At 48.7% G+C, this 72,089-nt stretch overlaps 1 long non-coding RNA gene across 1 annotated transcript; it reads left to right on the forward strand.

The window, feature by feature from the left end:
* Positions 1-27,593: 27,593 nt before the first annotated feature.
* On the forward strand, positions 27,594-38,920 carry LOC125944785 (uncharacterized). The gene is made up of 3 exons (XR_007466496.1): positions 27,594-27,621; positions 34,456-34,479; positions 38,824-38,920. It is a non-coding gene; the product is annotated as an uncharacterized LOC125944785 (long non-coding RNA).
* The last annotated feature ends 33,169 nt before the right edge of the window (positions 38,921-72,089 follow it).

A 72,089-nucleotide genomic window follows, 5' to 3' on the forward strand; every position in this document is an offset into this window, starting at 1 on the left:
GGTCCCGCGCGAACGGGATCCTGCCCCTGCTCGCGCGTTCGTCGTCTTCTTCCACGGCTGGCTCGTCGGCATCCCTAGGATATATATTTTGAGTAGATTAGTTATCAGTAGGCACCATTTTCAAGATCAGCAGACTCCCAGGTAGATAATAAAGATTTGTCAAATATTTGCTGCCGTGCGACCCGCGTCGGCCAAGTCTACGTTGGTACCGCCCTCTCGTTGTCGGCATTCCAAGCGCTTGCGTATCTAGTTTTCTTTCCTTCCGCTCTCCAGTGGTGGCGGTGCCATCGAAACGCCACGCGTGTCTAGTTTCCTCCGGCTTGTCGGGGCGGCGGTCCCGTCGTCCACGCGAATGTATATAAACAACCAGAAATACAAGTTGCCGTTCTCCATTTTGAATTTCACTTCTCTCTTGTCGTCGTAATGAGGGGAGGCGGGGGGGGGGGGGGTGTATAGTCTGGACTCCCTAGGAGCAGCGCGCCTACGTGCTAAACAGCTTCACTGTTCATCCACCTTCACAGGGTGGAATGGCTCACGATTTTTGGTGCGAATCACCTTATGCACTCGGGCTGTCGGCGTCTCCTGTCGTCGTCGTCGTCTTCCACTTCCATAGCTGGCTGCGTTGCCGCTCATCATTCCAGCATAGAATTTCACTTCTCTTCTGTCGTCGTAATGGGGAAGCCGCGTTTACGTGATTATGAGCCATTGCTTAAGGCAGTATAAGCCCATTAGCGGCGCATATCACTGCGTGCTTCGCACCTCTCTAGGTTTCACGTCAGTGGGGCTTTATTTCGCTCAATTGGTCAATTGACATTTACGCATAAAATTTATTTCGCCGCTCAAACCGAGCCTAAGACTTAACTGGTGCTAACTGTAATAACTAATAAATACCCACACCGCCATGGGGTCGTACTCGTGCCAGCCAGCGGCGATGTGCGCCGAGCCAAACGCCGAATTTTGGTATTGGGCATTGCGACATTTTATTGCGATAGCAATTATATGGACACTCAAAAGCAGATTTCTGCCGTCATCGTCGCCGTCGTCGTCGCTGTCGCCGTCGCCATCGCAGTGAGGTTCCGTATGACGTCAATGGAGAAGAAATCGTCGCCGCGCGCCGAACGCTGTATGTGCGAGTGAAAGGGCGCGAGGGGCGCGCGCTTTCACGGGGAGTGAACGCACGGCGGAGAACAAACGCGCGTTCTGCGCCGTGCTCGCTTAAGGGCTGCAGATGATAAGTGGTTCTTGAGGGAAAGGGAAAGGTTGCAGAAGTAGGCGTCGAAGATAGCGCCAACCTTTCCCTTTCCCTCAAGAACCACTTATCATCATCATCAGGCGTCTCTTTCCTCCTTTACAATCACCATATATGTAGAGCAAACGCGCCTTCTTCCGACGCGCGAGAGGCCGTGGGGGAGAGGGGGAGGGGGAGGAAAGGGAGGCGACGTTTAGCTGCGGCACCAAGTGCCTATTTATATCAGAGGTGGCGCTGAGCCGTGCTCCCTGATGATGATAAGTGGTTCTTGAGGGAAAGGGAAAGGTTGGCGCTATCTTCTGCAGCCCTTGAGGGAGCACGGCTCAGCGCCAACGGGGAGGGGTAAGTGGGAGCGAAAGAAGGGATAGAGTGGAGTCGCCATGGCTGGGCGAAGCAAAACCGGCAGGCATAGGCGGCACGTATCAGGCCGAGATGGAAGGCCTTGGTGTGCTGCAGAGTCTGCAGGGGTGTTGTGCCAGGCCGGTCAGGCAGCCGTGCTCCCTCAAGGGCTGCAGAAGATAGCGCTAACCTTTCCCTTTCCCTCAAGAACCACTTATCATCATCATCATCATCATCATATCAGAGGCTCTGGCAACAGTCACCAACGCTGCACGCATTTTGAGCGAACGCGGGCAAAACGCCGACGGCGTCGACAACAGTTCTGTGTGTTGCCGGTGCTGCTGCATGTCCAAGTTTATACAGAGAGAGAGAAACAACTTTATTTAAATTAAGACCGTGCTTGGTCACTGTGGGTGGAGCCCCTCTTCCAGGGCCCCACTGGCTATTGCGGCGCGCCGGGCCTGGTCGAGGGTCGCCAATTGGCTTCCCAAGTCGAGTTCGGAGAGTCGCGCCTCCCACGACCAATTGCTAAGTGTATCGTCAAGTAGCGGCGAGACGGCGTCTGCCGGACGCTGCGTGCATTGATAAGTGATGTGTTCTAGTGTCGGGGTGGAGTCGCACCATGGACATCTGTCGCTGTGTTTGTTAGGAAATATTTTGTGCAGTCTATGTAAATGTGGGTAGGTGTTTGTCTGTATTCGGCGCCAGTCGCTCGCCTGTCGCCTGTTTAGCTTGGGGTGAGGTGGAGCTTTGGTTCGTCTTCCTAGTCGTTGTGCCTCAAGTATGTCTCTCAGTGTGCTGCCGGGTGTCGGAGAGGCGTCCGTTCGAGCGGTATGTATCGCGGCTCGGCCTGTTATACCTCGAGCCAGACGATCCGCCCGACCGTTGCCTTCCACTCCGGTGTGCGCGGGACACCAGGTTATCCCGTGGTCCATTTGGAGGCTTGGTCCTAGTATGCGAAGGACCCCCGCCGGTAGAACTCCCCGAAGGAAGAGCCGGCAGGCGTCTTGCGAGTCTGTTAGTATATAAGCCGACTGGCTCTTGGCCTCAGCGTCTCGGATGGCTAGGGCTATGGCCGCGGATTCCGCCGTGGCACTTGAAGTCGTGCGTACGGACGCTGCTACAATCGGTCTCCCCCGGTTTGTCACGACAGCCACTTAAGTAGGAGTCGCTGTCTCACCTCTGGGGTATAAGCCCGCGTCAGTAAAGTATGTGTCTGCATCTTCCTGCCTCTTGCGCAGGATGGCTGCTCGGGCTTGTCACCGTTTCACGTGGAAGTGAGGGTTTATGTGACGTGGGATGGGGTTGACATGAATTCTTGTTCGTAGATCAGGTGGCATAAGTATGGTCTCGTCTCCGCATAACTGTGGCGTTAGAGGGTATCGTAGTCGTGTTAGCACGGAGCGCCCCTGGGGTGTTGCGTTTAGTCTTTCGCGCTGGGCCATGAGTGTGGCCGCGGCGAGTTCTTCGTATGTGTTCATCATGCCCAGCTCCGTGAGACGGTCAGCTGCTCGTGTTTTCGGGCAGGCCGAGTGCCGCCTTGCAGGCAATCCGGAGCAGTCGATTTGCTTGGTCGATGTCAGTTTGTCGGGCCGCTTGGAAAGGAAGAGCGTAAGTGATTCTGCTTATGACGAAGGCCTGTACTAATTTCATGGTGTCTGTCTCCGTCATTTCCTCTCTGCTACGTGCTATTCTGTTAATGAGGCTAGTAACACTGCGAACCGTGCCCTTGAGTTTGGACAGGGCGATGCCGGCACTGCCCGTTTCCTGTATATGCATTCCGAGCACTCGTAGCTGCTGGACTTTTCGGATGGGTTCTCCGTCTAGAAGTAGTTGTAACGGCGGAGCTCTGTTGGCTTGGGTTCTGGGTGGTCGAATATGGATGTATTCTGATTTGCTCGGTGCGCATTTCATGCCGGCATGTTTTGTGTATGATTCGACCGTGTCTAGGGCTTGCTGAAGTGTGTTTTGTCTGTCCCCGTATGAGCCTTTGGTCCAAGTTTATACAGCTGATAAAGCTAATATCATTACTCCGCATAGCTCTCTACAAATTTGCTATCGCAATTCATGCTTCGCCTTTCAGGTGAAACTGCGACAACATTTTAGTGCAATAATAGATATTTGTAGCCTTCGTTCTTTTTCTTGTTTTTTTTACTAATGTAGGTTAAAACAGACAAGCCGGAAGTCGTAAAGTACACCATTTCTTAAAAAGCCATGCGTTCTTAGACATGTCTGGTGAAATAACATGGGAAATATTGTAAAGCGAGCCCGAGCAACAACGATGATTATACAGTGTGGCTTATAGGGAAAACGCAACGAGATATTGTGGTAGGTATGCAACCGTCGCTAACGAGTACATAACGGAAAAAATTTTGCCTGAAGTGATGGTGACTCCGTGTATGTAACCACGGAGCTGGTTTTAAGCTGACTGTCAGTTAGTAACGCGTTAAGAAAAAAAAAACATCCCTGAGAGATGAGTCACTTGTGTTGCTTAGCAACCCCCTCGCAGAGCGGCGTGTGCTTCGCCTCCTCTCCGTGCCGTGCACATGTTGCCTTGACATGGGACGTTAAGGAGAGGAAAGGAGAGCATGCGCGCGTTGCGCGATGTGATCGAGAGAAAGAGAACAGGAGAGCGAGAGGGATAGAGAGAAAGAAATTGTAGCAGAACCAACGAGGCAACGCGCAGAGCTGCTGCTGACGCCGCCCGCGTTTCCCCGCGTTCGCGCCGAACGCGTGCGGTGTCTGGGGGTGCGACTGTTTTCACAACAAATGCGTGCAGCGGCGGGGCCTCGCTTTGATGACGTATCACCATTTTCTTTTTTTTTCGACGAAGACGACGACGCTTGAACGTAATCGTGTGGTTCGCATGAATGCATGCTCCGAAAGCGTGGCTGTAGAAGAAGACGACGCCTTTTCGAACGGCTGTGTTTTCTGATGCTCTCCACCGAAAAGGAACAATCGTCCTTGGGCCGAGGTACTACTCAGGCGTCAGCCAGCAGTAATAGTTACCGGACCGTTCCTTTCTGTCTACCTACGGGTAAGCTTGTTGCAAATTCCGTCTTTCTTCATGCCGACCTTGCTGGACGTCGATACCGTCTCCAAGATTTCAGAGGTACTCTACGTAACGCCATTGACCTTAAAGAGATCGGCTCTATCGGAAAGTTTCCGATGTCGCATGTTTGGATGGTGACGTGCAAAACAAGTGTGGCAAAAACAACACTTGTGAACTATGGGGAGCTCCTAGTTAAAAACCGGCGCTGCATGGTGATAGACCCCGAGCCAAAAGCCGTGAAAGTGAAGATCCTGTGGCTTCCTGAGCATTTAGAAGATGGCTACATAAAGGAAGCGCTCCAATTCTATGGAAAAGTTCCGTCAATCACGCTTGAAAATTGGAGAGTCGCAGACATGTAAGACATGCGGACTTTGAACCGGGACGTCGTGCTGTCATTGAATGATGGTGTCTCTGTCAGCGAGGTGCCACATCTTTTGACAGTAATGGCATACAATGTCTTGTTTTAATCCCCGGAACGCCACCACTGTGTCTTCGCTGTAATAAAGTGGGACCCATAAGCCGTCAATGTCGTACGCCTCGTTGTGATAGTTGCCAATTTGGACATTCAGCTGATGAATGCGCTTTGAAGTATGCTGATAAGCTCCGGCATGGCACGCGTCCCCCTGATGAGGTGGTCCAAGAACATCTCATGGACGCGACGGAAGTCCTCGACGCAACAGGAGGTTGGTCAACAGAAGGAGCAATCGGATCAACGACAGCACATGTGGCTCAAGGCACATCAGCGTTGCCTCAGCAGGAAGTAAGCGGAGTCACAACAACCGCGCTTCAAGATCATGCACCACCGCAACAGGAACTGTCTGAAGCTGTGCAGACAGTGTCCTCTGACCATCCTCAGCAAGATGTAGTGGATGCCACGACCGTGCCGTCGCTTGCACCACAAGAAAGTTCTGATGCACATTACTCTACAGGAACTGTCTGAAGCTGTGCAGACAGTGTCCTCTCACCGTCCTCAGCAAGATGTAGTGGATGCCACGATCGTGTCGTCGCTCGCACCACAAGAAAGTTCTGATGCGCGTTCCTCTACCATGTCATCACTTGCTCCGCAAGAAAGTGGTGATGTGAGTGCCTCAGCCGTGCCTACGCTTGATCTTCAGAGCGCTGGGCCACTGCCTAGCGAGCATCCTACTGCAGGTGTGCCTGGTTCTGGTGCAGTAGCAAGGCGTCGTGCGATGTACGAGACAAGGTCAGGGAAGACGACGGAAGGCAGCGATTCTTCCTTGAAAGGACCTCGTCGTAAAGCATTAAGAAGATGGGAGGATCTCGACGATCAAGGTCCAAAAGCCCAGGTGTCACCTCTCGCGACGCCTCACCAAACTCGATGCAACATACCTAAAACAATTATCAGTAACCGTGGAGCTGTCACAGCAACTGAGCTTTGCAACTTTGAATCTAAGAGGGCTGAGATCTCGACAGAAACAGGTACAGCTGCGCCGATTACTATCTCATGGCCGCTTTGACTTTGTCGCCATTCAGGAGACAAAGTTGGAGAGCGATGAGATGACCGGCAATACCCTGCAGCCTTTCCTCCCAGATTACTTTGTTTGCATATCACACTCTGTTGGCCTTTCCGCGGCTTGTTTTCTGCTTCTAAAGAGAAATCTTCCTTTTTCTGATCGCATTTATAACGTCGACAGCCAAGGCCGCTTCATAAGTTGCGATTTTCAGTTGCATGGTGTACTGTGGCGTTTACTTAATGTTTATGCTTTCAGTTATGAAGCTAATCAATTTAAGTTTTTTGAAGCTATGGCTAACGTGCTTGATTGCGATCGTTCTGTCGTTCTGATGGGAGACTTCAATTGCGTATGCAATCCAACTGATCGTGCTCAGTCAGTTATCAGGCGGGATAGGAGTGCTGAAGTGCTAACACGCATCACTGATAACGCTGGCCTTATTGATACCTGGTCTTCTGCTGAGAATTCGTACTCCTACACACATTTCCAAGGCCGTTCCCATGCTCGTGTGGATCGCATATATGCTCCTTCAGCACTCCTAAATTCCCGGATTTCATGGGAAATGCAGCCTATTTCATTCTCTGATCACTGCATGGTGATTGCCCGGTTTGGTGATAATCAGTGGTGCACCGACGGGGGGTGTTTCGGCGGTTGTAACCCCCCCTGAGGCCGACTTAACCCCCCTCTTTTGTTTAACCCCTTGTCTTTCCTTGCGCATTTGAGTACTGCAACTAAGATATAAGACGCGCAATCGTCTGCACACTCACAAAACGCGCATTTTTTGACAATTCAATTTCCCGTGAAGAAATTGAAATTAGTGCTATTTAGATGGTATTGGCAAACTGTCAACCCCCCCCCCCCCCCCCCCCCCCCCCTGGCAGAGATCCTGGGTACGCTACTGGTGATAATGGTCGCACTAATTTCAAGCCGAAGTGGATACTATGGAAGCCTAATGTAAGCCTAATTAGCGATAAAGACTTCATATCTCGTGTACATTTATTGCTAGCATCTTGCTTTTCTAAGAATTTACACTCATTTGTATCCTGGTAATCGTTTAAACTGGAAATTCGAGACATAGCAATTGAAATTAGCTCGATAAGGTCGTATGTCAAATAGTGCGAAGAAAAAATGTTGCGGAAAAGCCTTTATAACCTTCATGAGCTGGAATCAGAAACGCCTGGCACATATATAAATGAAATCGCCTTTGTTAAAAGCCATCTTCAAAAATACGATGCTGAACGTTATAGAGGTGCTCGCATTCACTCTCGTACAACTCGTGCCTTGCACTCAGAAGAACCAACGCGCCAGGCGCTACTTGATGAGCGTCGTCATGCAAATCGAAGCATATCTCAGGTATATATTCTAATGGCGTGCTTGGGAAAAAAGCGGAAGAGATTATCAAAGAATTTCAAAGATATTATACAACGGTGTTCAGCTCAGCTGACACGCCAAATCCCGATGTTCTGACACATTTCGTCTCCCTAGTTCACCCCCTTTCAGAGGATGATGGTTCTGTTATTAGTGGACCATTTACCCAACAAGAAATAGAACTTGCCATTGATCAGTTACCGCTTTCCAAAACAGCATGTCCTTATGGAATCTCCGGAGAATTTTATAAGCCTTGAAATTTATATCAAGCCCTGCTTTACTTAATATATTTACTGCTAGTTTTGATGAAGTTTGCCTACCACAATCATTTACCAAAAGCCATATTATCTTAATCCCTAAAAGTAGTGAGAAAGAAAAATTGCGGTTTGTACAGTGCTATGGACCCATTACACTGACGAATGTAGACTACAAAATTTATGGAAAAGTCTTATCTAATCGACTCCAGTATGCAATGGCATTACTTATTGAACCACACCAGACCTGCAGATTAAAAGTCCGTTCCATACAAACAAACTTGCATCTATTCCGAACGGCTCTTCAGTACTGCTCGTCCCACTGTGATCACTTTGCATTGCTTCAGATCGATTTAGCAAAAGCATTTCACCGAGTGAACCACGCATTCCTTTTCAAACTTTTAGAACACGTCAATGTCGGCTCCGTTGTTTACAAAGGCGTTCGCATGTGCTACTCTAACTGTTCTATCAATATAATTGTTGATGGTAATCTGTCCGAGCCGGTGTCTATTCTTTCCTCTGTAAAACAGGGTTGTCCGTTATCACCACTTCTGTTTGCCCTTTATTTAGAGCCAATGTGTATAAGCATTCTAAAATGCAGTGACATTCATGGCTTTAACATTTTGGGCAATGAACTCAAAGTATTGGCTTACGCAGATGATCTTGCCTTTTTCTGCCCAGTCAAACCGAGCACTGACAAGGTGCAATCATTAACTGAAAAATTCGGTATGGCTTCTAGTGCCCAGATAAAGCGGTCAAAAAGCGGAGGTCTTTGGTTTGGTTTATGGGGATGTACACCGGACTCAATATGCTGGTATAGATTGGACAACCGTGCCACCTAAATACCTTGGTGTACCGTTTGATGCATATAAGCTTAGTGCACATTTCTGGCGGGAACGTGTACCGGCACTTCAACGCCATGCGGATACCTTTATGCCACACCGCCTTTCTATATTTGGTAGGGCGGTGGCTTGTAACTTGTTCCTGGCTGCAAAAATATTTTATGTACTGCAGATACTTCATTGTGCACGCATTTATATTCAATGATTTCATAGAATATTTGCTACTTTTGTGTGGTCCTCTACCTTTGAGCCTATGAGACAAGATATCTTTAGACCCGTATGTGCTAGTGAACTTGGTCTAGTGCATCTATATGTGAGACAGATTGTGTGGCGTTTCTTCTTTTTTTCGAGATACTTCACACCCAATACTACGATCATTCATACAAGTGAACTTAGTCAATGCATTAGCCAATCTGGTAGTTTCATCCGAATATTCAGAAAGACATTGTTTGTGGGGTTTTATGTATGAAGTATATTTCGCTGTGCAGTTCTTCTTGGTTCGATTTTCTACGGAGTATCTCTACACAGTGTCCAGAAAACAACTGTACAAAGATCCGATATCAATGATTTTCCCACCTCCCCTTTACCGTTCTGTATTCTCCAGTTTGCCAGGGAATTACGTACTTAAACGAGTTTGCAAGGTGCCTTTATCCCCATGTACAAAAACGTTTTTCTTTAAATTACACAGTGAAACATTACCTGTCAAAAGTTGGTAGCACAAAAAAGGAATTTTTGTATCTACTGTGAATTGTCGCCCTTGTGATGTACCTGAGATTATAGAGCATTGCTTCATAAGTTGTAAAGATTCAATATTATTTTGGGATGTGCTCCAAAGAAGTCTCAAGAAAGACTTCATTTTGAATCACCATACCATCCGATACTTGATTGCACCCCAAGGGAAGACGTGCCTTTTGATATGTTTTTCTTAATTGGACTACACAGCTTATGGAAGACGCGCATGTTACACAGAAACGCTCAACCTGTTGTTTCGTCGAAATTTCACTACGCTCAAATGATTGGTCATTTGAAGGACATGTAGGACTTGACAGAGTTTCAACCGGACTAGTACCATCTCTTGTTACGTTGCGGTCATTGCCACTTTTTATGATCAAAGCTACTTGCCAACTTTTTAAGATCAAAGCTACGTGTAGTTTTGTGCGTGCAGGATGCGCTTAACGAGATTTTACGCCCTCTCTAGGCCATGAATATGAGATGTGTTGGCTGGTGCTTGCACGTCTTTCGCAGATAGTATTTTTGTCGCATATACATGATGCAATAAATACAATGTAAGAACAAAAAGTGGCTGTATGGCCTAGTGGTTACGACGCTCGCTTTGAAACCGGGGGTACGCGGGTTCGAATCCCGCCTCGGCAAGAGTTTCTTTTCTTTATTGGTATCACCATTTTCTTCTTTTTCTCCCTCTCTGTTTGGCGGCGCGGTCGGTAATGCCCCGGTGCCGCGGCGGAAGCCGCGGTGCGGGCGTTGACGCGAAGCGGCGGTCGTTGGGGTGTTGCGGAGCGCAGCGTAGCAACACCCCAAATAAAAAAATACTGCTCCAGTCAGGTAGACTGCTCCCTCCCTGATAGTGAGATTATATTTCGATCTTGAAAACAGTGATGCGTTTATTTAGGAATAGCATCGAGCCCTTAACAGCAGCCACAGTTGTGCCTAGTAAACAACAGCCCAGCGTGTTCTTCGTTCCAACGCCGCCAAACAGAGAGGAAGGAAAAAAAGAAAAAAAAAGAAAATGGTGATACGTCATTGGAGGCGAGAAATAAACTTTTTTCTAAACAAGTGACGCAACTGCGCTTTCATATCTATGTGGGATCGTTTTAATGTACTATGCTCGGGGACAACTTTACTTGGTATTGGAGGGAAAGCTATGGGACCGAAGCACAGTCTCCTTACGCGCAAAGAAAGAGTTCCCTAAATTCATTTATAATTTTTACCTGCACGGATTTGTTGTGAAAACAGTCGCACCCGGTGTCCATGACTGCAGCAGGCGCCTCTGGTGGCGGCTTGGCAGGTATCGACCAGCCACGCCCCGGCAAGTGTGGAGGCGCAGCTTGGCCGTGACGTCACCGGGGAGATAAAGCTCCGAGCCGCCGCGACGGCAGCATAACTCTCGTTGACTCTGTGGCGAGTACATGTAGCATTGTCATGGGCGACCAAAGAAGACCCGGACACCCGAAGAAGAAGCCGCTCATCTTGAAGCACGTCGCGCGGCCCAGCGAGAATCTGCGCGTCGTCGGCGAGCCGATTCGGAATACCGTGCCTAGTAGCACTTAGCATTTCCTAGCAAAACTTAGCCAAGCCTAGTAAACCCTGGAAGAAAAGCTAGGTCGATCACCAGTTCCACTGTTTACTCCAGTCTTGCACCACTAGTGCAAGCTGCCCACGTATTTTTTTTAAATAAACTTTTTTTCTGAACAAGTGACGCAACTGCGCTTTCATATCTATGTGGGATCGTTTTAATGTACTATGCTCGGGGACAACTTTACTTGGTAGTGGAGGGAAAGCTATGGGACCGAAGCACAGTCTCCTTACGCGCCAAGAAAGAGTTCCCTAAATTCATTTATAGTTTTCACGTTCATCCTATCTCAAGCATATTCTACTTGATTTATTATTATTAACAATGCTATGAGAAGTCGTATATGCCATACTACAACTATTGTGCTCCTTGAAAAATAATTCTTTACATTTATTTATTATTTCTCGGATCCAACAACATTTTCTGAGCACCTATCTGAGGCGCGCGTTTGGAGACATACCTGATACCTCACATATCCTTTGGTGAGAACCTGGTTCTCACAAACATACGAGATCTTGATACGGCATTTCCAACGGTAAAATCAATACTTCGTAATATTTCATTCAACATCAAGGGATACCTCGGAGGTTGTGAAGACGGGCAACTGACGTAGACAGCGTAAAAAAAAAACGAAACTGGCTCCGAAAGCAGCTGCTAGCTGCCGCACTACTTCGTGGAGTAACACGATTGTGCAGAAGCTCCGCCCCCTCTAGCCTTCGCTTCACTGCCAAGATAAGTTGTTCACGAGTATCACATTATATCGCTTGTCTTTACGAGAGACTCCTGACGTTAGAAGAACAGTCACTGACAGGTAACCATGGAGGAAGGAAAGCGTAAGAGAGGACCCGGCCAGCACGGACGTGTTGGAGAAAGTGTGGCGGAAGTCGCGTGCTGTTTTTCGCAAAGGAGCACTGCGTCTAGTACCCGAAACGCCAACGTTGTCATAGCAATCGCGCTCCTGAAACTCTTGCTGTTGCTCTAGGGCTCTGAAAAGTGAAAAAATTTTTTTTTCAGCCAGTGCCTTTCTCGCAGCGCATTCTGTTTAAGAGAAAAACTAACTTTAGAGTGTGGTGTGTAAGCTTGAAAGTTGTTTTTAGGGTTTATGAGTCTGAGCACAGCCTCCTATATATGGCGTGAGTCAGTCAGCAACAGAATACACTCAAGTAATCACGGCGCGGGTAGCCGTCGTCGTCTTCAACGTGCCACGGAAAAACACAGCAGCGCGTCTGATTCACTAGAACTGTTATAGAAGTTTCATAGGCTTTGTTCTGACGCGCGTCCGCAGCACACACTTCCGGCGGCTCGTAACAATGCATGTTCAAAGCTCGCGCCTATCTGCTCCAGCGAACTGTCTAGAGGTGCAAAGGCGACAAGTGGCGCATCGCATCGCATCACATCAACTTTCAAGCACATCGCATCCATGCAAACAGGTCTAATGCACTAGGAAAGCGTGTCACATTAATGCGCCAGACATAGAGAGGAATAAGTAGACTTTGGCAGTGCATGTAAACGCGATCGCATCGCATTAGGCATCATTGGAAATGCAATTTGCTGTAGATCTGCTGCGCTCGCCGAGCTGCGGCGTGGCGCGACTCCGGAATCGTCTGCGAGCGCTGCTTTGCCTTCGATGTGTGACACCATATGCTGCCACCATTGCACCAGGGGTGATGCGCTGCATGTAAACGCTGGCGCATCGCATTACTCGTGATGCGCTAGGAAATGTGATGCGCTACTGTCGCATTCTGTCGCATTCATACAAACGCGGCTACTGTCACATATTGTCGCATTCATGTAAATAGAAGGAATGCGCGGAGTGATAAATTTTGGTGACCGAACTCCTTCCGTGCTTCCACAACGGTACACCTGATGTCTAAAACGGAGTACAGATTCCACACCACTTTCACACACATAAGTAAGTATTTATTAAAGTGGCCCGAAATGATGCCGCACAGGAATCTGCTGTACCGCAAAGTGCCTGGCATGACCTAAAGAAAGCTTCGTATCAATAACGACTTCGAAGTTTGTCGTCGTTCCCCATATAGCATAGAACATTTATCACAAGCCAGCGTTGCAATCCTTTCAATGCAATCCAAGCTCGGAAAATAAGCTATTGCTGCGGTACAACTTGCGCATGTCGACATTAAAGCCCCTTCATGCGCGCTTTCACCGACTCCGCGCTCCTCCCTCGCTCATCCCCTCGGCCTCCGCCGTCAAGCGCAACTCACCTAGTCTCACTTCTGGTTCCGAGCGGAGCGACGTCAAGGCAGCTGTGTCAGGGTAGCTAGAACTGGCTGTGTAGAGGTTGCGTAGAAGACTGGGAAGAGGTACGAGTGCAACAAGTAAAAATTCAGGAACCGGAAATCCCGGAAGTGGAACTACCGGAAACGAAAGCGCCGAAACCCGAACTGGTGTGGGCGACGAATCGGGGAACCGCGGCGCACATCAAAGGTTGACGCCAGTTGTGATTGGATGGAGGGGCTTTAGCCGATATCAAAGTATAGAGATCCTCTCCAGTGGCTCAGTGGTTAGTCATGGCGTTTTTCTGCTAAACACGAGGTCCCGGGATCAAATCCCGGCCGCGGCGGCCGCATTAGATGGAGGTGAAATGCAAAAATGCCCGTAAACCGTGGATTGAGTGCACGGTGACAGAGCCCCACGGGCGCTGTAACGTAAAATGATAGCAAACTGTTTTGATTCCAGACTCCTGACGTCAAAATGACGGCGCAGTTCATGCGTATGGACGCGGGACACGACGACGTTTTTCAAGCAGGCCGATCAGCAGCCTCCATCTTTGCCGGAAGTACATTTTGCTTGTTTTTTTTACTCCTAAAGGGGCCGTATAACAACTGCATTTTACAGTTAAACCTGCTTATAACGAACCTCCATATAACGAATTCCTGGATATAACGAAGTTTTTCTATTCTCCGCCGTTACTCCATAGAAGCACATGTATTTGAGACCTCTACGTAACGAAGTGGCAGCGGGAGGCCCCCTCGATATAACGAATTTACCCCTCCGACAACCTAGAGATTTCGCCCCAAATTTTGTCATTTTTGCGCGAGCAGCAACCGGAAGCACCTTCTCCACCACGACGGAATGCGAAGCGAGCGCACGTGTGCGTGCGTGCGTGTGCGAGGCATAATAATAAGTGGTTCGTATGGAAAGGGAAAGGTTGGCGCTATCCTCTGCAGCCCTAGAGGGAGCACGGCTCAGCGCCTGCATCCCTCGACCCGGTGATCTTGCCGCCGCGGGCGTGACCTTTCCCCCTCCCTTCATTTAAACCTGATCCTGCCGCTTGCTGCAGCTGGCCTAGCCCGCCAAGCCGGCACTCTCTCCTTTTCCAGTTGATGTTGCCGACGCGCTGGTACACGCTGTGACACATCAGACTCGATGAGCGCGGACGCGCACTGTCAAACGCTGGCGGCGTGTGGAAGCGCCGCTGCAGAAGCGAGCGAAGTGACCTTCGTGCTGTTGTCTATCGCTTCAACGCAAACTGAGCGCCGAGAACACAAAGCTATGAGCCGCCGACACACCTACACTGCCTACACTCTGCGCCAACGCAGATCGCGTTCAAGGCGCGCCGCCGCGCAGTACGCAGTTGATGCCAGAGTACAGTACAACGCCGCCCCGCTATCCCTCCCCCCTCGCTCCCTCGCCGGTGCCTCGAGCGCAACGGAAGAAGGCGCGCTTCCTCGCTGCTTTTCGTGCGCGCGCGAGATTTAGACGCGGTCGTCGGCTCCCCTCGCACGTTTTCACTCGCACATACAGCATACGGCGCGCGGCGACTACGTTATCGCCCTTGGACTTTATACGGAATATCTATGAGCCAAAACCAATTTTAGGGTCACAAGGCGTCATAGACACCATCTTTAATAGCTAATACGGATCTCAAAGGCCATACTTTTGCTGGCGGAAACCGAAAATACGTCATAGTTGTCGCCCCTGGCACTTTGGGCTGCCAATGCCATCGCTAAGCCACCAAGCCAAGCGACATGAAAAGTCAAAATGGCCGCTTGGGCCGGCGCGGAGTGGCAATTCGCAACGTATGATGCGGGAACGGTCCCACAGTTACGACGCAACAGCGGGGTTACCAATGCATTGGGTTCTATGGGAGCTGTGCCGGGACCGGCCGAAAACGACGTAACAGCCGGGAAAACACAGCCCCCGGGAACGTAACAGCGGGGTTCTACTGTAACACTATACGACTCTACGAGGCCATCGTGACGCTCGCTCTTTGTTTCCGATGCCTCGCGCTTGTGCGAAACGACACGCGTCCACGCATCCGGTACCTGGTGTGACATTCCAAGGATGAGTGCTTCGACGAAAACGGAAAACGGGTGCGCGTTACAATTGAGGGCGCGTTAGAATCGAGTAAATACGGTAAGCGTTTCTTTTTCGAATTTCCGTGCTGAACCTGCATATAACGAAATCCTCTTTATAACGGAGTTTTTCGGGAATTTGTCAATTTCGTTATATCCAGGTTTAACTGTAGATGTAAACGCCTAATAAATGGAGTATTGGTTTTTTATTGACAATAAAATTATTTTATAATCTTTTGACGCGCAAGTGGCTGAAGCGCATTTCCAATTAATTGCAAGTATTCGCATTTTTAGAGCCATAGCCACACACGCGTCGATTCCGCATCCGATCCATTTCGCTATGCACACGTAAGGTGGCGGCTACGTAGAACCAGCTGATCAGTGTCGTGGCCCGCATTTAGTGTACCTTTGCCCGTAACGCTGCACGATTAGATGAGTGTCGGCCTCCGTGGTGTGCTTTCAGCCGAGAAGAATTTCGGAAGCTGTGAACATCCTGGAAACCGTGAAAGCGTGAAAGAGTAAACAACATCATTCTCTTGTGCTTAATGCCTGGACAGTCACATCTGAACATCTGCGGTGGTCGCGGGATGCTTAATTTTGCTTTTATTCGCAAAGGAGAACCAAGAATCGACGAAGGTTGGAAAGCAGTACTTCGCAACAGATAGCTGGTAAGCAAACGCTTTTTTATTTTTTTTAAAGAACGATCGTAACTATATCCGGATGGTGGGTGAAGTGCGCAGTGATGAATTCCCCCTAGTATTGCTCTGGACTTAACTGGGGAAAATGATTTTGTTTGTTTGTTTGTCAAGTGTGTTACGTTTCAGAAAAACAGTTCTTATGTTGTGATAATGTAGCGAAACATTAAGTAACTGTTACCGCTATGTTTTAACAGCATGGTAAAACGATATGTGAAACGGTACGACTTGTTGCTTGTATTAATTTGCTGCGGTCCCGCGAAAATTGAAAGCAAGAAAAAATGGCGGCCCCTCCGAAAGGACCTCGCGTGTCGGCAGCGCACACCATTGTGCTTGTCGAGTTTATTGAGCAGCATCCGTATTTGGCGAGAGGCTTGTGGCGCCTGCTCAGAAAAAAAGCGCTTTGGCAGGAGTTAACTGCCGCGCTCAATGCGCTAGTGCCGGCTGTGAAAACAGCTCGGCGCTGGCGCCAGTATTGGGCGCGGATAGTGTACGACTGCAAAAAGCTTGCCGCGCAAGTAGGATCCGAGAAGAGGTGAGCCCGCAGCTAGCAACATACTTCGGAACGTAAGCTAACTGTGTTCATGCTTTTGCAGAAAAACCGGAGGCGGCAAGCTGGGCGGGCTGGAGGGCCGCGTCATAGAATTGAGTGTTAAGCCGGACCGGCCCAGGCAACGCGCCGGTGGCCTTTTTTGAGGATGACGCCGAGGTGCGTAGCGTTTTGTGTTGCCATGTGGACCGGTTGGGGGAAGTTACACTGTTGAGAGGTGGTGAATGTTTTACTGCTGTGTGCTTATGTGTGTTTTCTTGCAATTAAGAACACATGCCAGCATTTGATATCCATACTTTGCAGAAATAAAAATCTGGACCTACTAGAACAACATACGAAACAAATTAGCCACTCCCTTGTGGGGTTCACTGCTACCGCGCCTGCAGGCGACTGTGCCCTGCTCGGGCCTTTCGGAGGCGAGCGCGTGCCGTAGCTATAGCGCTGCCTGCGTACTTTCAAGAGATGACACTCTTTGAAGCAGGGTAGTCATGCTATCAGCAAGTTGTTTAATCGATTGCTCTATGCTTTCCAGTGCCTTGCTGTTGGACTCGGTCTCCATAGAGTCCCACTCCCCTTGCGGGAGCGACGCCCTATGTTTACCCGAGTGCGCCTGTGCCTCCCCTGGTGGGGGCATCTGCTGTCTCCCACCCTGCGAGGAGTAACATTTGCGGAACGACTCAAAGTCAGCCCTCATCTGTGGAAGCTCGGCCCTCAGGCGAGCATTCTCTTGGATCAACGCAGCTACCCTCGGGTCTTCCCTATGCTCAGGCAATGCTACCTGCGTTACCTTTGGTGGCGGCGCCGCTGGCTTCGGCTTGGAACGATACGCCCATCTAGGCTCTTCTTGGATCCGCACCCGGGAGTGAGAGCGTCCTCTGGAGCGAGAGCGAGAGCTGCGCCGGCGGCCAGCAGCGCCCCCGCCTGGGAACTATTGTCACGCTGGAATCACGTGGCCGGCCCTCCTGGGTCAGCTGTTGCTGAGTCTTTTTGGCGGGCTTTCGGCGCCGTCTTCTCCGTCGCACGACGTAAGGGACTTCGAAGCGTTTTTTACACGTTCTGTCCGCCATGGGATGTGGTCTTCCGCAAAGGGCACATTTCGGTGAGGACTGGTGATCGTCCGGTGGGGAGGCGAGTCCACAGCCTCTGCACACCATCTTGTTTGGGTTGGGGCAAACATCGGCGCTGTGGCTCAGGCCTCCACATGCGTAACAGACGTCGGTTTTGCACGCTTAGCACGCTGACGCCGCACATGACGTAGTTCGGCACCTTCATGCCGTCGAAAAGCACAACTACCGCAGGGGTGTTCTTGATCCTTATGGCTTCTAGGGCCTTTGGATTTCGCTGGTTGACAATCATCGTTTAGAGCTGGGCCTCGCTGATGTCGGTGCCCACGCCTCGTATGACTCTTTTACAGATGTTATCGGGGGCCGCCATATATGCCGCCACCTTGTATGATCCTTCGCTTAGTCGAATCTGTTGGATCCTTGCGTAAGCATTTGCAATCTTCTTCGCCGGAGTGGAAACGACGAGAATGTTCTGGCCAACGTTAGGGCAATCAATGTCACCCTCGGTCTCTGCCGGGGCTGGAGCAGCCGCCATGACAACAGCTTGTGCGAGCCTAATTTGGCTTGTTTTTCTCATGTCAAGTCCGTCCCTCGGCCTGACGATCATTCGTATGTGGTCCCTCGGTAGCCGGGGGAGCTTCGATTCGACTGCGAGGAGCTTCATCGCGCCTTGCGGGGCTGCCGATGCGTTGCCCGCCGAAACTGGCGTTTCTACACGAGCTTTCTTGTTCCTTCCCAGCGCTGTCGTCCATCCAGGGCGATTCGCTTCTTCGCGAGAGATATCCTCTCCCTCCACCAACTCTACTTCGGACTTGTTGCCCGTCTTCGTCGAGGTAGGCCTAAGCCTACCCGCGCCTCGCCGGCGTGGTCCACACGAAAAGTTCCAATAATTTGGGAAAAGGACCACTCACCGTAAGAGGTCTGGTATCGATGTGATTCCCAGAAGATACTGGGTCGAATGATGCACAGCTTGGCCACAGGAACCACAAAAATCTGGCCGAAAACATTTATGTATGCGCGTAGAGTTTGAATGCAGAAATGTAATCGCGAGCCATAAAAAAGTTACAAGACAGGCAACCGCTATAGAGGAGTATATTTTTCAATCGGAACAACTTCCATTAAATTCAGACTTGCAGACTTTATAAAAAAAAACGTTACCGATTACAATTAGAATTACTTCAATGAAAACGTAACTGATTACAGTTCCCAATTACTTCTCTACCAAAGTAATTGAGCAATTATTAAAAAGTAATTGATTACTTCTACATAAATTTCTTCCTAAATTTTATTATCATTACACAGATACAGTAAACAGAACGAGCTGGCATGGCATATTAAGGGCATCCTCAGCAGTGCTTCTCACATTGCTTATCTTTACAAACAATTGCTTTTACAAGAATTATCGGTCAACTTCTCTCATTTTTTTTTGTCGTGAAGCCAGCAGCAGCAACATTGAAAACTCGCTCCATGTGCGGGCTGGGTATTAGGACGCACATCTTGAGCACAAGATTGTCGTTACTCAGCATTTGATTACTCTGTGACCTACAACGCTTCATTCGTATTGGAAAGTTAAGAATACCCTCCCGGTTGGGCCAATAAAAATATCTAAAAACCATCGGTAGGGGTCACCCTGGCATTAACATCTCAAGTGACCTTCGCTATCGAGACATACAAGCACTGGTTTTATTTGTTGGCCAACATATGGTGGAGCATTAACATGACGAAACCAATATTGAGCTCCCGCGTTTGCCCGTCTGACCATGCGCGTCCACGAAACTGCTGCGTGGCACGGTCCCGGTGGTTCGACTGTAGTTGTCGCCAAATTCTGGTTCCCAAAATTGCAACACCTCTCGCAGCTAGTCTGACCAATAAAGTAACCAATTTCATATAATTGGTTACTGAAAAGAAGTTATTGAATTACAGTGGATGTTACCGAATAAGGAATGTAATCTTCAAATTACAATATTACCAATACCGTAATAGATTACAAGTAATTATTTACACGTAATTCGTTACGTAGAAGTCTTATTAAATTGCCTCTCAACACACTTCAGGCAGAACATTCAAACGTAATCATGTTTCATGTAAAGAAAATATTAAGGGCGTTGAAAAAAAGGCACCCTTCAACCAGATACTGCTATTCTCAAATGGCATTGAAGAATTGTTTTTATGGGTATATATTATATTCAGATAAAGCAATGTATTATTTTGCATTTTGTTATCTGGCTGAACATTGAGTTCCTGCATCGCAAGCCCAATAACATGCAACAAACGTCGAGCTCTTTGGCAGGCTGACTACCAATACGGTAAATGCATTTTCGTTTTAATGGGTATATTATCAATGCATGTGGGGCCAATAAACGCCTTACAAACCGACAGAAACCGTATTGGCCGGTCAATGAGGAGCAAAAATGCCACCAGATCCCGAATTCGCTCAGCTATCATATTCGGATAATGCAATGTATTATTTTATTGCTTTAAGGATGGCTGCTCCTCGTCTAAATACAAACAGACTCGCGGGGTTCCCCAAGGAGCAGTCCTGCCTCCATTATTATTTATTATCTTAATGAGCTCCATTCCAACTTGTCGGGACGTTCAAGTTTATGTTTATGCAGATGATATTGCATTCTTTGCGGCCGACAGTGACATTTACGATTTATACCAAAAATTACAATTAAATGTAAGTAAAAGCGCAATCTTGGTCTTACCGCTGACGGATCCGATTTCAATTTCGATATCTTATAAAGAAGAACCCATCCCCCAGGTTGAGTCTCTAAAATATTTGGGAATCATCTATGATAAAAAAACTCAACTGGAGTCCACACATAGAAAATGTAGCATCTAAGGCACAACGTGCTTTTGGTCTACTGCGCAGACTAAGCAACCGTCAATATGGGTTACGTCGGGATTCTCTGCTAATGATATACAAAACGTATATGCGCCCAATATTAGAATTCGGGTGTGTATTGTTCTCAGACGGCCCTGCGTACAAAACTAAGCTTCTGGTTCTTTTGGAGCGTGAAGCCCTGCGCCTATGTCTGGGACTTCCCAGGTTTGTTGCTATTAATGTTATCTACCAAGAAGTGCGCCTACCAACATTGCCCTGCAGATTTCGTACGTTAACGATGCAGACATTTCTAAAATTTTACAGCTTTCCGCTTAGACGATCTGAATACGCGTTTATTGATGATCCAGTCTCCTTATTTCTTGCTCATTGGCCACGTTTTCACACTCCACAGATTGTAGTTGTTCAAAAGCAATTAGATAGTTTAAATGTGAAAATTAGAGAGGTAATTCCATCAAATGAATCAAATCGGAATATTGAGATTGAATTCGATGACATCTTCCGCACAAACCCTGAGCTTCAATCAGTCAGGTTCCTAAATAACCGGTTGCAAGATTACCTTGCGCATGCACCACCAAATAACATAATAGCCACAGACGCTTCAGTGAACAATGATAAGGCAGGCGTAGGCATTTTCTCGCTTTCGCTTGGCTGGTCATTTTCTGTGAGACTGCCAGATTATACTCCCGTTTTTGAAGCCGAACTTTTGGCAATTAATTTAGCACTGCAGAAACTCCCTTTGAACGAGATCAGTGCAATTATTATAACAGATTCGCTTTCTGTCTGTTCTTCGCTTACAGCTTCATCCAATTCACCAGCTCTAAAAACGTTTTTAGCATTAGTTCCTTCACAGCTAAATTTTGTAAAACTATTATGGGTACCAGGCCACGATGGGTTGCATTTAAACGAAATGGCAGACTCATTAGCGCGAGCATCCCTGAGTGGACCAATAATATCGGTTCTTCCAGTTGTTGCGCACATAACAGCGGTTAGATATCGAAAATATTCAATCCGTAGAGATTCCATTGAATCAATAACAACATGGGCTCAATTTCAGCATCTCAAATTTCCGTAGAAAATCCAGTGGTGTCAATCAAGACAATCGGAAGTCGTGATCACCAGATTGCGCTACCGTGTCCCCCCCTCCTTAAATTTATGTTTACACAGAACTGGTCTGGCGATATCTCCCCTGTGTATATTATGCCAGGAAACAGAATCCCTAGCTCACTATTTTTTTGATATGTCATCGCTATACAGTATCAAGAAAAAGGCTTCTAGAAATTCCACTCGCTAAACTAGGGCTAATCTTAACATCAGAAATAATACTAACGTTCGGTGCGTCAGTTCTGGGCTTCAGCCACAGGGATGTCTTTGATGCCGTTAGTGCTTTCATGCAATCAACTAAACGAATAAAGTTTTAAATGATTACTTTTATATTGACTTGTTTTCTCTTCTCTTTCCATATTTTTTTCCTTTTTTGCATATGTAAATCATCAAAACACTACTTAAAAGTTCAGGCAGCGAATTCTTGGCCAATCCCCCAGTGTGGGTACGAGCCAAAGTGTGAGGCCATCATCATCATCATCATCATCATCGTCATCATCATCATCATCATCATCATCATCATCATCTATGCTCCGTATTCTTCACCCTTGGCTGTTGGCAGAAGAAGAAGAAGAAGAAGAAGTTAAACTGATTTCTAGCCGTTCGCCACCCTTCGTCTTTTGTCAACAAACTTATGGGTGAGATATCAACAATTTTTGTTTCTTCGCAATTTTACTGTTTGGTATGAGGTGGGGCCAGGTTCACTGCATACTTAATGGAAAACATCATGTGTGCCCTAACGCTTGTCTAACAGGCTGCCACTTCTGTTACTGTGCTCGCTCAAGATACGGTTGATTATCACGGGAAATAGGTGGGTTCTACAGACTGAGGGGAGCAGAAAATTTTCTGAAGAATGCGAGGATTGAAGTACGTACCATCGAAACACTAACGAGAGCTGCTGAACGTCTGTATTTTCTGTCATGTGACCATCGCAACAGTGCGAAGTACGGGGGGATCTAAAGCTTGAACTTGTAGTGGTAATGTCTCTCTAATTGCACTCTAACAGAGCGCAATTATGTGTTTTTATGAAGTAAGAGCTGGAAGACACCAATGAATTTGGCTTCGAAAATTTCCTAACTTGCCATAACATTGTATAATGTTTGATAAATTTTATGTCCCAGTCAGAATCCGCCACTGAGGTGCAAATAATCAATGGAGCTGAACTTAAGTTTGACAAGAGAAAATTTGAAAATGAGCTACCAAGACTTTCTTGAAATGATTAATTTACTCTATAAACTGGAAATAGTGTCAAAATTCTTACTAGTACTTTGATTGGCGCATTAATATTCAATTTAGGCCATTAGGAGAAACTAAGTGTAAAGAAAATTCTAGTACTGAGGTCCACACGCACCGGTTTATATATTTCGGTGAACATTGTCTCCTTGATAAGCTTGCATGGCTGTCCGAAACCCCACAGAAAATTTTGATAGAAATTCTACGATCACCCTTGGTACGTTTGGATGCGATCTCGTCGTACTCGACACAGACAATATGCACTAGTCACCATGCGAACGAACGTCATGTACTGAGGCTATGCAATCATTGCCAACGTTCGAATTATTCTCCGATTTTTCGTTGCCCACAGTGGCTACTAGGCAAACTATCCGCGCCTGCCACCACAGGACTGACAACGAAGAAAGGTCATGTGTGTCACGACGCTTCCATCAAAGATTTGTTGTAGAAAATATGACACTGCATGCAAATGCTCAACAAACTTTGGATTTGTGAAGATGGGATAAGGTATAATTTAAGAGCACCTCGTCCGTTGCTGACGTTACCAGAGCAGAAATATAGCAGTAGTACCATCGGCCGCACATGAACAGCATCCTTTGCCGTAACATACAGATCGCAATATTTACTCTTGCAACTGCGTTTGTAGAAATCGCACTTAGTCTAGAGCCCAAATGCTATATCATGGTGCGGCCTGCGTAGAGACTGAGGGTATGATGACGAGGTAGCTGATTGTAACGCTATGGCGAGCAAACATTGGCGGCAAGCACGCACAACAAAGATGCTGGGGCCAGATTCACAAAGCTGTTCTTTCGTAAGTTCTCTTTGTGATTGGCTGGCCGCATTCACTAATAGTATTTTTGGCATCCAGACTGGCTAATTTTTTTCTTACGAACAATTCTAGCGTAAGTTTTTGTGAATTTGGGCCCTGAGCGCTATTCGTTCTGCCAGTTCCCGCAGTCGCGGACAAAGAATTCTTGCCGCCTAAAACTGCTGAAAATTTTGGGGCGGAATTCACAAAGCTTTTCGTTCGTAAATGCTCTTTACAATTGGCTGGCCACCTTGTCTAACATTATGTCCACCATTGGGATTGGCTAGAATTTGTGCTTACGAACGATTCTAGCATAAGAGATTTTTGTATGCGAAATAAACTTAGAAAAGTGACTACATGCATAACAGCTGAATACTTTTGATTTTCAGCAACCTTTGGGCATTAGGGGAATTAGCGATAAAAAATGAGATTGCTTGTTTCAAATTTATTATTCGGGTGACGGCACATGGCCTCAACAATTATCCTGAAATACTAGTAATTTGATTATGTTAAAGATAACGGCAGCATATTTTCTACTAGCACGTACTTCTTATAACATAAACCATAAAACAGTTTTTTTTCAAAGAGCAGCACAAAGACTGGTCGAACGAGTCCTACCCACAAATTTGGCCCGTAGTTATGCTCCCAGCTCTAGGCCCAGAGATTGCTTTCAGTATTGTTTTGAAACAGATAGAACATCGTTGCATTTTTGTCTAGTGAGTGCAACTGCGCAGTTGACTTGACTGCATCACGTTTAGTTGAACACAAACGATCGTTGACCTGTGGAACGCCGTCGGACATTTCAATGCACTGAGGACTATCGCAAGTGCAGTCCAAAATTTGAATGTGGTAAAGTTTTCATCCGACATAAGAATGAAGAAGTATCGTATGATCGAGGCATGGTATATGAGTGATAGCGGTAGCATGCACCTAAATAAGTGTTGATTATATTCGATTGAAAGGAACTGCCATACATATGGCATTATCTGTCATAACTGCTGAGAGCAATTAGCGATAAAAAAGACATCGCCGGTAAGATATCCCATAATCACTTAAAATGTCAACTTTGTGGCATGTCGACTTCTTTCAGGACATTGGGCCAACATTCTACGTAGTTCGTAAAATACGCTCGTAAAGCTCTGGAATGCTTGAATAATACGTTTTCTATAAAGACTCTAATAAGCCTACACAGTTTAAACTTTTAATCGTAAATCATCCTCAAGTTGTTTCTAATTTCAACGAAATATAAATAACGTGCCGTGTTAAGTTTCCCGACGAACCTAAAGAAAAAAAAACTGTGCGCATAATCTAAACATAAAGATAGGGTGAGAACGAGCATTCAATAAACTTTTTTTAAAATTCGCAATTAACCTACGCGCCTAAAACTTTCGGTTCACATCACATGACCCCTATTCCCTACTAATATAAAATTGCATCTGTCACTTTTGGTTTTTCTGAGGCAATCAGGAAACTGTCTAAGCGTTTCAAAACACGCATCTGAACAAACAGAAAACGAGGCATTAGCAATTTTAATTTAGCCCCTAAATAGCCAAAACAGTTCAAAATTTATCTGTACATGGCCCTTAATACGCCCTCCACTTCCTATAAATATGCTCTTGTTAAATAATGTAGCTCTCCGACTGCGCCGTGAAAACAAGCTTAAGACAATTTCCAGCGCTTCAAGCTTAAAAGCCCCGCTGCAAAAAACTCGCATTGCAAATAGAAAGAGGGGTGCTCGATCGTTTGTGCTAAGAAAGGGTACCGTAACCTTACATCAATCACTGACTTATGACCATTTGATGTGGCACCAGTGTCCACCAAGTTTCTCCAGTTATTTGTACTGGGGCGGAAGAAGCCGTTCTGTACTTGCAGAGCGTTGCAGCTCTTGGAAAGCAGATTAAACATTATGTACGAACTACCGTGAAATGACGTGTCGCACACCATGTCTGGAGAAAATATGCCAGAGTGTGTGGTTGTCTTGTCGTCTACTAACTCTCACTCCATTCTCAATTTCAGAGGGACGCGTCTCCCAATTTGCCATTGGTACGTGTTAGAAAATGTAGCCATGATAGTCACTCGCTTATTCAGCCGTGAAACGGCTGAATAAATGTATAAAAAACACTGTTACCTTAGATCAATCACTGACTTTGGCCATTTGATGAGGCACTAGTATCCACCAAGCTTCTGCAGTTAATTGTATGGGGCGGAAGAAGCGGTTCTGAATTTACAGAGCATTACAGCTCTTGGCATGCAGATTAAACATTACGCAGGGCCTTGCGTGAAATGTCGTGTCCCTCTCCGTGTCCAGAGGAAATATGCCAGATCGTGTGGCTGTATTGGCGTCTACGAACTTTTACTCCATTCTCAATTTCAGAGGGAGGCATCCCCCGATATCCCATTGGTAAGTGTTCGCAAAAATAGCCATGATAGTAACTCATTTATTCAGCCAACCATTATTATTAGATTCGTTCACTACTGTTGCCAGTATGTTTGGAGACTTCGCATGACGGTCTCTGCACAGTTGCATGTAGTTGTCACGAACGAAACGAGCCATTAAATGGTTCAGACAAGCTAAGCAAGTAACGTGAACATACATGGCAAAAAATAACCAACCCTTCCCCTACCGGAAAATGGGGGTGAGCGAAGCTTGTGTGTTTCTTCGGTGTTCCTCGAAACGAATTGCACTGACGAGCACCACGTTTTGCTCGAACCACAACCGGTCGCACACACTGCAACTGGGTCCAAGGCTCCGGTTGAGAAACTCGAGTTGAAACCTGGCCATCGCACCGGGGAAGCTGGTGCTATCGTTGCCGAGGCGTGCACCACCATTGTCGGGTTCCTGGAGGGCAAGACGACGCTGACCTTTGGCCTCAACATGGCGCTCCCGAAACTCGGGGTCGGCGGCGCTTCGCTGACGCTTGGCCTCAACATCGCGCTCCCTCAATTCGGAGTCCGCGGCTCTTCGCTGACGTTTCGCCTGGGCTTCGGAAGTCCTCACGCTAGATTCGGCACGTCGACGACGAGCCCTTTGCCGAGCGAGTTCGCGGCACCATTGCTCAAACGCAGCCTGCTCCTCGGCGGAACGCACCACGCGCGGCCTTCCTAATCGGTCGGCGAGACTGATCTCAGGCGAGGGAAGCGCGGCGGAACTCGCGCCAACCCCATTTCCTTCCCTGTGGCCCACCAAACGACCCTGATTGGCTGCGCGCGTCATGTGATCCAGCGCCGGCGCAGCTGGAACAGCGGCTCTACTCTGGGAGCAGCCGGGTTTTGTTTTGTGTGACCACGACAACGCCACCGAAACTTGCGAGCCAATACAAGCTTCGCTTGAAAAAGAAATCTTGTATGGCACGTCAGCTTAAAAGTTAATTCTTGGGAAGGGCATAAAATGCTGTTTCGCTTCCAAATAATTTCCAGAGCGATCCCCTGGCAACATCCTACTGAAAGAACGAACACCAAGAGGTGATCCTTGAAAAACGGAACACGTAAAACAACACCTGACAGTCCTACATCACCCGCACTGTAAAAAAGAAAAAAAAACATATATTTTCAAAAAGTTTTCTTTTATAGGTATTTCTTCCTTGTCCCTGTATTACTTTATCCACATTTTGTTTTCGCTTCTACATTTTTAACATTATTGCGGCCAAATTGTAATTCATATATTCTCACATCAATACCGCAGCATGAAGCAGCGGTCGACACGCAGCAAATACAGTCAAATACCTTTATAACCAAGTGCTTGGAATCTCCAAAATGCAAAATCCTTTGTTATACAAGTCACTTTGTTGCGAAAATCGCTCACAACGTACTGCTCACAATAGAGCAGGCTAAGTACACTCAGCAAGAGAAACCTTCTAACATAAATTTCACGGAGACTAGTCAAATAAATCGATTTTTTGTGAGAACTTTGAGTGAATGTGCAGGCTAAGCACATTCTGTACCTCTATAGCATTACAGCTTTTGGCATGCAGATCAAAAATGCACGACCTGGCAGTGAAATGTCGTGTCCCACTCCGTGTCCGGAGAAAGTATGCTTGAGCATGTGGTTGTCTTGGCGTCTACTAACTCTTACTCCATTCTCAATTTCAGAGGGAGGCATCCCCGAGTTTTCCATTGGTACGTGTTCGCAAAAATCTGTTTTATCTGTTCGCGGACGACCATATATTGCACCAAAGTTCGCGGCATGCTCCACGTCGAAACGCGGGAGTAACGCAAGTCAAAGCTGCACATCGCCTTCCTTGCCAACAAAATTATTGGCTCGCTTACAGTCTCTTCATCAATTCGTAGACATTCGCGTCCTTTCCGGACCTATATGGATGTGAAGACGTGGTGGATTGCCAGTTACAACAACACAAATTCGTTATCAACTGCGTCGTATTCATCACCCATCACATCCCGCTTCTGTGTTACAAGTAGCGTACAAAGTGAGTTATTACCGGAGTAGTGCAGCTTGACTAATGCTCGCTGACATAGGCACGCCCTTCAACTGCGTCTCTAATGTAGCCGTTAGCGCTAGCGCAAAGCGCAGCGCAGTGGCGCTGCGCGATGTGGAGTTTATTTTTAATCACGACATCAGCCGTCGGGGCCGCTTGAATTCCTTCGTAGTGCAGACAACCCACTTGCTGTGGTCTTCGTTGTACAGGCGTTCTACTGTATTGCCATACACACGACTCACCTATAAGCATGGCCGAGTAGAGTATGAACTGTGCGACGTCATCGCATAGCCTGCACCATCCGTTCACGTCTTTCTGGCACTCCCGTCGGTGACCCGTAAAGGCAAGCGTGCTTGCTTAACGACTTATACGTTTTGGAAGACTAGAAACAGCGCACAAAGGACGACGGACACTGGAACCGCAACGCGGCACTCTAGTCTTCCAAAATGTACCAACTCGCCCAGCTGTCGAATCTTCTGCGATTCATACGTCGTCCATGTATTTGCATCCTTCACAGATCAAGGTCCTGCTCCCGATTTCATTAGTAAGTACTGCAGTTTGGGTATATTTGCAAAAATCTCAGCTTACGAGGCACTTTTGTCTGCGCTACGAGCGTAGCATGCCTGCGATTGAAGAGAGATTCCAGCTGCGTGCAACCGAATATTCAGGCAAGAAAGGTGCTGTTGGCTGTATTCAGTTTCACAGAATGCGTTTTCTTTATCTGTTCTAATAGAAAAAAAAACCCGTCTCCTGCTGCGTGCGCCGTGTTGGTGAGTGAAAGGGTCACAAATGCTTCAATCTTATGTCACCAAACTATCACGAAAGTTTCTGCTGGCGCTGGCCAGGTCGGCGTAAGGTGAACCATCGCCCCCCAGAATGTAATCATTTGTTAGGTAACTTCGAACACGACGTGTCCAAGGTGGGCGCGCTCGTACCACGAAATACAAACAATATAAAAAATGCGGTAGAATATGCACGAGCAATGCAGCCAAACTGGAAACTCCGAAGCTGTTGTGCAGTTTAATTCACAATACCGTGATGCTTGGAACCACAGACCAAAATTAGGCCAAAGTCGCGAACCTGAGAGCAAATGAAGCTTTTCGTCGAGCTGGGATGAATCTCAGGAACGGTGGGAAACAGCGAATAGATTATAAGGATTATGTGAATCAATGTCCCATTTCTACATCTTTCAGTGAGATCAGCTTCTTCGCAATGGCAGAGGACGTGCGCGACGATACTTTGTGCTATTTAGACTAGAAATGTATGACAGCCGCGGAATCAAGCGAGAGACTCACGATCCGCGCGGTGTTAGAAATTAGCGGTTCGATCGACCAGTATATCTTGCTCTATTCACCGTAAGAGCTAAAACTGGCTTGCGACATCTGTGAAAAACCAAAATTTCTTGAGGCGGCCCTCTACCAGACCAAGATAATGACTTAAGGAGGAAGTCAAAGTTGACGATATTACAATATACAGACAGTATACCGGCATCCAGAACCGAAACGGAGACACGGAAGTCTACATTTTCTCCGATGCATTTCTTTTCACATGAAGCCCACATGGCGCTGTCAAATGAAAGTGATGACAGGGGGTCGAGGTTCAGTATTGCTAATAACAGAGTCGCTCCAGTCAAGACCGGCAATTTCACAAAATGAGTGCGTTTGGAAGCAACAGTGTGCGTGAGAATAGGATGATGCGACGAGTAATTTTAAAAGCTAAATGGAGCAGGCAAGGTTTTGTACCGACGCTACAATTATGCTTCACTAGATAAGAAATGCGAAATATCTTGATGCATTCGTTTAACACAAACTGAACAAACTAAGGGATTCGTCTATGTAAAAACAGATAAGGTACCTTAGCGGTAATGAAAATCCGGCTGATATGTTAACTAGGGCACCCGTCACGTTAAGAAAGCTTTTCTCTTTAGAACTAAGCTCAAACAGTGCGACAGAACACGGACACACAGGTAAACAAATACCACAAACCAAGCGTTGAAAGAGCGATTTTCGTCGTTCACATTGTGAAGACAGACGCGAATGGCTAAAGAGCAGAGATGAACCATCTGACAAAAATCCAGGCGATAATGACAAGCAAGTGAGACCTGATGTTTTTTTGTTGGATATACGAGGGAAGCTGACAAAAAAACTGGGCTTCTAAGTGAAAGTGAAGCTACTTTTCTGTTCTCACCAAAACACTACACTGCCAGGCAGTGTAGTATCCAGAAGGCACTGCAGTTCAACAGTGTCTCAAAGCTCGACCTGCCACGAGGGAAGAATGAGAGTAACCGGCACGTGACACACGCCAGGCGTTTCAAAGAGCGACTTGGGCACGTGAGAAGTAAGAGTGCAATCAGGGTCTAATGGTTAGAGCATTGGGCCGCTGTGCCGGAAGACAGAAGCTCGATCGCATAGTCGGCATCGGCATTGGCCGAATTGGAAGTTCACCAAGTTGGTGAGGGCTCAAGCATAGGCATTTCGCTTCGTCATTGATAATCGATGATACAGTTTCAACGGCCCTCTCACTGCGGGAAAAAAGCTACGGCCGCCGAGACTTGTCTTCTTTGGGGAGAACAGATAGCAGCTGGCTTCACTCAACAAATGAAGCCAATAGGCAATAGGACCTCTACAGACTACGCAAGTGTCAGGCATTTCAAAAAAGTCGCAGTTACGCCCGAAAGGCGGAGCATCGATTGCGATAGCAAATTAGTAGAGAGCTATACGAAGCAAGGATAGTTGTTTAATGGGCCGTATAAAGTTGTAAACATTTGCTTACTAGCTAAATAGACAAACACGGTGTCACGCGCGCATAGGTAAACATGAACACATCTGGGTCGATGACGGCGGAAACTAGCTGTGAAAACACCGGAGTAAGAAAGCGCGCCAGCAGCAGCAGGCAAATTGACTTTCGCGCTGTCTCGTCTCGCTTCAACGCGAACTAAACGTCGAAAGCCCAGCGCATACGAAGCTACCGGCCCTCGGAGCATGCACTTTGTCCCCATCGCAGATCTCTTTGAAGATGAGGCTCCCGCGGGCGCACACTTCGACCACATCGCAGATCGCTTTCAAGATAAGGTGGCCGCGCGGCCGCGCTGTGAGCAGCAGCCGACGGAACAGAACGCACCCCCTCTCCCTCTCCGTCGCTAGCTCGCTCCCGTGCCTTGCGCGCCAAAGAAGACCGCGCGCTTCCGGCCTTCCTCCCTCGCGTGCGCTTCATTGAGCCGTGATTGCCGGCTAATCCTCGTACGCTTTCACTCGCGCCCACAGCGTAGGGGCACGCGGCGACAATTTTATCGGCGTTGAACCTTATACAGAACCTCACGGCGACGCCGACGGCAGACATGCGCTTGGAGTGTCCACATAATTGCTATCGCAATAAAATCAGTAATGCCTTTGGAAGTGTGGATGCTTGGGCTAGTGGGTTCGACAACATGATAAACCATAGCAGAGAAGCACACAGGCGGAGAGAAGAGACGAGTGCTCGCCTCCCATCTTTTTTTGTCGTTCCGTCTGTGTTTCTCAGGTACGATTTGGCAGACATTTCTTTTTGATACCTAATAGACGTCTACAGGAGACATATAAGCCATTTGACGAACAGCGACCGATTATGTTACTTAGAAAAAAAAAAAAACATCCATGACACATCTAGTGCACCACGCACACCAGCAGCTATTGCGGCGTAGTGCATGACACACTGATTTGTCCAAGAACCAGGTTTTGGGCAATCAGAGCACGTCGAGTATTTTGAAGTGGTAATTATGTGTGCAGACTCTATGATTCCAAACTGTTGGAACAAGACGTCGCTGCCCGTTCTATCCACAGAACGAAACAGTTAAAACAGTTGGGCTAGACGTCTCCAGACCTATACGTACTCGTATATATGAGGAACAATAGCAGGAGACATTGGCAAAGTTTGTATGGTAATCTTTACATACGCCGTCACATCGGCTATGCAATTTAACCCTTGTAGAGACGCTCCTGCTGAGAGTTTTCTACAAAACATTTCGACTCTTGGTAGCCCGAGGAGGGGCGTCCTCTGTAATATACAGCGACATGAATATGACTTTGTCAAGTCAGTTCTGCGGAATTCCGCATGGATGAAGGTTCATGAAAGGAAAAAAAAATTGGCATGCACTCGTATGCAGCACGAAGCTTGAAAGGAAACCCACTCGGGTTTCTCAGAAACAAAGCTTCGTAGTTGAAGAAAAACTAAAAAAAAGAGAGGCCAGTCGATGGGGGTCGAGGATTAATCAGGGTGGTAGAGATGTGAAAATTTGCAAGTCGCCTATAGCAGGACAGGGGCATTTAAAGATCGCAAGCGGAGGCCTTCACCATGAAGTAGAACTTTACGTGCTGATGACAAGTTTTTGATACACTCGTATTGAAGCAGTATCGACCCTAGCTGACGCAGTCGCACTGCAGAGTTTACCACGACGGTACCAATTTGTGGTGCCATTTTAATAACAATTGTAACGACAAATGCTTAGCTTACTCTCAATACCAATTTCGTTCGCGGTTGCTGAATCATGCTCGGCAAGTTTATTACACCGAGCAGACACAAAATACAAGCAAATATTCATGTACCTTGCCAATATACAAGCATATTAAAAATGTGTATTCGTCCTCGTTTTCGCGCTCCTAAGTCATCGCCATCTTAATTCTTATGTATGTACGTTACCTCACCCGGCTGTCGAAAGAAAGGTACCGTACGGGCCTCCGTATTGTAAATGACATGTCTTTTTTATTGCGAAAAGAACAGAATAAATTTATTCCCCTGTTTGGTGTTACTAAAATAATGTCGCAGTTTCACCCTGAAAAGCGAAGCATTAATTGCGATAGCAAATTAGTAGAGAGCTATACGGAGTGAGGATAGTAGTGTTATCAGCTGTATAAACTTGCATACGCAGCAGCACCAGCAACGCGCAGAACTGTTGTCGACGCTGTCGGCGTTTTGCCCGCGTTCGCACCGAACGCGCGCGGCGTTGGTGACTGTTGCCGGTGCCTCTGGGGGCGGCTCGGAGGTTTTCGACGAGATCAGATTGGGACACTCGTCGAGCAGCGTTGGAAATCTTACCCACCTTCTCGCCTCGCAACGTTCTTATATAAATACGCATTTGGTGCCGCAGCTAGAGATGCGAAGTGCGGAAAAAACGGGAAAATTCCGGGAAAAAACAGGTTTTTTCCGTTTTTTTCGGCGCAGTTGGAAAAATTGGCCGAAATTTCCGTGGGGAAAACGTACAGAAATAAAACGTGGGCAACACCCAGCGTTGAATGTGAAAGGGAAGTGCAGAACGCGAAACAGAAACGTCGCACATGATACCGAAACACAAAACGACGGCTGACCACTCGCCATCGATATCACATAACGTCTGCTCCAGCAATGCCTCCTTTACTAAAGGAGGCATTGGCTCCAGCGTCAGCGTGGCTTCGTCATTCGGGCGCGGTTTCTCATGTTTTGGGGCCCGTTATTGTTCAATTTTGACTTTCCCTCGTTCACTTGCGCAACCTGTGGCGGAAGTCCGCATATGAATCCGTGTGGAAGCAGATTCTGCAATGGTACGGCCAATTTCCGATGTGTGGATGCACTTCACGGTCGGGGAGACCTTCACGGTCGGGGAGACATCTTGATCCATGTTTCCATAGTCGAAGCCACGACGAAATAGCCACAGAAGAGACATTTCAGTGTTCTTTGCTCTAACGGCCGTAACAATTCTAAGAAGCCGCACCCGTTCACAGAGAAATGAACGCGTTCGCGCGGTGATGCTTCTGGCTTGTCTTCGATTTGTTAAACCCTGCATTCGTTTGTGAAAAGGCAGAAAGCATTTCACTTCTGTTATTTACATAACGAGAGTTATGGCTTTTGACATTTGGCAATAAACTATTGACCGTATGCTCAAGAAAATTAGTTTTTTTCCATTTTTTCCAAAATTTCGGAAAAAAAACGTGAAAAAAAACAGTTTTTTTCCGATTGCTCACAATTCCAATTTTGCATCTCTAGCCGCAGCTAAACGTCGCCTCCCCTCCCTCCCTCCCGTCCCCCCACGGCCGTTCGCCCGACGGAAGAAGCCGCGTTTGCTCTCTATATATGGTGATTGTAAAGGAGGAAAGAGACGCTCAATTTTCAGCCCTTCAGTGAGCGTGGCGCAGAACGCGCGTTTGCTCGCCGACGTGCGTTCGCTCCCCGTGAAAGCGCGCGTCCTTCGCGCCCAGCGTTCACTCGCGTCCAGCGCGCGGCGACGATTTCATCGCCGTTGACGTCATACGGAACCTCACGGCGACGGCGACGACGACGCCGTCGGCAGAAATCTTCTTTGAGTGTCCATATAATTGCTCTCGCAATAAAAAAATTCTTGAACCTACGTGGTATCCTACCTATATGCATATTATCATAAAACTTAAATTCTATGTAGCCTCAGATTGGCCTTATTATATCTGATTCAAAAGTTTTGTTCCAGTCAAATAAAACGCAAAATGAGGAAGTATGGAATGACAAAACTGCTCTTTTCTCTTTCCCCGGACAGATAAACCGATTGTCGCCGAACAAGGTGAGTGCACTGTAACCTGTTTAAAGCAAACAAAGTTAGTCACAACTACAGTTTAGTAAAATTTCTGGTGAAATGGTAAACATTCCAGTAAAATCGTCATCAATTTGTATGCAGGCCATAAACGTAAATTAGTTTTTTTTCATAGCAATCCCGAAGTGCGAATAGCAGCCAAAGCGTAGGCACCAGATTCTGAAATTTCGAATCACAACTACAAAGTGTTTATCGCAAGGTTTACTTTCTCTGCATTTAAATTTACCTCCTGGACAACCGGCTTTGAACGAAAACTTCAGGCCATAAGGTACGACATAAAACGTATGTATGTTGCTACTTGCCAAAGTCTCGCCGACAAAAAAACGAAAAAAAAAATTACATCATGCTACCGAAACCGGCTGTCGCTTCCGAAAACGGTGCCGCCATTGGCATGCCAATGTATCCGCGATTAGCGCGCGTGAGCTTCGATGATGCGTCACAGTAAGAAAGTGCATAATAATTCCGTAATTCATTCCTGCGAAAGATTTTGCCATGCAGTGCTTTGTATACTACTGCACTGAGAGTTCAAGGAGGAACCGAAAGACCGGAAAAGTGAGGACAGGGTAGGGCAGATGGAAAAGCCAGTCAGATGACGCGAATGATTAACTCAAAATCTACGATGGAAAGGCTTGTAGCTAGGCGAGTTCTTGAAACGTGGGGCTATCAATTATTTAAAATCATTCTCCTTTAATTTCGGGATTTCTTGAGTGGTACTCCTGTGATAAAGCGTTGCAGCACAATGACAGCACAAAGCCCGACCCATAGCCATGGGTGCCCATGTCCCACTGCCAAATTCATATCCGGCGCATCCAAGAACATATGCGATATCTACAGGGCGTTGCTTAGTTATAAATAGGGTTCATATTTGCATATTGAAGGTGAAATTGAATGAAATATTCATGAAAAGCTTTTTGCAGGAATTCATTTCTATACAACATGTAACCATATTTACCAGGGAGCTAAGCCGCTGATCGGCATGCAGATTCAAGCAAGCAGCCTGACGAGCTTAAGCGCACCTGTTGCCCCAGCATTCTGTCAATGTGGCCTGTGTCGGCGACAAAAACCAGAATCAGGGATGTAGACGGGTCGGAGGAGTCGTGAATCGTGACACACACACGCGCGCGCGCGCGCGCACGCACGCACGCACGCACGCAGAAAAGAAGTTTTGTCGTCAACATAACCCCAGAAATTGTAATGTACTGCATCCTATTTGCTGGCTTCAGGCCTAATGTCAGTCCTTTGCAGAGAGCTGTTGGTTGTGCCCAATATACCACAATTGAAGAACCTTCCAACAAATGCGTGCAAATGAACGTGCAGAACACGTTGACCTCTGAGCTACGTGACGGAGGAGGTTAAGTTGTTGCTTGTTCGAGGGATGAAGCAGCAGCTTTTGCCGGGTAGCTCTGTAATTGATTCATTGGAGTAAAAATCGTGTATTTGTTTTCAAGCAGCCGCCTTTGCTCCTGAATTTTGCCAATTAAAGAAATATCGCGCACGCTGAACCTTGAATGGGGTAGAAATTACAGTGATTTATTTGTGTCGCTTTCTGCAGGCGCCGAACCGATCCAGTAAGTAGCTCTGGTCAAGTCCTTTCCATGCTTATCATCCATCTCTCTACTCTGTCTATATATCCACTGGGCCCACGCGTAATGCATGCACCAGTCACGCGGATGTCGTCTTCTGTTGAGCTTTTCAACAACTTCAAAAGCTTGCACTGGATGCGCAATGCTAAAGACAGCGGTGCTGATGGGCACCTATGTAGTCCAGGCTTTTGGGCTAGGCCAAGCACTACCCAGTCATCCCCAGCATTTTCTGGAATTTATTGATTATTGATCCATTATTCATTAGCTATTGATTGGCTATCGTAAGGTATTGGTCACGTGTTTGGGCTAGGGTAAGCACTACCAAGTCATCCCCAGAATGTTCTGGAATTTATTGATTATTGATCGATTTTCGATTCGCTATTGATTTGATATCGATTGGCTATCGCAAGGTATTGGCCACGTATTTGGGCTAGGCTAAGCACTACCGAGTCCTCCCCAGCATTTTGCGGCATTTATTTATTATTGATCGATTATCGATTAGCTATTGATTTGGGCTTCGACCCTTTCTGCACTACCGCCAGGATCGGCCCATATTTTCAGTACAAGACCCACGGACTTAAGGCTGGCTTAAACAGCTCCGCTGTTAAAAATTGACGCTTCACTCATACACCAGAAATTGAAGAGTATAAAAACTTGGAGGACGCTTAAGCTTCGCCTTTAAGGGTGGCACGCGATATCAATTAAGGATCCCTGACTGCTTCTCACGATTCTCGGCCGCTGCAGCTTATATAATCGTAATGTTTACTGGGAAACACTGGCGGCGAATGCTATGCACGAAGGCGAGCTTTCTGATAGAAACGCGGCCTCTTGCTCGGGCCGATCTGCTGTTATTGTTCGCAGTTTTAATATTAGTTTAATAACCTAACTTTGTGGGTGGGCCAACCAAAAATTTGGGGCAGGGTCAACTTCAAAATTGGGGTGGGCCAACTTCAAATCTTGGGCCTACCTAAAATTTGGGATGCATTAGCCTAAATTTGTAGATGGACGAAGTTAAATTTAGGGATGGGCACTCTTTGGGCATAGGCCAACTTGAAATCTGGGGGGCCAGCTAAATTTGGGAGTGGGCCAACTTGAAATTAGGGGTTCGCTAACTTGAAATCTAGGGGTGGGCCAAGTTATATTTGGGGGTGGGCCGGCCGAAATTTTGGGGTAGCCAACTTAAATTTGAGGGTGGGCCGAATTGAAATTTGGATGTGGGAAAGAAATTTTGGGGTGAGCCAACTTAAAATTTGGGGTTAGCCAACTTGAACTTTGGTGGTGGGCCAATTTAAACTTGCGCCCTACAAAGACAATAGCTCGATAACTAAGCATAGCTATTCGCTCCAAAAACGGGCAATAGGCTAACCATTTTGAACAACAAGGTTTAGCATTGCACTCGAGCTCGTGAGATGGTCTCCTAAGGATACGTATGGGCGACATGTTGGCACGACGCAGCACGGGGGGAAACTGCCGGGGCGCAGAACAGCACCCTTGCAGCTTCCGGGCGCCTCAAAACGCTGGCGTGATGAGAAGCACAAAGCAGTGGCAGACGAGATGACACCTACAGAATATCATCGACGTGTGTCAAGCTTTAGGTAGTTTTAGCCTGATGTCTACTGTTGTTCCACTCAGACCAATATGCGCACTACGGCGTGGTATGCAGACAGATGCTCACCAAGAACGTTAGTGTGAGCGCGCACAACACTCGTGCCCGCAGGGGAAGTATTCTGCGACGATCACTTCCAGCGATAGTATCGCCTCGGCGACAGTATCGCAGATAGGCGCGCGCTGATTGGTTGGTTGAGCAAAATAGGATGAGCTGATTGGCTGGTTGAGTACTACGTCACGCGAAGCCGATGGTATCGCCGAGGCGATCGTCGCAGAATACGTCCCCTGGCTACGCTTGCACAGCCAATTGAGAATGGCACCACAGAGCGTCCACTTGTCGTCGTCATTTTTTGCGTCCAAACGCCCACTGCGCGTCGATCACGTCTCTAGAAATTTTCTAAACAACCACGCGCATGCCGCGCATGCGTCGTCGATACCACCACAGCATGACGGCGGCCGCATCGACTGCGTGAAATAAAACATTCGGGAATAAGCCAAACGTTTCAACCGTTGTGTCGTACGTACAAACCTACTTGGAAGTTTCCTTGAAAGAAGCACAATAAATACCTTTTTTGATACAAATAAAGTCTGTCCACACCAAACGCACCAGAAACTCATCTCAACCATCACAGATTTGTTTCTAGAAATTATTGTTACAAGCATAGTTAGAAGAGTTCCGGAGAAATCTAATGACAAAATTATATTGTTCATAAACGTACCCAAAGCTATCCTAAGATTCTCCGTAAAATCGTCTTTATGACTTGTACACAGATGCAAGCTTTACTTTAAAGGAACAATTAGCATAATAAATTGAAATATATACATATTGTCATGGTGCCACGAGAGCGACAAAGACGATCCCCAACAAAACGAAAGAGACGACGTAGTGGGGCTAGCCTAACGTTCTGCCATACTGGTTGTACCGGCCATATCTTTAGCAGAGTAAACACGGTCCCACTGAACTTATCTCTGGCCGTTTTAATATATTTTAAAATACGTGTGACGTCTGGTTGAGGTGGAAACAAATAGTTTTCCCAAAATTGTGTTCGCTAAATGCAGTTCCTGCAAGTTAATGCTCCCTTAGATTCGCGTAAAGATTCATTTTTGCCCTTTCTATTTCAAGAGACGGCAGCATCATCTTGTGGTTCCTTCTCTCAGCAGCGGCGATACTGCTCATAATCGTCCTTCTTGTCACGATGTTCGTGATGCTGAACACCGGTGAGTGGGAGACTGTCGCATTGCACGTGCTGGAAATATGTTGTAGTGTCATTCTTGTTTCCGGCTTTTATTTTGCCCTGTGCATCCTTGAAGGGCATCCTAATTTGAGGTTGTTGCTACGACTACAATAGGGAAAACAATCGCAAGAAAATGCGCTGAATGCCAGCGCAGCGATTAGTGCGCGACAGACATTCACGCACTGAAGGCAAATCTGGAGCGCAATCTCAAGCAGCGCCCCTACTTAAAGGAATGAAGGTCTGTGGAGAACTTCGGATATGACAAAAATTGGTGATTAAGTGACATAGTCAACTTTTTTGTCACTCAGGTGATCTGACGGTATACGCTAAGGCATGACAGGCCTTTAAAAGTGAATAGCAAGTAACCTTTATTCGATCCTTATTTCCTCGTTTTGCCTTCAGCGAAAATATTCCAGTGTTTGCTAACGAACACTCTGTGTTGCACCTTTCTCGTCCTGGTTCATTGCGTGGTTCTTGGTACGTTGTGTTCCCAGTTCCATCGTTGAGCCATTTCGTCACCTAAGTCAGCTAATGTGACCTAATACGACATGACATTTCCGGCTTCCTTCTTTATTTTTGCTGTAAATAAAATACAGAACCCTCTAAACCTTAGAAAATATACTGGCAAGCTGGAAAGTGCCCTAAATGATTTAATACAATGTTTGTTTCTGCGCAACAGTCTTGGTGTCTCGTGACGACCCAATGACTCGCTCCATTCCTCAGTTAGCGTTCGTGGCCATAAGAAGAGCGCCCATCCATCGTTGTAGTACAGTGGCAGTGACGTAGCGCTGCCGAGGTTGAGGATGCGCGTTCAATCCAGTTCGCGGCGGCCGCATTTCGATAAGGTGAGAAATGCAATAACGCTCGAGTACTTGGGTTTAGGTACGCGTATAACAACCCCGGGTAGTCAAATTATTCTAGAGTCCTCTTCACAACAACAAACTCTCTCTCATGTGCCTAATAAGCAGGTCGCAACTCTGGCACGTAAAACACAAAATTTATTGTTAGAACGCGCCCCAAAATTTTGTTTATTTTTATTGCGATAGAAATTATATGGACACCCCAAGCGCATTTCTGCCGTCGGCGTCGCCGTGAGGTTCCGTATATCGTCGAACGGCGATAAAATCGTCGCCACGCGCCGTACGCTGCTGTGTGCGAGTGAAAGCGTACGAGGGGAGCCGGCTATTGCGGCTCAATGAAGCGAACACGAGGGAGGAAGGCAGGCCAGAAGCGCGCGGTCGTGTTTAGCGCGCGTGAGGCTCGGGGGCGAGGCGACGGAGAGGGAGGTGCGTTCGGCTCCGTCGGCTGCTGCTCACAGCGCGGCAGCGCCGTATATTGAGAGCGATCTGCGATGCGGGCGAAGTACGCGCCCGCAGGGGCCTCATATTCAAAGCGATCTGCGATGGGGACAAAGTGCATGCGCCGAGTCCCGGTAGCTTCGTAGGCGCTCTGCGTTCGACGTTTAGTTCGCGTTGAAGCGAGACGAGAGACAGCGCGAAGGTCAATTTGCCCACTGTTGCTGGCGCGCTTTCTCACTCCGGCGTTTTCGCAGCAAGTTTCCGCGGTCATCGAGCGAAATGTGTTTACCTGTGTGCGCGTGACACCGTGCTTGTCTATTTAGTTAAGAAGCGAACGTTTACAACTTTATACGGCCAATTAAACTACTATCCTCGCTTCGTATAGCTTTCTACTAATTTGCTATCGTAATCGGTGCTATCCCATTCCACTCTGTGAATGTGGGCTACCAGCGGAGCTGTAAAAGGACTACACAAAGATCACTGCACGCAGTAACACGGCAATCGCGCTGTCGCGTCTGGTCACGTCAAGAATGCTCTCAATCACCGATAGGTCGTTTGGAAACCCCAATTGTCCACACGCACGACAACTGAAGCCAAACGTTTTGTCCACGGAGTCTCGGTGGAATCGCGCATCCACACCACTTTAAGTATAAGCCTTCCAAACGCGGTACCTCCGTCGCTCCGTCTGGGTACCTTGTCGCTTGAGCCCGCCGCTTACGGGCAGCCTCCTCGGCAAGCTCCTCGCTGGTTCGTGCCGCGCCCGCCGCTCTCGCTCACGCTCACGTCCGCGGACCCGAAGTTGGCCCTCGTGAGCAGCTGGTATGTCTGTCCAGAAAGACCCTCTGAAATTTAGCATACGCACCCTTGTGCTCGTCCAATTTACTGGCGCGGTACCCGCGTCGCTTGGCCTCATTCTCAGCTTCGCGGCACCCGCCTTCCTGTCGAGCCCACCGCTTACGGGCAGCCACTCCGGCATGATCCGCGCTGCTACTCACCGCCCGTTTTCTAACTTGTCTCTTGCTGCACCAGGTGTCAGCACATGCTTTACTGGTTTGCTCCGCCTCCTCATAGAGCGCGACGTTACGTAGTATTTGGTGGTTTCTTAGCTTTCCTCTTGCTACGCCAATTGTCAGCACATGCCTTACTGGTTTGCTTTGCCTCCTCACAGAGGGCACGGAAGTTTTGAGGCGCGGACGCTGAAAAATATATGACAGGGTATAGACATATACAGCTCCGCTGTAAAACTACCCATACAGCTTTCTGTTGCTCAATACCTGCTACATAAAAGTGTTTTTCCCAGAAGACGCCCGCGAATACACGCAAAGGGCCTTGAGCGGCCAGCCACCCGGCACTTGCGCGGTCAGTCGTGCGCGCGGCCAGTTGCGCGCGCGCGCAGAGTTTGAAATTACGGGTCTGTTATTCCAGGTCTAGTTCCAATTCGCTGTTGCGTACAGTAAAATTTTTTAGAACCTTAAGGTAATGGGGTTGGCGACGGGGCAAACCAGCATTCTCAAGAGTTTAAATACTTTTTACTGTGTCAGTATCAATTTAAAGGTATTACGAGTGTTTCCTTATCTCCATATATGCTGAGTGCGATCTTTTTTCACTTGCAAAAAAGAAGCCCTTTTGCAAGTTTATCTTGCACTAAGAAGGAACCGCTAGAAATGCCTCCATTTCAATGTTGGGTTTCACGATGAGCCGCCCGCGTTCGCAAAGCTATCCAAGGTCATCTGTAGATTTTGCGGTACTTTTTCATGGGAAAACTAAGAAGTTGACGCCATTCCCAATACGGCAGCTATTATACAACTCACAGCAGGGAAGCTGTGCGGCACAACCGTCACCTGGCATGTATTCGTGGCGCTTCAATTTAGGCGTAGTTGACTGCGAGGGGTAGTCACGTGTGTTTTAATTTCCAGAGAATTCCTTTTTAACCGATACGAGAGCATAGTCTTGTCAAGATTGCGCGGGCTCCATTTCATAAAAGCTCCAACGCCATTAGTAGCAGTATGTTGTGTGGTCGTCGTTTAGAACAACGGAGCGTGCCTCTCACCGTCATCGTTAAGGCTTTAAAACCATTTCACATCAACTAGCACTCAGGACAACGATTGCCGTTGTTCCACGCATCACGACGTGCCGGAAGCTAGACATTATACAGATGCGTCTACAGTTTTAATGAACAATTAGCCAAGCGCGAAACACACGTGGACAAATATAATCCGAACAACCGCATAAGGGGTCGTACCAACAACAGCATCCAGCAATATTCCGCCACGTCTCAACAACCGGACCAGCCACTTTTTCTACCTGTCATCTGACGGATCGGACGCTTTTGACGGACAAGTGTTTATAGCTGAGAACTGCACGTGGTCCTCAAAAGTAGACATTTAGATAAAATAGTCGGGTACACATTGCAAATTATCGAAACTTTCCATCGAACGTTTAGGTATTCTCCCTTCGTTGTCGGCAACAGCCGTCGTTACACCCCTAGCCTTGCTGCATGTTTCCTGAGAAAATTCGGCGTTTTATATTTGTTCTAGAAAAACAGTCGGAACGGAGCAACAAAGAGCATGCCGCCGTCAATAAAGAAAGATAAGTGATGTTTCACTTCGCGAACACGGGTGACGCGCAAGCGTATGTGTGTTATAGGGCACATGAAGCTATGGGCCTTCGGTGCGCCTTGACGGCTATACACTGTCCACATCGCAGATCGCTTTCAAGATAAGACTCGCGCGACCGCGCCAATGAGGCCGCAAGTTCTATTTCTCAATCGGGCAGCAACAACAGGCCTATCGGAAGTGATAGCACTAACTTTCAAATATGAGACCAGGTGGCGTTAGTTCACTGGACAAGAAAATGCGCATTCATGTAAACAGTGGCGTATGATTATGGGTGGTAGTATAAAAATACAATACGCTTCTATTGTATCCATGCAAACGCGGTTCACGTCTGTCCTGCTTCGCCGGGAAGCTAAATTTGCTTTTTCCGCTGCTGCATCATGCTTATTGTGTATCCATATTGTCGCTAAGCTAAATCTTAAGAGGAAGCTTTAAAAGCTCGGGCGCAACTGCGATGCTGCCGATTCAAATACATGTAAAGCACAGAAACGCTTTTTACAGCATGAGCTGTTATGGGCTCATTGGAATAGCCGTTTCGGTTCACGATGTTGTCTGCCGCCGCCGCCGTGTAACCGCTATCGCCAGAAATGCGAAAAAAAGTACCCGGTCTCCGCCGGGATCGAACCCAGGCCCGCTGCGTACTTTACCACTGAGCCACGCAAGCGCTGCAGAAAAATGCCCTTAAACGCGCGCAGGCGGAGTCGACCCGAGCCTCCGCCAGTATGGTGGCACCATTTGCGCATGCAAACGCCGCGCGCGCAGGCGCAGATGGTGAGATGCGATTCAGACGAGGCGCGCAATCACCGCAATCCCGATGTTAGATGTGTGCCACGTATTCTGGGTACCTCTTTGGTACACGTTATGACGTCTCCTCGCAAGGTACGAACTGCTGCTAAAGAAGCGAATCGTAGAGCTACGTGCGTGGCTACAACCAGGCATCATCGGGTTCAGCAGACTGCTGTGCAGAGAGCATTACAAGCCGCAGCTCTCTGTCGACGCCGGGCGGACAGTTCAGATCGTTCTCGTCAAAATCGAGGCAAAGATACTTTGCTGCAAAGACCATGTTGTGCGTGGTGCCGGAATTGGAGCTACAGTTGCGCAGCTCAACCAGCTTACGCTCTGACTGTGCTGCGTGTGCCGCGCAGGCCTGTGCCTTTCTGAGATAGCCACTAGGCCGAATGTAATGAAACTTGCTGCATTTGACAGAGAAAATTAAATTCTAGTGACAGTTCGAAGCGGAACTTCCATTCAAGGTCTGAATTTTTTAAAAGAAATTTTCAACAATTGGCAAGCTTGAAAAAAGAATAGAAGCAAGATATTTACAAAATCCTACCTCTGCACCAAGAACAGGTATCCCAGTTCTGCAAACTGCACCCGTCAGCGCATCCAAAGCGGACAAATTTCGTATATTATTTTTATCTTACGTGAATTTGCTACTTTGTTTAAAAGGTTCTGAAAAAGTCGTACTTACATATTGGTGGTACATTTAATGGCCATTTATAATACATCAATGTTGTACAATTTAAATGTACTGCTAAATGCAATATACATAATTGTATTATTGTCTTTTTATTGCCGAGTTACATAGATGTAAACCTCATAGCTTCGCTTTCTGAAAATTTTCGATTTTCAATAACGTTTTTAAAAATTGATGGCCTAAATCGAAATTTCGCTAGCAACAGGCACTACATTTTTAACTTTTTCTTTCAAAAGCAACAAACTTTATCAAATTCAGTGCAGTGATTGCCTAGAAAAACAATGTCTCCTTTGCTATGTATTTAGACAGGATCCCCCGAGCTAAAGCTTCCTCTTAAAGGGACACTAAAGAAAAAAAATGATTGCACCTACATTAGGAAAACAAAAACAAAACAAAAAACATACTACATTAGCAAAAAAAAAGACACTCTTAACATAAGAGCGTCAGTAAGCCAGAAAAAAAAAAAAATCCCCGACCCTTCCACTCCGCGAAGATGGTCGACCAGCAAAGCTGTGAATTGCGCTAGTTGCCGGGGATGGGACGCATCGGCGTCCACGGGCGACGACGTTCCTAGCGCGTTGCGGCCCTTGCGGGGGAGGGGGTGCGTCGGCGTCCACGGGCGACGGCGTTCCTCGTGCTTTTTCTACGACCTTCCCAGACAGGAGTCCTTGACCAAAGCTCCGTATATAACCAACGCTAACGCGAACTCCTGTCACACCCCACTCCTCCGCTGAACTACTTTTTTCCTACACCGCTACTGGTTGGCACGCCTCACGCTCTCCACCATCACGAATGCTTGTCTTTCCTGTGTGCCTTCCCTGATGGTTTGTTTGGGGTGCTGACTTCCCAGGTCGCGCTGAAGATGTGGGCACCATAGGCGATTACGAAGACCAAGGCAATGGCGGTGGTCTTGGGAATGAGGTCACGACAAGAAGAACAGCGGCTCGTGTAAGGACGACTACACGGCCAAGCACGTCCGCGACAGGTACAGCACCACTATGGTTCAAGGCAAACCAAACATCAACCGATTGTCGTGAAATGCCTCTTTTGATTTAATTCTTGGATTTCTAATTTGGTTCCATAGCTGACTTCCTCAGCGCACCTATTCACTCTGCTCTTTCGAGATCTAAAATTTTACAGAAAGCACCATTTTATTTGCTGGCGTCTTTGCGCACAAATGCAATATCGGTTCGTTCGCAGGCTCTTTTAACAAAAAGCTGTTTATGGCTTTGTATTCTGCAGAGTACCATTTCTAGAATGGCAGGGAACCGACGTCATCGCCCGACATAGTTCAGCTAAGTGAAGCCAGAACAAACATGTAGCCATTTCGGACCCATTGGTGCCCTTCACTGGAAGTGAGGGATGCTCGTACTTTCGGTAGCGACAATTTCTAGTAGCCAGAAAAGTTAGGTTGTTGGCTCGGTTATCTTTCCGTGCCTGATCCTTGACAGCGTACAAGACAAGCACCACAGGCCCTTATGGTGTAAATTTTATGTGTATTAAGTTCTCGAGTATTTGGCGCCATTACATGCATGATATGTTACAGACTTGCTCAAACTAGTTGCAGTCATCACACTATTGCGCAACGCTTAAAGGCACGGGATGGGGTTCACATGAAAAACATGAAACATTCTGGCCCTTTCGGTTCTTGTTTGCGCACGAAAACTCGCATTTCAAGAGACGCTTGTCGGGAACCGAGGGGTCGCAGCGGAGCGCCAGAACAAGAGGGCCCAGATCAGCAAGCTTTCGGAACGGACTAGCACGTGCCGTCCTTGCGCCGCTGGCACGCGCCGCGCAACCTTATTTTAGGGGCGAAGCTCCTTATAGCGGCACCCGTTCGTCCCCGTCGTCGTCGTCGTAGTAGTAGTGTGTAACCAGTCTGAGAAAAATGAGAAAAAAATTCCGAAGTTGTGTCCGTAGCGCGGAATCGAACCAGGGACCCCTCGCTTGCGAGCGCGCGGCGTTCGCCCACTACGCCACGAAGCGGACATGGACACACGTGAGGCTGCAGCGACGGGCTGCAAATAAAACGCGCATAGCATGGCGTTTTCAGCGCAGCTTAAGAAACTAGGGTCTTTAGAGTTACGTATCTATGTATTTTCTATTAAAGGAACACACCTCCTAAAACTTACCTAGTGATGTTGCGCCTCAGATATGCGTAATATTTACTTTGTGATCGATAACGTTCACAAGTATGAACAGCCGTACCAGTTTAAGTAGTGTGGGCGGTAAGCAAGTGGTCCAATTTTGGCCGGGTGGCTGAATCGGGTGACAGACAGACAAACAGACAGACAGACAGACATACAGACAGACCAAATTTTCAGCGTTTAAGTTCCCCAAGAAAGACTATCGTCTTTAATACCCAACATTAACGAAAGGCCGCGTTTCTAGCGCGTTTCTAACGCGTTTGTGCTAGCGCGTTACGGCCCGTGTAAGAAGCTGTTGTAAGACGCTGTGGCCTCTTCGCCTTACCTTCAACGCGTTTCGAACGCGCTGCCCAAAGCGGTGGCAAGTCAAGTTCAAGTCGAGGAGCGTTTATGAATACGGGGGGGGGGGGGGTATACTCTCTCAGCAGTCATGTGATGGCGTCGGCAAACGCGGTGCACGTTTCGGCATGTGTAAATGGCTGCGTAAGACGCTGTGGCCGCTCCCCCTTACTAGAGAGTACTGCACGTTTCTAACGCGTTTGTGCTAGCGTCCCCTTAAGCGGGAGATCCGATGATTCCCTCCGGAGCTTCGCTCACTCATCATCATTCACCCCGTGGATATGCTGTGATTTTTTTTTGTCGTTAGTCGCAGGCGGCCCCAAGGCGCCGGCCGAGAGCGCCGACCTTAGCGTCCCCGCTTAGCAGCGTCGGGGGGCGCTACAGGGCCCCCCGCCCAGACGGAGCGGCGAAATGTACTCGCCGACGAGGCAGGGATGAGGCTGTAATAGTGTAAAGCAGATCGACGGGTGCGCCGGCGACATCCGCGGGGAGCTCCTTGGTAGGCATCTCGACGTAGGCCGGTTTGAGGCAGTCCAGCGAAACGCCTTCTTCGCGACCATTCAACAGGATTTTGGCGGACTTCTGCGTCTTGTGGAGGACACGGTACGGTCCGTCGTAGGGTGGTGTAAGAGGCGCCTTTATAGCGTCTCGTCTGAGGAACACGTGGGACGAAGACTCAAGGTCCAGGTGCACAAGGATGCTGTGCTTGGATGATCGAGGCGGTACGGGGCGCAGTTGCTGAATGCAGTCCTGTAGGCGTTGGAGGTATTGTAGCGGCTGGGGTGAGGGTGCCGAAAGAACGAACAGGTCTCCAGGAAGCCGCACGGGTGCGCCGAAGACAAGTTCGGCTACTGAACAGCCAAGGTCGCGACGAAGGACGGCACTTAGGCCGAGAAGCACCATAGGAAGGTGGTCGACCCAGTGCTCTCGATCCAGGCGCGCAGTGATGGCAGCCTTGAGTTGGCGATGGAGCCGCTCAACCATGCCGTTGGCACAGGGATGATATGTAGTGGGACGGCAATGCTTAGTGCCAAGCAGGTGGTTGAGCAAAGTGAAGAGTGTGTAGTCAAATTGCCGGCCACGATCAGTTGTCACAATGCTCGGGCAGCCGAAGCGGGAAACCCATGCTGAAACGAAGGCTTTGGCGACCGTTTCCACAGTGATGTCCGGAATGGGCACGGCTTCGGGCCAACGGGTGAAACGGTCGATCATTGTTAGAATGTAGCGGCAGTCGTGAGAGTGAGGAAGAGGTCCAACCAAATCAAGATGGGCGTGGTCAAAACGGCAGCCAGGTGGCAAGAACGACTGCGTGGGAGTCTTCGTGTGGTGGGTCACTTTGGCCGTGTGGCATGTGAGGCACGAAACGGAGGGGAGGGAAGGGAGGGGGTTCACTGGCGAACATCGGTGTTGATGCTTGGCCAGACATACCACTGTGTAACGAGGCGCTGCATGGCTCGGATGCTGGGATGGCAGATGTCATGAAGTGATTGGAACACCGCACGACGGAAGGCAGCGGGAATGAAGGGGCGAGGTGCAGCCACTTGCATTTCGCACCAGAGGGAGCCAGGCACAAACGGGTGAGGAACGAGTTGTAGACGGAGGGAACGGGGATGGTTACGCAGCGCTTGCAGCTCGTGGTCTTCTATCTGCGCACGAGCTAGACCTTCTCAATCCACAGTTGATGTAGAAGTGCCGAGGGAGGTGATGCGTGAAAGTGCGTCAGCTGCCTCGTCGGTGTCTTTGCTGTGCCGGATATCCGTTGTGAACTCCGATATATAGGCCAGTTGACGAACTTCACGTGCGACGTACTTGGAAGAGTTTGTACCAGATGCTTATGATCCGTTAGAATATAAAAAGGCGGGCCCTCCAAGAAGTGCCTAAAGTGCTGGATGGTGAAGTAGATGGCGAGCAGCTCACGGCCAAAAACGCTGTAGTGAGTCTCGGCAGGTTGGAGCTTCCGATAGAAGAAACCCAGTGGGCAGGGGCGTAGCCAGAAATTTTTTTCGGGGGGGGGGGGGGGTTCACCGGCCCGACCGGGGGGGGGGGGGGGGGGGGGCATGCGTCTGCTTTTCTCTACGTGACGTGATCGATAATATATATCGGTAGTTTAAGCAGACTCTGTACATGTATATCAAAGACATGGGACGGGGGCCCCCTCCCCCCCCCCCCTCGCGTGTGCTTGTGCAGAAATTAAGTAAAAAGTAAAGCAAGCTCAGTAAAATACAGTAAGCACGACAGGTACAGTGGGCGTTTGGAGCAACGGTCTCTCATCGCGCCACTGAATGGACCAGTCTTCGAAAACGCATATTTGAGACGACCCGCCCGAACGGAGAAGACATCATTATATGTTAATTTCCGTTAAGCGTAGATGGCGTCGTCCTCGTCGGGGCGAAGTGCGTTTCACAAGTCAAGGACAGCTATACGCGTGAAAATGCATGCGTGACCAGGCTATACCTACTCCCATAGCAATAGCTTGTTCGCTGCGTCTTTGCGCTAGAAAACTTAAGTACGCGCAAAAACGGGGAAGGCTTTTTTTTTCGAAGCTTTCGTCACCCTGCTCCCTCATACGAGAGGGTTGCATTTCCTGCGGCAAGTGCATGGGCCGCTGTGTCTTCCGCTGTGTGCGAGTGTGCAGCCGTCATTTGCCTTTACGTCAACAGATTCAGAATTGTACAGAATATTTCACCGCACAGCATAGATATGGCATGTGTACGCATTTTAAGTAGTGCGTGCAACTCATTTCTGCTTCACTTACGCCGGTGCAAACAGGAAGCGGCCTTGTACCTCACAGAATCTCGACTGATTGGTGTACTAGTTATTAGAGCACTGCACGGGCTTGGGCTTACCCGAAAGCCCGAGCCCGGCCCGGCCCGTGGGCCGGGCTGGGCCGGGTAGAGCAGTTTTTTATTCAATTATATGGACACTCCAAAGCAGATTTCTGCCGTTGCCGTTGCCGTCGCCGTCGCTGTCGCCGTCGCCGTGAGGTTCCGTATGACGTCAATGGGGATGAAATCGTCGCCGCGCACCGCCGAACGCTCTATGTGCGAGTGAAAGGGCGCGAGGGACGCGCGCTTTCACGGGGAGTGAACCCACGGCGGAGAACAAACGCGCGTTCTGCGCCGTGCTCTCTTAAGGGCTGCAGAAGTAGGCGTCTCTTTCCTCCTTTACAATCACCATATGTGTAGAGCAAACGCGCCTTCTTCCGACGCGCAAAAGGCCGTGGGGGGAGGGGAGGGAAGGGAGGCGACGTTTAGCTGCGGCACCAAGTGCCTATTTATATCAGAGGCTCCGGCAACAGTCACCGACGCCGCACGCATTTTGTGCGACCGCGGGCAAAACGCCGACGGCGTCGACAACAGTTCTGCGTGTTGCCGGTGCTGCTGCATGTCCAAGTTTATACAGCTGATAAAGCTACTATCATTACTCCGTATAGCTCTCTACAAATTTGCTATCGCAATTGATGCTTCGCCTTTCAGGTGAAACTGCGACAACTTTTTTTCACGGGCTCGGGCCGGGCTCGGGCCGGGCTCGGGGACGGCGTGTGCTTTTTGACCCGGGCCCGGGCCGGGCTCGGGTTTTTTGACGCTGGTCCGGGCCGGGCTCGGGCTTTCTGGTGGTGTGCATGTAACGTGCAGCGAGTTATTCTCGGGCGTCTTAACTCTGAAAAACATTAATTTTCGGTCTCGGGCCGGGTTCGGGCCGGTTTCGAGTCGGGCTCAGGCCGGGCTCGGGCCTAAGGTAAAGGGGTGGCGGGCCGGGCCGGGCGGGTAACGTAGATTATTTCCGGGCTCAGGCCGGGCCCGGGTCTCACCATAAAAGTTTTGATCGGGCTCGGGCGGGCCGCCCAACGTAAAAACTGGGCCCGGGCCGGGCCGGGGCTGAAAAAATTGGCCCGTGCAGTGCTCTACTAGTGATGCAGGAATGAACTCCGGTCTTGTTCAGTGCATAGTGCACATAATCAATTTCTCAGGACGCGTGAACTCCGACGAGAACTGTCAGCGCCTGCAACAATAGTTTACTTACGCTGTACTGCGCACAGCAGTAATCCATGCTTGTCGGCTGTCTGTTTCGTTCATTCTGTTGCGAGTCGGTGGAATTTCACTGCTGGCATCAACCCCTTCGTGTGTACATTGCTGGTTTGGGATTCCACAACACAACAGCAACTACCAGCCTTGCGCAATTGCTGCTTTGGGATTCAACAACACAACAGTAACAACCAGCCTTCCGTAGGGGCGCAATCGCATACAAGAGACGTTTCGCGCGCAGACTGGCTACGTTCACACTTGGGAAGCGGCAAGCGGGCGGAAAGGCCAAAGCGGCCGCATGTCCAAGTTGTTCACATTTGTTTTGCTACCGCCGCTGCCGCTTTCGTCCACATCCATCTAGTCTGCGTACGTTTGTCGGCGTGGTGGCGCTCATTATCGCATTATTTCGAGCGGTATGTTCATTCATTGACCCACCCGTCATCAAAAGTGATCATTTTGTGCAACTTCGCGTGTCATTTGCGACCTTCGGTAAATTCCTCGTTGGCGTTCCGTAATTCTCCGCACACGGGCGCGGTAGCGCTGAGTCACAGGTTGGTGCCTAGGCGTGATTATATTTCTTTAATAGCTTTTATTTACAAGTTGTAATAACATTTCATCATTTCGTATTATTGTCGGCGCCTCCAGGACACCAAAGCGGCAACGGGAACACCAAAGCTAAAACCCGGGCTGGCCCTTGTGTTGGGGCTCGCCAAAGCCTGCGCGTCCTACGTGAGACCTACGCTCCCAATCTATCGTCGCGACGAGAAAAGCACCCCGCGACTTCAGCAACATACCGTGCACGTGCGAGGAGAATTATGGAGCGCCAACGAGGAATCTGCCCAAGTATTGTCTGCCGTGGAAGTGGAAGAAGAAATTGCTTTATACTTCTACCTACTTGTTTTCTAGAAATGGACAATGAATAAACGGAAGACGCGGACACCTCGGAAACGGCGGTGGTGGGTTCGCTTGGCTTTGCAAAAGCGCGAGAAGTTGGGTCACGACAAGGCTTCGTTGCCGCACCTCCGGTCGCGCGACATTGAATACTATCGCGAGTATTGCTGACAGTACGTTTTAGTACCACTCTTGTCGTAGAGCAAGGGGTGATTCTTGATCGCGTCGATCAGTATTGCAGCCTACACTTTTGGTGCCATGTTCAATTTTACGACCGGTTGTTTACATGCTAGTGTAGCTTCCGGTCGAGCAGAACGACTTTCCGCCGCGTTTCCGCTTCGCCACAGCGAAAAAATCGGTCCGAGACCGATTTGGCTCGCCGCTTGTTTTTCTGCCTGTTTTGCCGCCTAGGCGGGTGGATTTTTGCAAGATTTTGCCGCTTCCGACAGCTCCGAGACCAAGTGTGAACGTAGCCTAAGATCCTGCGCGAGCGCGGCCTAACCGGCACCTGAAGGGAATCGGCGGAAATGTATACAAAAATTTCGACCACCTGGGGTCTTTAACGTGCACCTAAATTTAAGTAAACGGGCCTCGAGCATTTTCGCCTTCATCTAAAATGCGGCTGCCGCATTTGTTGCTTCAGAATGCGGCCGCCACATTCTCGCCCAAAACCTCAGAGAGCGTCAAAGCCTTGACAAACACCGTGACAGTTTTTTTTCATATGCAGAAATGATTCGCTGTAAATTACCAACCCAAACGGAAGCGCCCAGGAATGAAATTGTGATATAGTAGCACCGGTTCCTTGAATTATGTCAGCGCGAAGTGGCGTGAACAAAGGGTGGGTAAGAGGGGCGGGGGGGGGGGTGCGGATAAAAATTACGGGGGGGGGGGTTGAACCCCCCCAACACCCCCCCCCCCCCCCCCCCTGGCTACGCCCCTGCCAGTGGGCGCCACTCGGAGTTGATTTTCTGCTAGAGAACAGCGCCGATGGCCACACTGGAAGCATCCACCATGATGCGGGTTGGCACGTTAGTTCTCGGGTGGATGAGAAGTACTGCATCGGCGACGGCTTGTTCAGCAGCCCTGAAAGCACCTTCAGCTTCGGGAGACCAGGAAATTGCGGATGAGGAGCCCTTGGTCGTGTGAAGAAGGTCAGTCAGTGGGTGTAGAAGCTCAGCGCAGTGGGGAATAAAACGTAGGGAGAAATTCACTAGGCCGAGGAACTCACGCAGCTGGCGTAGGGTAGCGGGTGCTGGGAAGTCTTTCACAGCCTGGACGTGAGAGGGCAACGGACGAATTCCCAGCGCCGAGATGTGGTGGCCCAGGAACTCGAGCTCGGAAGACCCAAATACGCATTTCTGGGGGTTGACAACCAGTCCAAATTGTTGAAGGCGTTGAAAGAGTTCCCGGAGGTGACGCTCGTGATCTTGTGGATTGGGAATCGGGACGAGGATGTCGTCGATGTCGGCAAATACAGCCGGGAGGCCGTGCGTTACCTCGGCGATGAATCGCTGGAACGTTTGAGCTGCGTTGCGTAACCCAAAGGGCATGCGCACATACTCAAACAGGCCGAAGGGTGTAGTAATGGCTGTCTTCGGGATATCGGCAGGCTCAACGGGGATTTGGTGATAGGCCTTGACAAGGTCCACCTTACTAAAGATTTTGCATCCTTCCAAATGGTCTGTGAAATCTTGGATATGTGGAAGGGGATAGCTATCGTGGACCGTGTGAGCGTTGAGCGCCCGGTAGTCACCGTACGGACGCCAGTCACCCGGTTGTTTCTTGGGCACCAGATGGAGTGGGGAGGCCCAACTGCTGGAGGAAGGGCGAATAATACCGAGCTGGAGCATGTGCTCGAATTCCCGTTTAGCAATGACCAGACGCTCACCGAAGAGGCGGCGCGGATGAGCTGCGACGGGTGGACCACGCGTGACAATGTGGTGGGTGACGCTGTGCTTGGGTGGCTGATTTAAATTGCAGGGTCTCGTCACTTCAGGGAAACCTTCGAGGATTCGAGCGTATGGGCATGATGGAATCAGCGTGAGGATGCCAGTGGGAGCGACAGCCGACAGAAAGCCAGGGATGGAAAGGCGCGTCTTGCTGTCAATCAGGCGATGGCCGCGCATGCTGACGTCGAGGTCGAAATGAGTCAGGAAGTCGGAGCCGAGAATAGGCTGATGGACGTCGGCCACGATGAAGACCCGCGGAGCGTGCGCCGCAGGCCAAGGTCGAGTGTGAGGGACCGCAGACCATACGTGGCGATGGAGGTAGAGTTTGCCGCGCGGACCGTAGGTCCAGGTGACTTAGAAACGCGGTCACGCTTGGAGGACGTCAGTACACTGACCTCGGCACCCGTGTCTACAAGGAACCGCAGGCCGGAAATGCGATCCATGACTATGAAAAGGCGGCCGGGTTGTAAGGCGAGGTCACATGCCGCCGTCAGTGATCTAGCGGTGCGTTTCCCGAACATTCGCATGGGGTCTTGCATTGACGGGCGCGGTGCTGGAAAGTGCGATGGTACCAGCGGATAGGCGAGCGTCGAGGACCGCGAGCGGCGACTGGTCGGGGAAGAGGGACGGCGGCTGGGACATGAGGTGGAGCCGCGCTGGTCATGGGAGGACGTCCGAAGGGCGTCGATGGTAACGGCGAGCTGGTCGATCCGGGACTCTAAGCGGGCCATGATTGAGGACGGTGGCGTTGAAGAGAGGGCGGCGACTGAAGGAGAAGTCGTGTCGTGGACTCGATCAGCGAGCTGGGCGAGGCGGTCCAGGGTTAAGTCCTCTGTAGCGGCCAAGACAAGGCGGGTGGACTGTGGTAAGCGCTGTAAGACGAGCTCCCTCAACAGCGCACCGTTCTGGTCAACCTTGCTTGTGCCCAGGAGCTGTCGCAGGCTGTTGAGCAGCTGGGAAGGGCGGCGATCTCCAAGGTCCTCGGATGTGAGCAGGTGCTGGAGGCGCGCGCTCTCGGACGCCGTGGGGCGTTCTAAAATACTATGCTTCAGTCGCTGGTAAGGGGCATCACTCAAAGGTGCAGCGATAACCTCTGCCACTTCTTGAGTCACCTCAGGAGACAGGCTGCAAAGTAAGTGGCGAAACCGCGAAATATCCGAGGTGATGTGGTGCAGATCGAAGGTGGTTTCGACCTGGGCGAACCAAATCTGCAGGTCTGAATGGACCGAATTCGGCAACCTCGCCAAAGGAAGTGCCAGACCTTCCAAACGAGCAAAAAAAAAAAAAACTGTGACCGTGCTAGTCACGCGACTGGGACTATCCGTCAACCATGCACGTGATATTCGTACACCTTTTTGTGATAAATTTTATTCGCGCTACCCACCCCAATTTTCTGCGGTCACCTGGTTTTGGTTCACAACAAGAAAATCATTCAGATACTGCGCACTTTAAGAATCGTGCAAGCAAAACCTTGGTAACCCGTCACGGCGAAACGGTGTATTTCGTTGAAAGACGCGCAGCGAATATTGGCCACCAACGCGCACAACACCCGTCACTTAAGGTGACGGAGATGTGCGACAAAGCGAAACCACCGCCCACAAAATGCAAACTTTCGGACGCCACAAAGCTACCACTTATCCGACTGCTCGAAAGGGCTATACGGCCGCTAGGCGAAATTTTTTTATTCTTTTGGGAGAACAAAACACTGCAGTGAGCTCAACTTTCGTGAAAATAGAGGACATGCCATCTTCAGTTCAGTTTCGAGTTTCGCGTTTCTGGCTGAATTACTCGCTTCGCAGATGTTTGCTTAATACTCTTTTCGCCGGGATTGACATTGAGAATGGCAGGGATCGAGCCAGCGGATATCAAATGACCGAAGTTTTTCAGCGCCGCAGAAACCACAGAGCACAACAGGGAGCACACGCCAACCGTGCAACCGCAGACGCTAACATGAAACAACAACCGCAGACATTAACCTGAAAGGCACTATGTGCAAGGCGCTAACGTGCAGGTAACGTGCCACGATCTCGCTGAAGCACAGATTCTGGCCCGTTACCTACATTTTTCATTTCTTTTCTTTCCTTTATTTTTTTACACACATCGATATATGCAGTGGTTATCACCTTCTGGTGCGTTTGTGAAAAGGGCTAACGTATGTCTTTTTAAATGCGTAAGCATTTCTATGCTTACGCAGCGAGCAAAGCCGTCCGTCCCTTCGTCCGTCAGTCGCCCAAGACGATCGCATTCAAGGTAGCGCCCGCAGCAGCAAGCGAATTGACCTTCGTGCTGCCTCTCACTTCAACGCGAACTAACATAGCTCGCACGAAGCTATCAGGGGGGGGGGGGTATTCTATTAGTATCCACCTTGTGGACGGGTTCATTTGGTCTGCTACCGCACTGTTGATCGGCGGGGGATGCCTGTCTCCTTGTGACGTATGCTTCAGCCCAGCCAATCAGACCTTCAGCAGCAGACGAAATCGACATGTCCACTAGCTGGGCACTTACAGGACCCCTCTCCCCGCACTCAGCGCACTCTGTCCCCGTCGCAGATCGCTTTCAAGATAAGGGTCCGTGCGGCCGCGCCATACGCAGCTGCCGCCGGAGTATGGTTAATCACGGTTCATAATGCTTCTAGGCGGATGGATAAGGCGCTAAAGAGCGGTAACGGCTTATAAAGCTCGGAACGTCATTAGCGCACCTTGCGCCGCCCCCTGCAGTATTTTACTTGCGTCATGAATTCACCCTGCGCCGCGCTCCGCAGTCAGATCGTGTCGCCGCAGCGCTGTCGTTTATACTTGTCGGATAAAGTTTCATAACATTGATAATGAAACCGGGTTGCGTGGGCGTGAGCAAGTGGCACAATGCTTACGCATAGTTAGACAACTCCCAGAGGCGTTTCTTGGTTCATATGTTTATGTATAAATAACATGTTCGCATGAAGAAAACTTTAGCTTTAGTTAGCGCTTGTGCTTCTCTTGTCCATTTTGCATACGGTGGTTTCTGCGTGCTATGAAATGTTTTTGTTTCTTTAACAATACGAGGCGCACAAAAAGATTCCCGGCAGCACAAGGGAAACGGAAGGGCGAGACGTTATCGCATTCCGCGCCCGCGCTGGCCCTTGGTTATGTACAGCAAAGTTTATGTCGCGTGCATTAATTACTGTGTGTGCAGCGAATCAATTATGCAAGCGCTTCGAAGCGTTCCAGGCGTGCTTCGCAGACAACACGCAAAGCTTTACCGCAGACCTGTGAGAAGTACACCGCAACCGCATTCAAATTTTGGGCAACACGGGGCGTTTGCTGACGCAACAGTCTGATGGCGGAAGCGTAAGCATCATTTCATGTGCGTGCTTCAATCACGGCCTTTCAAAAAGAACTACTCATCTGACTGCTCCACAGCGAAAGCGTGAAGCTGACATACGAATCTTTAGAAACCACCTTTGCCCGGAAAAGCGGTAAGCAGCTGAATGAATGATTAATCAAACTGTGGAGTTTCGCATGCCAAAAACGCGATTTCATTATAAGACATGTCGTAGTGGGGAACAGCGTAATAATTTTGTACACTTGGTTCAGGCAATGCATGGTACACGTGCGCTTTTGCATTCCGCCCCCATCGAAATTCGGCCGCCGCAGCCGTTACTGAACCCGTGACCTCGAGCTCACCAGTGCAACGCCATGGTCACTGGGTTACCCTGGCGGGTGGTAAGCAGCTAATGAAAGAGACTATTCAAAGGGATATGATAGCTATAGGTTTGGTGGCCTTTGTGTGTCTAAGCCCTAAACTCGCACTGTCACAGCAACAACTAAAATTAATAAGAGCACGACGTTGAATTCATTCATCATGTGCGCTGGCGGGCTAACATAGTTTCAAATTCAAACTTTGGATCCGTAGTAGTTATCTCGTCCTACACAGTGATCTAGTGTGAGAAGCACCATGCATTAACAAAGCAGATATTCGCGTTAGTCCTGTAAATCTATGTCCCGTAAACTTTTGTGGCCAACTGTTCAAGTACGTTGCGGGTATACTTTTTCCGTACTGACGATGGCGAGTAGTGGTTAAGATTCAAAGTAAGGAACAGAGACCGCGATATTGCTATATTAGCCGCCGCAACTCACTGCCTAACGGTGCAGTGCTCACGTCAATAAAAACAAAAACAAAAAAAAAATCTTTGTTGAAAGTTATCGTTATGTGTGCTCCTGTCGCTTTGTTTTTTTTTTCACTAATCTCATTCTACCCACACTAAATTGTGCTTGTTGAACGGCCAATCTGTACATTTCCGTATTTCATACAACAGGTTTGCCACCAAATGTGACAGAACCCAGAGCGACAACTATTACGGGCGCAAGCCTTACGAGCACAAGTTCCACATCAGCACAACGTACGTACGGCGAAGACGACAAATGCAGCTACCGTAGTTAAAAGTAGCAGTTGTAAAACTGCTAGTACTGCTACAAACGCTTGTAAGTCATCCTGGCAGGTGCTTCATTTATAGATAAGTCATTGGCACCCTTTTACTATGAATTGCTGGTGTGAAGAAAACAAATTCGCTTCGGTTTTAAGTCTGTACACTATTAACACAACAATTCCAATTCCACTTAAGCCATAAAACACCCAAACGACTCAGCACCGCAAGCGATATGGTTTCATATTGCCACTTGTACATTGCTTTACTTCCTGCTACTAATGCATGGTGAGCGCTTTCACCTAATTGTTAGTGTTATGAAGTTACTGTTATCAACAGGCTGCGGTTGATTGTCAGCCAAATGCTTATAAAACTACCACTGCCACGAAAATTAGTAAGTAGCAAAGAAAATCTTCGAGTGCGTAATTAAGCAATTCGTCTTCTTTAATTCCATGAACCTTGGTTGCTTTCGCAGCGTATCATTCTACGCGAATAAAACACCACTTACACGGAAGCAATTTGCGCCATGATGTATTCATTAGACGTATCGCTCACAGAGGTGGAAAACAGCGCGAGCCCAAATGTGAGGTTGCAAGAGGACACAGTGTGGCAGCTTCTGAGGCACGCCTTTTTTGGTGCGATCAGTCAGAGGCCGAGCTGTGAGCTTAATATCCTTAAAAAAAAGAAAGAGTAGACAGAAGCATCACGAACGCCCGGGCTTGTGATGTCTGGGTCCACACTCTGTGTCCTGCTTAAAATTTACCTGGTAACGTGTTTCACAATTCCCGAATCTGCATAGCGTCCATAACAATCGTAGCCATTTAACCACCACTGCAGCTTACCATCAGTGATGTTTCACGTGCCACTCTCCATGTCTATACCCATTCGCAGGCAAATCTGGAGTGCTGGGCTCATTGCTGTGCACTGTGAGAGAAGGTTTCACCAAAAGCACGTTCGCGTTTCCACCAGACGGGCTCTGCGGCATCGTCACGTTCGACTCGCTGTACTCGCGGTCAGGAAGCACGTTGGAGCCGCCGTACAACCCCGACGTCGAGTATTTCTTGGAGACGGCGAGGCAACACCGCATAACCGAGTATGCGATCGGATTCGATTACAAGTGAGTGTGTCGGGGTTGCGGCACTCCGAGAAATGGCCAGTATTCACCGTGTTCCTCTATAGAGGATATCCAGGCCTCGAGTTTGCAGTGACAAACCAAAACGCGCTGTCTGTGGAAGCAGCGAACGGGATGCAGTCTGGTGGTTAGGAGCGCTTTCAGCCGTATTCGCAATCCACAGCGCACTTTATTGCACCGTAGCACGAATAGCGAACGTTATGATTTTTTGAAGGGTTGGTCCTCTGGTACGCAATGGTAAGTGCCCATAATAGCGGGAGCTCACCACAGCGGACAAAATGTAAACATGCTCAGGCGTATTTTTAAATACGCCTACACCTCATTTATTGGGCGAGGAGGAAAGGGCGCACCGTGAGCCTTTCCTTCTCCTCTAGATGATTGTGCGAGCCGACGCGGCGCTGCTTGAATGTGATACCGTCGCGCGGTGCGGAACGATTTGGATGTTTTAGCTCGTTCTCCGAGAAATTTGCGGCACGTCAGTTCATACAGGGTGGTCGGGGAACCACTGTGTAGCCTTTCGATGCAACAATAACTACGGTGCGCGGAAATTTATCCTGGCTGCGCAAGCATGCGACGTGTATCATCACCGGCGGTGCATGTACTTACGTACACGTACAGATGTAGCAGAAACAGATTAGCACAAGTGGGCGATGACCGGAGCAGGGATATTGCGGTACGCGGCGCTCTTGTTCTCGTGTTCACTGGTATCTAAGGTGCCACATGACTCATGTTTCAAAGAGTGTGCGGGGGTGCTCGACACTCTCGTTTTTGGTGTGCTAGGGAACAACAGAGTCACGTGCCGCAATTTAGCTGCTCGGGTGATCGGTCACTTGTGCTAATCTTTTTCCGTTACAGCTGCACGTGTTGCAAACTATTTGGACTCTGACTGTTTCCACTCGACGAACAGTAGTGGCTTCTCTGAATTGCCCGCTTGAATTTGAAAATCTTCTCACTACCTGATTGCTTGGCGTGGGAACTGAAATACAAGAGGGCTCGTGTACTGCCAACCCAATGCAACCCCGAAAATTGGTGATCGCCAATCGTTATAGAATATTTGCGTCACCCACCGGCATCTTCTCTCCCATTTCTAGTGTACGCTAGCCTCCTGTGTGAGGCTGATGGCGTGGCTTAACACAGCGATAACTTCCGTCGGTAAACCAGCTTTATGCCTATAAGCTTTCTGCTACGGCATAGCCTATTTGCGCTGTCAAGCAGTCATATCCAAAGGGAATATTACTGCTTGACAGGGGAGGTATAAGGGGAGGTAATATCAAAAGGGGAGGTAATCTCCAAAGGGGATCACGTAAGGAGAATGTCATGGCTATTTGCGAGAATACAATTTTCGTAAAAGGGGTGAGGGCGTCGTAGAGGACGGGCCTTAAAAGACCGAACAAATAAATTGGTTTTCATTTCCTTGCGGCTTGTAAAGTTGGAATCATGGTTGTCTAGAGTGCTCAATCAGCCAATTTGGTCGCCAACTATACGGATGCGTATACGGACATCGCGCTGCGTGGTCCGTATACGCCTCAACGCCAGCAGAAACTCCGCCCATGCCAACTTAAATCACTCCACGACGTCTCACAGAACCGTTTACACCACAGAAGATGCTACGCCATACTAAGCAGACTGCGCGAGCCAGAAAAAGTAAAAATCGATGAGCGATTACACTCACTGTGTGTATGTAGATGACTAGCGAAGCTGTATAAATGGTATATCTAAATGTACAACACAAAGATGCATACATGTTTTGGCGTTGCTGATTTTTTAACGGAAGTTACTATTGCTTTGTGGTCGCTATGGTAGACGGCAAAGAGTACGGTGTCGACGATGGACAGGTTCTTGGCGACGGTTAAGTGCAAACACGTGCGCCCCGTGGTCGTTGGCACCTTGGGATCGGTGTAACGCTGTAGCCCTAACCATTCCAGCATTAACGAGGGAAGTCAATTGCCATCTGGCCGCGACACGTCCAAGTCGCCAACGACCAGGACTGGAGTTTGATCGTCGTCGGCCGGATCGAGCAGCCATCCGAAGTAGTCGTTCATAAAGCCTTCGACGTCGCGCTTGGAAGAGGCAGGTCGAACGCACATGGTGGCAACGACCGCCGCGTCGACGGTGTTTGCGGCGCACACGTCGGCACGACACGCCGCGCCTTCTAGTTATTGGGTAGTGGATGAAACGTCGTACGGCGCGACGGTGGCAGCTGCGTCGTTCCTCACGTATATGGCAACTCCGCCCACTCGCAAGTCAACTCGACAGTCGCACGCGATGCCGGTGTAGCCGTCGACTTGAACGAAGAAATCGGACCACGCTTGGGAGAGACGCAAGAGGGATACCCGTCTGAGTAGGGCGCCGTGGACCACGTCCGGCGCGTGCAGACGCTCACTGTTTTTCGCTCGCTGTCCTTCGGGCGTATGAACCAATCGCGGCCGTCCCACGGCGAAGGCGGAGCTAAAATGAGACCGCAACTTCATCGGCTCAAACGTATGACGTTGCGCGCAGGCGCGCGTGTGTTATACGGGGAAATGCGTTCGAGCAGATGTGGAACGGAGCCAGCTGTGGGCGAAGACGACTGCATTCGATACATTGCTGATGATGATAGTTTTGGTTCGCGGGTATGCCTTGCACATATACAGCTTGGCTGAAAAAAAAAAAAAAGAAAACGAAAAAAAAGTTGTCGCAGTTTCACCTGAAAGGCGAAGCATCAATTGCGATAGCAAACTTGAAGAGAGCTATACGGAGTAATGATATTAGCTTTATCAGCTGTATAAACTTGGACATGCAGCAGCATCGGCAACACGCAGAACTGTTGTCGACGCCATCGGCGTTTTGCCCGCGTTCGCTCAAAATGCGTGCGGCGTCGTTGGTGACTGTTGCCGGAGCCTCTGATATAAATAGGCACTTGGTGCCGCAGCTAAATGTCGCCTCCCTTCCCTGCCCCTCCCCTCCCCCCTCCCCCACAGCCTTTCGCGGGTCGGAAGAAGGTACGTTTACTCTACATATATGGTGATTGTAGAGGAGGAAAGAGATGCCTACTTCTGCAGCCCTTAAGGGAGCACAGCGCAGAACGCGCGTTTGTTCTCCGCCGTGCGTTCACTCCCCGTGAAAGCGCGCGTCCCTCGCGCTCTTTCACTCGCACATACAGCGTTCGGCGGCGCGCGGCGACGATTTCATCTCCATTGACGTCATACGGAACCTCACGGCGACGGCGACGGCGACGCCGACGGCAGAAATCTGCTTTTGAGTGTCCATATAATTGCTATCGCAATAAAAGTTGCAGTGGCTTAGCTCGGCTATGCCAGGATATACGTAGCGTTAGCAAAGGTTCAGCTGATTATTCTTAGCTTTCCTGGTTGTCTCCTACGCTCACCGCTAATTGCCAGGCAACTACTTCGGGATCCAATGAGTCAAGCTTCTCCGTTCTTCTGCGCTGTTGAGCAGCATTTGCGCTCTCCTTCTCCATGGCTATACCACACTGGCAAACGCCAGTCAGAAGCGCAGCGGCTCCAGCGCAGTGTCAGACGGCGACTGCACAGCGAGCGCGCGCCGGCGCCAGTGCGTCTACCACGGCTACGACGTCACTCCTTTGGAATGCGCAGACCGGCGGCGGTGAGTCGCGCGCAGCGGCGGCGGCGGAGTGCGCGAGAGGTGCCGGCTCCGTTGGCTCCGGTGCGCAAGCCGTGTGACATCACTGATCCTTGCGCATGCGCAGCACGGCTCTTGATGTGCCGCGCGAAACGGGCTTGGCTAGGCCAGTGTAGCTAACACTACAAAAAAGACCGCCAGGAACTGCCCACGAACGTATACCTGGCATGTTGTGTTCGTCCAAGCCAGCATACTGAGGGCTCATAGATGGCGCCACTGCCTACTGAGTATGGCAGCGCCAATGAAAAAAAAAGCGTTACATAATCGTCATCAAAGACCTAGAGATGTGCATGGATGTGCCTGCATCGGGGCTAACATGAAGAAAACACTACCTCCATTGCCATTGGTTACCTGCTTAACGCGAAATGGCATTCGTATACGAGAGTTCGTTTTATTTCACTATGCTCATTCCTCGCCAGACGGGTTTCTGTCGAACTCTAGATTACGTACACTACTCAGCCGGAAGTTCCCGCAAAATAGCAAAACAAGCCTCAAAAATTGGTCCGTGGGAAAAAGCATAGTGACGCCATGTTTTATGGAACTGTCGCAAATGCTCGCAGTTTGTCACGAATTAAATTTTGCGCTTCCGTTGAATGCTGTATGATTTTGGCTGTTAGAGCTGTGGCGATTTGTATCAGAGAAAGGAATTTTGGTTGTCTCGCAAACGACTTTTTCAGTAGAAGATCAGGGTCAGCCATGCACTCTAATTCAAGACCGGTATAATGTAAGGATTTCTTTTCCTCAATAGTATTCCTTTCTTGATATTCAATTATCACGGCCGGTCGCTCGCTATGATCACGTGGATGGAGCGCCGCTCGAAGCCGTGAAGTGCGAGAAGGAATAGCATTAGAAAAGCATAACTCCGGTCCAAGTCATATAAGCTTATTTTCATTAGATAGTGCCACGAGACAGTGAAGGGGCTGCTACTGTCGGTCGGACGAAGACGACGGCGACGAAGTAACTCGAGGCGCGCGACAGCCTTGCATCCGTCGCCGCTGCTTGTCCAAACCTTGTATATAGGAAGCTTGGACGAACTTCCTAAATAAACGTTATCCCCGTAGCATCTTTTGGTGGAGGTGCTGGGTAAACCTGCCAACGTGCCGGCTCCATCAACCAAGCACGGAACTTCGAAGCGGTCGCCGTCTTGGTTGCTCCGCGATGACAAGTGAAGTGTCGACGGTGCAGCAGTCACCGGCTCCTGTGATTCTTTTGCACCCACAAGACCCGGGAACCTTTTCTGGCACAGATGGCCTGGATGTCGAAGACTGGATCGACATGTACGAACGCGTCAGCAACCAAAGCAGGTGGGACCCCACGGTTATGTTAGCCAACGTGATATTCTATCTGAAAGGAATGGCACGCGTGTGGTACCGGACGCATGAAGAAGATCTTACAAGTTGGGACGCTTGCAAGGCGAAGCTGCGTGAGTTGTTCGGCAGATCATTTGACCGACAGCAGGCCGCTAAAAAGGAGTTGGGATCTCGTATCCAGACGACCACTGAATCGTACATTTCGTACATACAGGACGTCCTGGGCCTTTGTCGAAAGTTGACGCACAAATGGCCGAAGATGACAAGATTTCGCATATTTTGAAAGGAATAGCCGACGACGCGTTTAATCTACAGGTGTGTAAGGACTGTACGACGGTCGACGCCATAGTTAAGGAATGCCAGCGCTTTGAACAAGCGAAGAGTCGCCGCATCACCCGCCAGTTCCTTCGGCTACCTAACACCGCCACCACATCATCATGTGAAGACCTACCGACGCCTGTACAGGCTACAGCATCAGAAGATGTAATGCGCATTGTCCCCCGCGAACTCGAAGCTCTAGCTCCTACGGCCGTTAATCCAGACGTTCAGCCAGCCAACCTGCACACCGTGTCGCTCATACAAGCAGTCGTCCGCCAGGAGTTCGCGAACATGGGATTATCATCGGCCGTCTGTTCCATCCGTACATCCGAACATACCCCTGCAAATGTCACCCAGAACCAGGTCTACCCTTGGCGCTACAGAAACTGGGCTGACTGGAGGACGGCAGACGACTGACACATATCTTTCAACTGCTCTCGCGTTGGACACATTGCCCGTCACAGCCGCAGTAGCTGGTCGTCGTGGTGTTCTATGGATTATCATGGTTCTATGGTTATCAAGTTCTATGGATAGATGAATAAAACCAGCCCGAGGAAAGTTTATTTCAATATTAGCTTTTTATTCAGTTAGGTAATTAAAATTTTCATTATATCATCGGAGTATCTCTGAGTATATTATAACCGGAGTGAGAAAAAGAAAGTGAATTAATCTTGGCATTCTATCAGTTTGTTTTACTAATGGCTTTTCAAATGCCTTGCTAAAAGTGAAATGGCAGTGCAATCAGTATCGCGTTATCAAGGCGCGGTCGAAGTTTTTTAACAGCGGAGCTGTTTAAGCCGGGCGAATGTGTCTGCTGAATCCAAAAATGTGGGCCGATCCTGGCGGCTGTGCAGAAAGGGTCCAAGCTCGATGGCACGTACCACTGTGAACTAGCGAAGCTGAGCCTGGTTAAGTCTAGCTAAACATAGTTGGGACTACTTAAGCTTGTCAGTCATCGATGACCAATCGATAGCCAATCAACAGATAATTGATAATTGATCAACAATCAATAAATATATGTTATTAGTGGTCGGCAGCGCTACCCGGACGAACGACAGCAGAAGATACGACAGAGGAAGACCGACGGGTAGCGCTGCCCACCCCTAAGAACATGTTCAATTACCTACTCGTCCGGCTTGCTGTGTTAAATTAACAACTGCTGGAAAGTGCTGGGGATGAATTGGTAATGATTGCCTAGCCCAAGTACGTGGTGTATACCCTGCGATAGCCAATTGATAGCCAATCAATTGGTAATCGATAATCAACAAATAATCAATAAATTCCGGGAAATGCTGGGGATGACACGGGGTAGTGCTTAGCCTAGCCCAAAATCCCGGAATAGTTAGGTGCCCATCAGATCCGCTGTCTCTTTAGCATTGCACCTCCTGTGGAAGCTACGCTAGTTTTTGTAGCTAGTAACTACATGTAGCTGTAATTGTAATTTTTTGTGGTGGCGTGGAGTAGAGGTAGAATACCCGGCCTCAAATCTGAAGGTCGTAAGTTCGAATCCTACTCCAGTCCACCACATTTTCAGGCATGGAGTGGTGCCTGACACCGGCAAGAAAAAAAAATAATTGCCGAGAGCTAGTGGGGCTATACTAGTTCAGGTACAACCAAACTAGGCAGGCCCACTAAGCTTCATCAAAGTCACTCCCTCACCAGAACAGGAATTGGCCTCCCTGGTGCAGTATTCGGCCACTACCTCCCTCATGACTCCGACGGCGCAAGTTGGAATGCGCTAGCGCAAGACAGGGGTAATTGGAGATCGCAGGGAGAGGCCTTCGTCCTGCAGTGGACATAAAATAGGCTGCTGATGATGATGATACGCGAGGGCCTGCCTCATCTGTTTCTCTAGTTGACTTAAATAAAATTTACAAATTCGTTTGTAATGCATCTCAAATGAAGGAAAACAATATTTCTTGCTCTACAATGTCTCAGTCTATCCATTTAGCAGATACATTTTTTACTACTTTCCTTAAGCATTTGTGGATTTTATGGAGGCCCCAAAGCAGTTGCTGTAGTATCTCACAGCTCCCACTTAACTTCATGTGTTTCCACAAACTGTATGCTGCATGGGTGCAAGAGCCTTTCCAACATTTTCATTTCTTTGGATGTTGTTTCATCAGTTCCATTTCTTCTTTTCTTGTCTAACTTGCCACAAATTAGACATCGCTTGGAAAGGCCTTTGTCCAGCAGTGGGCATAAATAAGAATAGTGACGATCATGCGCTTGCTTACCGACACTGAAAGTATTGACATATGCACAGACGAGTCATGCCCGAAGGACACATGCGACGGAACAAAGGGCAACGGGAAATGGGCCTGACGATGTTTGACGTGCCTGCGGGAATGATCAGCATTTAACAGTGGTCATTCATGCTCCATAAGTTAGGCAGCGCAGTGAGCAGCACTGCCTAATAATTTTCTCATTGACAATATTAATCTACATATAACATTTAAGAAGTTGATTCATTAGACTAATTATGTAATCAAGTGGAATGCAAAATCGCCAGCCCTTCCCCTGTCGAGATAATGGGGCTAAGCGAAGCTTCTCGTGTGTGTACCTGACGTTCGTGGTGATTTTCTTCCTTTCTCTCTCTGTTTCTCTCTCTCTATCTCTCTCTCTTTATTTCTTTTTTCTCTGTCGTTCTTTCTCCCCCTCTCTTGCTTTCTCTTTCTTTATTTCTCTCTTTCTTCAATTCTCTTTCTCTTTCTTTCTTTCTCTGACATTCATGGTACACTTTTTCTCCCTCTTTCTTTCTCTCTGTTTCTTTCTCTTACTCTCTTTCTTTGTCTGACCTTCGTGGTGACTTTCTCTTTCTCTCTCGCTCTTTCTATCTTTCTTTCCCTCCCTCCTTATTTATATCTCTCGGTCTTTCTTTCCCTCTCTCCTTATTTGTTTCTTTCTCTCTCTCTTTCTTTTTTTATTCTGTCTTTCTTCCTCTCTTTCTTTCTCTTTTTCTCTTTCTTTCTCTATTTCTTTTTCTCTCTCTTTCTATTTTGTCCCTGGTATGTGCCATTGCGCTTGGTCCTTTCCTGCACAATCGCCAGGGTCGGCCCACTTTTCAGCGTGACACCGCCGCCGCCACCACCACCATCACCACCACCACCGACAATTGTGAGCCGATAAAGCTCCGCTTAAAAAGTTGCAGTGGCTTAGCTCGGCTATGCCACGATATACGTAGCGTTAGCAAAGGTTCATTTGATTGACGTCATCGACGGCGTTTTGTTGTTGCTGCAGGGGTGGTCGGGCACGTCGCTCAGCCTCCTGGCGACGCCGCTTTGCTAGACGTTCGTCCCTTTGCTCCAGTGTCTCCGCAGCACGTTTAGCCTTGTTCTGTTCATTCCTCCTACGCTCAACCGCTAATTGCCAGGCAACTACTTCGGGATCCGATGAGTCAAGCTTCTCCGTTCTTCTGCGCTGTTGAGCAGCATTTGCGCTCTCCTTCTCCATGGCTATACCACACTGGCAAACGCCAGTCAGAAGCGCAGCGGCTCCAGCGCAGTGTCAGACGGCGACTGCACAGCGAGCGCGCGCCGGCGCCAGTGCGTCTACCACGGCTACGACGTCACTCCTCTGGAATGCGCAGACCGGCGGCGGTGAGTCGCGTGCGGCGGCGGCGGCGGAGTGCGCGAGAGGTGCCGGCTCCGGTGGCTCCGGTGCGCAAGCCGTGTGACATCACTGATCCTTGCGCATGCGCAGCACGGCTCTTGATGTGCCGCGCGAAACGGGCTTGGCTAGGCCAGTGTAGCTAACGCTACAAAATAACGTGAGTATCTCCAAGCGACGGCAAACAACATGACCTTGGTTCTGTCCAGCTACGTGGCATTTGTATATTAAGTGAAGCTTTATAGGCTCACAAGTGTCGGCGGTGGAGTCACGTTGAAAAGTGGGCCGATCCTGGCGATAGTGCAGAAAGGGTCCAAGCTCAATGGCACATACCAGGGACAAACAACAGCTAGAGAACGAGAGAAAGATAGAGAGAATAGAATAAAGAGAGGAACAAAGAGAAAGAGAGAGGAAGAAATAGAAAGAGCGAAAAAGAAAGAGGCTGAAAGAAATAGAAAGAGAGAGAGAAGGAGAGAGAGAAAGAGAGAACGAGAAAGAAAGATACAGAAAGAGAGCAAGAAAGAAAGAGAAAGAATGAGAGAGGAAGAGAGAGAAACAAACGAACAGAAAGAGAGAGAGAAATAAAGAGGGAGAAGGAAAGAGAGAGAAAGATAGAGAGAGAAAAAGAAAGAGAGAGAGAGAAAGTTATAGAGAAAGCGAGAGAAAGAGAAACAAAGAAAGAAAATTGTCATGACGGTCTAATAACACACACAGCCCAAGTTTCGCTTAGCCCCATTTTCTCGACAGGGGAAGGGCTGGTGGTTTTTAAAATCAGGGTGCGTGATAGTTGGGACACCCTGTATATCGGCAGCAGTGTTAAGATTCTGTATGGCCACGGTGTAAGTTCCGCATGTGTATGGTACCACTGCGATGCAGTCTGTACTCCAACAAGCAAATTGCGACGTACGACTCCCCGGAGATCCACCACTCGTACTAGCAAACTTTATTTTATTGTTTCAGCGGCACTGAAACAACAACAAAAAAAAGCACCGAAGGAGACGGTTAGCCTTAGACACACTGTGTTTTCGGACGCCGGTGAAATGTTATTTGTGTTTCTGTCATTTGTGTGTCGCCACTGAACAATTGTGTGACTATTTCGGTGGTCTAAACACACTGTCTCATATCCATAAATGCTTTTCCCATTCATAACGGTACGCCATGGCCGACACTTTCTGCTCTAAGGAGTTACTATTTTGCCTGTGCTCATCAGCTTTTGCAGGAACGAAGCGAAAATTCAGCAGCTTGTGGCTGATGCCAACACCAAGCTGCACTTGAATGCGATGTGGGACCAGCGAGTCTACCATTATGGCCAAGTAAGCACGCCACTGAGACCCAGGGGCAACACTGCTTCTGGAGTCGTGGTGGAATCAGCGAAATGCCTACAGGTTCGTTTGATTGTTCTCTACGGCTACTAATGCACAAAAGCCTGCACCCCCTTTTACTTATGATTCCCCTTCCCACCCCCTCTCTAATATAAGAAAGGAAACGCTCGTCGACAATATTACATATACAAAATGCCGTGGTACAACTTCTAAAGCTGCCATGACTATTTATCTCACACCTATGGTCTTCAGAATCAACGTGAGGACAATGCTCGAAATCGATCTTCAAGGCTTGCATTGCGTCGCATTGTTCAGTGCTCACTAGCAATCTGTGAGTTCGCCAAGACTGCATTAACCGGAGTTTCACCCTTACTGCGGAAGCTCGATTGCAAATGTTTAACTGCGAAGCTGTTTAAGCCAGCCGTAAAACGTGCGCGTTTCACGAAATGCCAGCCGCGCCGTAGCTATGGCAACTAGCAACGCCACAGCTGCCAGCCACTTCGTTTCCTAGAAACCACCTCGCGGAGCGTCGTGCGCTATGCTTCGGGAGAGAGAAAGAGAAAATGAGAGTGAGAGAGAGAGAGAGCAACAAATTGTAGCAGCACCAACGAGGCAACGCGCAGAGGTGCCGCCGACGCCAACCGCGCTTTTCCGTTTCCCCGCATCAGTGCCGAACGCTCGCGGTGTCCGTGACTGCAGCAGGCGCCTTTGGCGGCGGCTCGGCCGAGCTCCCACGAGCTGCGCGCCTCTGCGCATGCGCCATGACGTCATCCCAGCGTGCCGTTTGCTGCGCGCCGCCCGTACACTGTGCATAGCTTTCGCCCCACTTCCCCTACGAGTGCTGGGACTGCAAGTGCTTCGCGAGGCGTTCCCCCATGCCACGGACCACGAGGAAATGCTTATACACTTCGTATAACTTGACATCACTTGACATTACTTCGTATACGTTAACATCACTTCATATAGCCATGACCAGCTAGGAACCGATCAGCTCCACTGTGTCTTTAGCCTTGCGCCTCTAATGCATGCTACCCCAATTTTTTGGAAGTAGCTGTCTAATGTGTTAATTAGTATTATGCGCAAGTTACCTAGCAAAATTACTGTAACTCGCTGTTATTTGAGTGGTCCCTCATTAGCCATATATTTTAATGAGATATTTATGTCTTCTGCAAAGACACCTTTAATAGCCGATCTGTGGACGTGACGAAATTTAACAATAGGCACGTTGTACTTCTTGGTCCTGTACCAAGTTCAAAAAAGTATTTACACTTCTCCGAAGTCTTAAGTGCAGCTCATCCTGTCATATGAATAATAATCAGCTGCCGCCGCAAGTCATTTATGGTAGTGATATCGTTGCCGTTCTTGTTGCCCATTTTTTTGTATGACTTGATTCAGGTACCTTTCCATCGTTGTTGCAGAAAGCAACGGTGATTTTTGTGCTTAAGAAGCGTGGTAAGAACGATGTAGGTAAATGTGGGCCCCTACCGCTGCTTGACTTTTTTAAAGGGCCTTGAAATTTTTACTCTTGACTACTTGTTATAGTTTAGCCACCGACCTATGGTAATAACAATGTGACAGCACGATTTCATAGAGTGACTGAAATGGCCATTGTTATTAAGAAAGATTTATCTTAAGCATTTTGAAGACACGAACATTGTATTGACATTATACATCGACTGTAAAAATTTGCTTGTCTCAGGTAATGATGGTATTGTTTCAGCAGAGATTGAAAAAAATGGTATTGGGGGTGTCACTCAGCTTTTTGAAAACCGAACACAATAACTAAGAAAATAAAGCATTTTTTGACTAAAAGGTCGTTTTTAAGCACCACAAATTACTAAGCTATGTTAAGAGTAATATGGAGGTAGTTAATGCATCAAAAAAGTCACAGGCCTGCACGTCACACGCAGCACAGTCACAGCGTAAGCTGGTGGAACGGCTCAAGAGTAGCTCCAATTTGGGCACCACGCACAACAGTCTTCGCGGCAGTGTGTTCGCCTCGTTTTGTCGAGAACGATCTGAACTGTCCGCCCGGCGTCGACGGCGAGCTGCGGCTTGTAATGCTCTCTGCACAGCCGTCTGCTGAGCCCGATCATGCCTTACAACTGCAAATTACATGTCGGGCCCGCCGCGTTTGCAGGCACCTTAACTAGATGGCGCCACCATACTGGCGGAGGCTCGGCAGCTCGGGAGCGCGTTGATTGCGCGCCTCGTCTGAATCGCATATCGTCGTCTGCGCCTGCGGACGCTGCGTTTGCAGGCTGCGTTTGCAGGCGCAGACGCAGCGTCTTACCTAGATGGCGCCACCATACTGGCGGAGGCTCGAGTCGTCTCTCCCTGCGTTTGCCTTATAGGATATTTTCCGCTGCCCGATAGCAAGTGCTTGCGTGGCTCAGTGGTAGAGTATCCGGCTCCCACGCAGCGGGCGCGGGTTCGATCCCGGCGGGAATCGGGTACTTTTTTCTCGTTTACGGCGATAGCGGTTACGCGAAGGTCGCCGCCTGCGGCGGCATCATTGCGACCCGAAACGGCTATTGGAATGAGCCTATAACAGCTTACGCTGTAAAACCTTAGGTGTCTGGTTTATGCATGGGATGCTGTGGGACGCCTAAGCTAATTACGCAGGCAATAAAGCTGATTCTATATCGCTGGTCTCGCCTATCAATTTAATTGCATTC

This window comes from Dermacentor silvarum, chromosome 4 (assembly GCF_013339745.2).
Source record: "Dermacentor silvarum isolate Dsil-2018 chromosome 4, BIME_Dsil_1.4, whole genome shotgun sequence".
NCBI lineage: Eukaryota > Metazoa > Arthropoda > Arachnida > Ixodida > Ixodidae > Dermacentor > Dermacentor silvarum.